The following is a 72089-nucleotide window of genomic DNA, read 5'->3' as shown; positions in this document are numbered from 1 at the left end:
AATGAATATTACTGAAACCTTTGGAAGATGAAAGTTACAACGAAGATAAACAGTTATAATGAATGCAAACAGTCACTAAAATCCTTTTGAGAAGACTTAATTTGCATTGTTTCACCCTCTGCCATAAACTAAGATTCAGTTTTGAGAATAGGAAAAACAGATGTTCAAAATCAAATCATGAGTCACTTCCTTATGAGAGTAAAGACAAACTATGACAAATTCTTCACCATAAAGTCACATATTAATAAAATATATTCAAGTAACACCTGGCTGGACAGTCATAATATTCTCATAGTGAACCAAGGGGAAAAGCTAATCAAATAAGTAAAAAAAAAATCATAATATCACCAGGTTGCACAGTCCTGGAGCAGCACCAGTGCTTTGTATTGTGATAGCTCGGAACCCAGAATAAAACCCAAGGAAGCAAGAAATTAAAATTTGGGGAGCAAAGGCTTTATTTAAGGCCAAGCCTGGTGACACAGCCTCCAAGAGCCAATATGGAGACTGCGCGCCTTGCAGCTAAAAAGGTTGGGTTTTAAAACTGAAAACCACAGGAATGTTGCAAACTTTGACCCAGTTTGATAACTTCCTTGTAGTTAAACGTTTCTTAAGGACAGCACATTGTATTGCAGATGGGCTGAAGGGGGTGGGGGGATTACAAGAAACTGAAACTTAAAGGTTTTATGGGAAATGAAGATTTAAGGTAAGAATGGGGAGGGGAGGGGGATTTACAAGGAGCTGAAACTTAGGTCTTTACTGGAGATGGAATTTTAATCTCTATTGAAACAGCGCATACAGTACAGAAAGGGTCCTAGTTAGAACTACATTAAAAGGGGCTGGGGATTTAGCTCAGTGGCATAAGTATCTGCCTTGCAAGCAGGTGGTCGTGAGTTCAATCCCTGGTACCAATAAAAATGAAAAAGACAAAAAAAAGAGAAGAAATCCAGGTTTGATTCACTCTTATTTTGCCTCATTTCAAATAAACATTGTAGAATTAAAGGATTTGGGACCTCTTAGGAGTGGAATCACCCTATACAGAAAGCCCATGCAGTCATTCTTTCTGAAAGTTGTAATCATGGTATAGGCAGCTGAGTTAGAAATATTATAGGCAGTCAAACAGGGTTGGGATCTTGAGGGAGCCAGTACAGAGGACCAGGTGTCTTATGACCTTGGAGTAGACAGACACCTCCTGCTGGGTGTCAAATCTAAAGACAAAAATCAAGCAGATACACCCACATTGTAAGGATTGGCATTTTAAATAGTTCTCTATCAAGTGGAGGTAGCCAGGGGTCACCATTCCAACCCCCTACAGGAAGAGTTACTGCTCTTTAAGCATGCCTGCCTGCTAAGTGACTTGCTTTCCCATTTGTCCCTGCCTCAATAAATTTTACTTGAGTAATTAATCTTGCTGGTTGACCATAATTCTGTCCTACTTCATGCCCACCTTGTGAGTTCTCATTTTTCCCCCACCTCAAACTGGCTTCACTTCTTGCTTTTGCTCTAGAAAACACAGATTCGTTGACAACCCACTTGGGACTCCTTCTGTCTCTCTCCCAGACAGGAGCTTTCTTTCTCTCAATAAATATATTCTGCTCTTAATCTCTGTTGTTCCAAAAATTCATTCTTCAATTTTAGGGAACATGGACTCATACAGGACATTTAGTAGGTTGGGAGTTTCACCCCCCCCATATCAATAACAATGATGAATTTCACTGCATAAATTGATCAAATGTTCACAGAAAAAATATTTAAGATGATATTATTTAAGCTGATGTTAAGTAAAGAATTCTTCTTTAGAGATGGTTACAGAATAAATGAAAATAATTTAAAAATTTTCCCAAATATCCTTCCATCACATTATCCTAAGCAATGACAAAGCTTTGAAATGCATATTTTCAACAATGAATTATTCAGCTGTATGACTGAATATACAGTATTCACCAATCTTCACATGTGAGAGGAATTTTGACATTAATGTTAGAAAATAGGCAGTAAATATTTGAAGAAATACAGCATATTTTACATGAGACAATAAACTTATAGGGGAGAAGAATAAGAAGCATGATGTTTCTGTGGCTTCTCAGGACTTTCAAAGTCACAGTGCTGTGACATGAGGAACATTATTGATAGGATTATTTCCAAAAGATGAAAAATATTTCCAAAATATGAGAAGTATAAAACAAAAAGCAGCCTTTATTCTAAGAACATGGAGAGAGATGACCAGCACCCCCCACCGCTGGTGTCCAGCGATCTCTCTGGTGGACATGTGGCATGGGGGTATGTAAATAGCCTTGGTTTGGGATGGAACCTAAGGAGGGCATTAGGGATGCACAGGTAGCCCATTGGTCCTATGTTTGGTGCCATAGGTAAATTTCCAGGGGCAGGAAGATGGCATCACATGTCACGGGGGAGATAGGGGTTTCCTGCTTCCAGTTGAGGCTTTCCTGGCTACAGTGTCCTGTCTGAGCCAAAACCCTTTCATATCCCATCTTATGATTATTATTATGAAAAAGGGTGAAGATTTCTCTCTTTAACTACTTCCTGCTGGCAGAGGGCACTGTACTGGAGCCTAGGGGAGTCGACGGGATGAAGGTTGATGCCCATGTAGATGCTGGTGCCAGGTGTTTTAGCCAGGACAACTTCACTGGTGAATGCACGTATGTTAGACTGGAAAAACAAAGAGACAAGATGTTATGAGGAGACATGACACTGTCATATTTAAGGACCCAGGTGAGGTAGAAGGTAAGGTGCCTTTGATTTAGACATGTCATTCTATCAGGACCATGTGGAGGTAGGAACATTTCCCCGGTAAGGCAGAATTCTGAAAATTAAATGTGGTGTTAGGAGGAGTGGAGTTATGAGAGGTGATTACTCCCCCATCTGAAAGCATAAAAGTTAAGAGGTAGGTCAGTAAAGCTTGTCTCTGGTATGCATGAAGTTGGAGTCTGTAGACAATACTGTTAAAGAGTCCTGCTGTAAAAATGATCATTAATAGAATGTAAGGAATTAGGAACTAAAGTGGATAACAAAACATGACTTAGCCTATTAACTGTGGTTATAAGGCTTTTGTGAGACGGAGACAGGTGGGTGACAGAAGATGAGATGGCCACTCAGAATGATCAGATTTAGGGCTGGAAGGGCACCTCTTAGCCTGAGTGATGTGAAACCAGGATGGGAGTCCAGCAATTTTGACCACTGTAGGGATAGCCAAGAATATCAGGTAGGTATAGGTCGCTGTAACCTGGTTGTATCAGCAGTTTACCTGGTTGTGGGAAAGGCTTTTATGTGTCCTGAAAAAGTATAACAAAGTGAGAAGACAAAAATGTATCTGTCAGTCCTGACCAGGGTTGTCTGACAAATTGGTGAATAAGAAAGGATGGGGGTGGTCTTATATCACTGAGGAGAGGTCCACCAGCAACAATAGGTGGAAGCTGCCGAGACCTCAGTGTGTCTAAGTAAGCCTTCATAAATACAAGGGAGTGAAAGCATTTTAAGATTTAGAGGACCTGCACGAAATAGGCCCTGCTTATAAATGGCATAGGTTGACCATCAATACCCAGTCATAGAGATTGAGGACTTAATATATCAGTCTGAAAACTCAGGAAGAACTCTGTATATATGGCCTCTATGTCCACAAATATAAAGAATGTCTTACCTGAGAGTTTTAGTGGAACGTGGACTTCGAGATGGACACCCACAAAGGGGGCTGCTGTTGCCCTGAACCCCCTCAGTCTTCAGCAGCAATTTTTGTCGGTGATGAATCTAGCAGTGTTGACATTTTCTGTGAGGGCTGAAGTTAGGATGGATTACCCCCACTCTGGTGGCTAGGACAGTCCAGTAACCCTGGAGTAAGGTCTCAAAGAATGCCAGGATGGGGCATTTTCTTGCCCAATGTCTTCTGCTGCATTTGAGTGTGGTCCATGGGGGGGAGGGCAGGCAGCTCTACCTTGTGTAGGTTTACCTGCCTCAGAACTCCAAGTGTCACAAGTGTTAAAAATATGAAAAAACCATATTAAGATCTCTCTAAGATTTGAAGGTCAAGTTTTGCCTTTTTGTTTGGGATTTGGACTATAGTAGAATTAAGGAAGTATACAAAAGTTTAATATTGGCATTTTAGATCAGAGAGCAGGGTTTATCTGGATGGCATATCGCTTTTAGGGTATTGTGTGGAATTATATATTTAATAAAAAAGGCTTTAGTCTGCCCTCCCCCTTTTGGAGTATAATCTCATTTTAATGGAAACATTTTGCAGTAAAGGTTTACCAATCTTATGAATAAATCTATGAAAACTGATCTAATACTGTCAAATTTTGAACACATTTACTTTTTCTAAACCTATTATTTGCAATAGTATGAACCAAGACATATACAATTTTGTTTATAGACAATATTAAAACTTTTAACAAAACCCTTTTCTTGGAACAGAGCTAGTGGTTTCCAGCAAAAAGGAATTTATAACCTGAGTTGTTAAACAGGAGATTGGTGAAGGCTTTGATTGATAAACGAGGCTGGTAAAATTATCAGGTGGCCAATAACCTTGATTAAATGGTTTGAGAATTGTAATAAAAAAAAATAGCATCTCTTGAGCAGAGCCAAATTGTAAAAAAAAAAAAACCTGGTGAGCAGAGCCGCTGAGCTGCTGTTTTGTGGTGTGCCAGCAGAGCACGCCCAGGGTGGGGATGGGGTGAGTGTCAGGACGTACCACGCAGGGGTGGGCTGGGACTGCCCCTGGAAACGCATAAGGCTGTGGCGACAATGGCACACAGGGGAGGGAGAGGCTGAGACGGCACATCGGGGAGGGGCTGGGAGGTGTGAGGCAGCGAGCGAAGCTAGAACTGCTCGCAGGATTAGAAAGCCAATTTAGGAACACAGCTGGGTTTTGATTAGCCTCCTGGACCTGTTTTAAAAGTTTGTTATAGTTAGTATGCTTGTGAGCAATCTATTAAGGCCCACAATCAGACAATCATCTCATGTAATTTTTGTGAACCTTGTCCATTCTGATAGTTCCAGTCAGGATCTTGGTCTGGAACAGCTACAGACCCAGGGTCATTTCAGTGGTGTTTGCCCTATGCCTGGGGTCAGCTTCTTCTCAAGCTGCCTGCCACAGCTGATTCACTCTTGTGAGCCAATGGTGGTATTTAAAATCACATAAACATCCTTAAAATGCAGATCATAACAATTAGTAATAAATTTAAATTGCCTGATATAATTCTGTGGGTCAACAGAGAGGCTACCTAATTTATGGGTAATCTGAGATAGATCAGAAAGGGAAAAAGGCACATGGATGTTAACAAGTCCCTTGGGGTCAGCTTGCTCCTAAAGTGGTAGCAGAGCCTGAGGAGAAGATTCCGGGGCAGAGGGCCATTGGGTAGCCATCCATCTGGTAGGCATGTGTGAGCAATCATCTGTAGAGTGGCTACAGAGCTGCTGTCGGTCACCCTGGGAAACACAGGCAGATGGCATCTCACTGTGTGCCTTGCAGCAAGAGGATTGCTGTCAGCAGCACAATGAAGCCTCATGTGCACTCCAACAGGGCAGCTGTTGCAGTTCACAAGAGGAGCCACAAAGGGGCGCCCATTGACAGTGAAGGTCCTGAGAACATGGCAGCACCCGGCCACGTGGCAGAGGGTTACAACATGGTGACGATTCCCGGTGCAAGCTGGAAAAATCACCTGGCCTGCTGGAAGGACATAGCGACTGAGACCTAGTATGGTTGGGCGGGTGGTGAGAATGCTGTAGGGGATAGAGAATTCTCAGGAAAATAAAAAGTCAAAGACTGTGAGGAAGCGCTAACAGAGGGATTAGAGCTTCTGGGAGAGTTATGGGTCCCAGAGACAGAGGGAAAGAGGATCACACAGCGGGAGATAACTGGGACACAGAGGGATTAGAGCTGCTGGGAGATGGAGGGGAAGATGATCCCACAGTGGGAGATAATGATGAGGAACCATTTTGCAGGTAGGGAGGCAGTGGCCAGGAAAATACCAGAGGGCAGGATGGAAAAGTTTGCGGCCCAGTAGAGTTAACTAAAAGTATCTGAGCAGGAGCACACGACTTAATGAGAGATGGCCGTGTTCTCAGAATAAGGAAGGCCTGAATATAAGGGAGTTCTAATAATTTGTCGCTGGCCTGACAGAAATCATACAAATTCCTGAGAATGCAGGGGTCAAATGTTCCTTCCCTGGGCCAACGCTTGCCAATAAGTGGGTAGGTTGGCCAGACCTCCTGGCAGTAAAAAGTTAATTGTTTAGTTTTCATGGTACTTTTAATTTTTAGAGTATGTAAATTGGAAATTAGGCATGGTTAAGGCGTCTTTTGGGAGTTAGAAAATACGTTTCCCATGACTGACACAGGCAAAAAATAAGCCATGGCCAGAACAAGCCGTCACTTGTTTGTGGCACTACACGGCGGCTAAGGTTCCAAAACTCATATATTCCAGTCCTCACTCAGAGATTTATGAGTGGAGCCCACGTGGGGTCAGTAACAGTTTTGCCCGTGAAAGCGTGAGGCTTTAAGGGAAGTGAGGGTCTTTCAGTGTGGGCGGTCCAAAAATCTCTGCTTTGGGCTATCCGAACCCAAAGAATGTGAGAGATTTTAGAGTGTGGACACAAGGTTTGCCCAGAAAAAAACATGCCCTGGGCTGTCCTAAGGACATGAAAATGCACAGACCCACGCGAACAGGGAGAACAGTCGACTGGGATTGCCCAGTGCCAAGAGTTCCCTGGAGAGTGCTCACCTGAAATCAGTCTGGCCGATGGTGAGTGCAGGCAGCTGGTGACAAGGATGTCTCAGGAGAGGAAAAAGCGCGGAATTAATCCAGGATGTTACCTGGTTTGTGAATCGACTAGGGACTCAACTGGGTGTGTCCCAGGAGTCAATCGCCTGCTGATCGAGTCACGGCACCAAGTGATAGGATTATTTCCAAAAAGATGAAAAATATTTCCAAAAGATGAGAAGTATAAAACAAAAAGCGGCCTTTATTCTGAGAACACAGAGAGAGATGACCAGCACCCCCAACCGCTGGCATCCAGCGATCTCTCTGGCGGACATGTGGTATAGGGGTATGCAAATAGCCTCGGTTTGGGGTGGAACCTAAGGAAGCCATTAGGGATGCACAGGTAGCCCATTGGTCCTAGGTTTGGGGCCATCGATAAATTTCCAGAGGTGAGAAGATGGCATCACAGGTAAATTCCTAAGGGCGGGGGAGATAGGGGCTTCCTGCTTCCAGTTGAGGCTTTCCTGGCTACCGTGTCCTGTCTGGGCCCAAACCCTTTCAGTTATTACAGTGCCTTATGTCTAAATCTGTTCGTGTACTGTACTATAATACCTGAGTCTGGATAATTTATTCAAAGCAGAAATTTATTTTCCACAGTTCTCACAGCAGAAAATTTCAAGATCAAGGTTCTGGGTGATGCTCTCTGGTAAGGGTTTTTATACAGCACCCTGACGTGACAGAAGAGAGAAGGGAACAAGGCGACTGAGCCCTGCATGAATGTTCTTACTCACTACATCTCTGAATACCATCACACTGGTGAAACATGATTGTTGGAGGGGCCACATTCAACCTGAGCTCTGTATGCACGGCCCCCAAACCTGTGTTCTTCTGAATCATGTGAACATTGCCTTCACTCCCAATGGGCACATATGTGATAACTTCAGAAGCATAAAAATCTGTGATCCACAGTCTCATCTACATCACACAAGGGTCAGACCACGCAGGATTCATCCTGAAGCAGATTCCTCCCAGCCATGAGCCTGTGAAATCAACATTTTGCTTCCAAATACAATACAGAGACAAGCATAGGATGTTAGAGTTTTCTGGCACAATAGAGAAACTAAAAGTACAAAAAAGAAAAAAGCAAGTTTATTGAGGATGTGGAAAGGAGCAAACAACCTATGGTGGCTGGGCTGTCTCCTTCAACCTAACAGAGAGAGGCAGAGGGTTATATGACCTCTATTGGAAGTGGCACATGGAATGGGCATTGATGATGTATGAGGAATTGATTGGAATTCTCTGTGCATACAAACAGGAAAGGGAGTTGCAATTAGGGCTGAAGGAGGAAACGGTAAGCATTCCTGCTTTGGCCTTCCACCATGTTAGACCACTGCCATAATTGTACAATGAATTAGGGCAAGAACCTTTCATAGGACAGACATCGTCATTCCTAAGGGATTGATATTAAAAAGCCGACAGAGCAACATGCACCAACCAAGTTTGATTCTAAGAAGGAAAATGCCACAGAACATTTAGTCTTGAGATTAATGCTCCCTAAGTACATATCCAGCCTTCCAGACAGCCTGGGGCTGTGCTTGGGCTCCTACCACCCAGGAATTGACTGGGAACAACTCTCATGGGCAGAGACAGGGTGCAAGACTTGGCATATGAGTGTCTCTATTGGTTTGATATTTCAAGGACAGACTTTGTTTGGTTTTACTTGGTGGCCCAGGCACACATTTCTAAAAGCTTCTCTAGGAGGGAATCACTATAGTACCTCTGCCTCCGTGGCAGAGTTTAGCCTGAGGTCAAAGGCTAAATCAGACTATTTTTTAAAACAAGGCATACCTAACAGTGTCTCCACAGCTTTGAACTCTGAGCACCTGTTGTTTGAAGATGAATATGCTATGACTTGTACTCAGTGTACCTTCCAGAGTGGTGGCCTGTGCTACACTGGGGCCCATTGTGCTGCTTCTGTTGGTGGGATGCTCAGGAGCACTGTGCAGACAGGTGCATAGTGTCATTTTAACATCTCAGGGAAATCAGAGCACAGGTCTGCAGGGATCCTGGGCCTCTCCAGAGAAACTTTTCAATTCTCAGGATCTGTACATAGTGGTCTGTGAGGGACAGGGCAGCCACAACCCCCAAGCTGCTCATGATATGTATTTCTCTAATGCACAAAATAAGGGATATTTGATCTTGTGTACTTAGCTGATTCCACTTAATATTATGTTTTCACACTTACCTAAGGCATCAGTCAGTGCTCACTAGAGCCAGATTTAATATAATTAAACTATTCAGATTTACAAGTGGGCTTGCAATGGCCAAAAGCTGACTCAAGTATGAAAAATTCCAAAAATGCTCTCTTCACGATGCAGATCTGAATGACTCAATCAAAAGTCACAGACCTGGAGCTCACTGTTGAGTACTGTCCAAGTTCACATCAGGAAACCCAAGGGTGTGCGGTGCAAGATTGAAGAGTCTATCCTGGAAGCCAGGAGATGAACGTCAGGAGAAATAGTGCAGATGGAGGCTCCTCTGAACAAAGATAAGGAAGATTTCCTGCCTGCTCCTTCAGGCTACAAGCCTATTGGTGGTGCCAATACCATTCGGGGTGACTCTTCTGTCTTCAATAAATGCACCCAGACACATCCCTCACTAACTCAATCACCTCATCATTTCTTACTGAGATTAGGACAGCGGTAACTATCACACTTTTTACAGCATTGCTGTATTCCATTGTGTTTAAACACCAAATTTTTCTTACCTATTTCCTGCTGAACACATATGCTATTTTCTAGATGTACATTTTACACATACTATTGCTATAAACATGGTTTTGCATGTTTCCCTGTAGTATGATGATTTGCACTCTTTTGGGAAATGATCATTTCAGTCCTGAAGCAAAGCTCTGCTCCGAGGTTCTGTCTTTGATCAGGTAGGTTGTTTGCTTCTCAACTCTGCTGCTCTGTGCTGAGGAGAGAATCCAGAGACTGAAGGTGGAGAGTACAGTGCCAGGGTCCTCATGACTCCCAGGTGGTTGCCTTGCAGTCATTGGCATTGGCTGGGAGTAGGCCAAGCAGTTCCAGGTCTTTCTATCTGACATGGGGTTCCAGCAGACATTGACATTTCCTGAGGTGCTCTCAGTGGGCTGGAAGCCAAAAATCAGACATCTCAGGTGATGGTGAGAATGGGAACTCCTCGCAGTCCCAGGCCATTTGAAGTATTCACAGGCAAGGCTGTGCCTTCCATGTGCTTTTCCTGTACTTCCTTCCAAATGCCAAATTACCTTTGAACTCCTTTCTTGCATATTATTATAATTAGTGAAAAGAAGTCACACAGCTCCCTTAATACATTACTACTTTTAATTTATTTCTAAAAATCTCTGGCTTCCTTGCTCTTAAATTCTACTGTACTTATGCCTGATGGACTAGATTTCTGAAATTGTATTTTGCTTTTTCATTTTGTCATTTTCACGTTTCAAGCTAATATTTGGTGTTTCATTCCCACTACTCTCAGTTGTTGGTAGTGTGTATCTCAGGGTCCTACTGTGTGGTTGATGTTTGTCCAATTGCTGGGTGCAACGAAGAGGTGGGCCAGTCAGCTGAATTCCTCCTGCAGGGCCTGTGGGGTGAGTCATGTATTTGTTCTAGGCTAACTAGCCTTGGAGTACTGATTTAAGTCAACCTTATTTCCTGCTGTTACTATGTTTTCAGGTTATTCCATGTCACCAGATCTCTCTACTAATAGTATTTGTCTCATCTGGGACCCTACTGTGTCACTAGGTGTCTCATAAGCCTTTTTAATTTTCTCCATGTTGGGGGAGGCCTTGCACCGTCTTTGACCTACCTGATGGTCACTGTGTAGAGAGAGTACTCACCCACACTCTTACCAAGCTTACAAAAGTTCTACTTCTGGAGAGAGCTTCACTACTTCTCCTGTTTACCCACAGAAGGTGGCAAACTTTATTCCTATTTTAGGGGCAAACTCATCACACTGATGGAAGCCTGCTGAGGTCTTCTGTTTAGATGAGATGTTACTGAGTCTCCTATTGACACAGCACAGTTAATCCATTGCAGTCCAAGGTACTGGGAAGAGGAGTGGGAGCCTAAGATCAACCACAATACTAGGTTCAGGAAGTGGGTGGTCCCCAAGGGCAGTGGAATGGCAGGGGCACAGAAGTAATGTAGCCTGGCCTGGCATTGCATACTGCTGGATGTCCTGTGTTCCGAGGGCAGGCAGAGGGATGGCAGGGTGAAAAGTAGCATGCCAGCTAGCCCTGTGTACCACTGAAGGTCCTTACATGCTCAACGTTAGGCTGACATAAAATTTCCAGGTTAATTAATCTGTTGTTCTTAAATTAAGCCTTACACAGAATTTATAAGATATGATCAAAATTCAGACAAATTTTCCACCAAAACAAAATATATATGACCCATATTATTATGTGGAGTCCTTATTGCTTGTTGAAACCATACAAACCTGGTTTTTACCCTCTGTCTTTTTATCAGGATTCTGCTTTGCATTAAGCTTTGCTCAAAGCATCCTGAGGATTTTTCTAGCTAGCACCTTAAAAACATTCCCAGAGGTTCCCAGGGGCTGGGGATTTAGCTCAGCGGCATAAGTGCCTGCCTTGCAAGCAGGCAGTCATGAGTTTGATCCATGGTATCGGTAAAAATGAAAAAGACAAAAAAACCAACTAACAAACAAACAAAAAAGAACATTCCCAACTCCTCCCTTGAACCAGCTCTATAGGCTTCTAAACTACATGACAGTGTGTCAGTGGTACAACCACAGTCTCAGTTGCAAAATTAGTATCCAAATCCAAAAGAAAGGAGGAAATAATTATGAGGGTCAGAGCAGAAATCAATTCAATAGAGACTAAGAAAACAATACAAAGAATCAATGAATCAAAAAGTTGGTTCCTTGAAAGAATAAATTTAAATAAATTTTATTTTAAAATTGACAGGCCTCTAGCCAACTTTATTAAAATAGGAAAGAAAAAAATGCAAATTCATGGAATAAGGAATGAAAAGTTTGAAATCACTATAGACCTGTGAAAATACAGATCACCAATACTGATTTCAAAAATCTCTACTCTCATAGGCTTGATAACACAGAATAAATGGACAGATTCCTAGAAAGATATGAATTACCAAAGCTGGGTCAAAAAGATGTAAAACTGCTGAATAATCCAATTACAATTAACAAATTGAAAATGCAATTAAATGCCTACCAACAAAGAAAAGCCAAGATCCAGATGGATTCATTGTGGAATTCTACAAGAAATGCAAAGAAGATTTAATGCCAGTACTCCTCAAAATCTTCAGTGAAATTGAAAGGGTAACAATTCTCCCTAACTCATTCCTGAAAGCAAACATTACTCTAATACCAAAACCTGAGAAAAACTCAACCATAAAAAAAAAAAAAAAACCTACAGGCCAATCTCCCTAATGAACAAAATGCAAAAATTGTCAATAAAATTTTGGCAGACAAATGCAGTAAGTCAATAAGAATATTATACAGCGTGACCAAGTGGGATTCATCCTAGGAATGCAGGGATGGTTCAACATACACAAATCAATAAATGTAATCCACCATATCAATAGAACCAAAAATAAGAATCACATAATCAAATCTATAGATGCAGAAGAAACTTTGGATATGGTCCAACACTTATTCATGATAAAAGCCACACAGAAAATCAGAATAGATGGCCTTATCTCAACAGGATAAAAGCCATCTATGACAAACCAACAGCCAGCATCATATAAATGGCCAAAAACTGAAAGCCTTTACCCTAAAATCAGAAACAAGACAAGGATATCCATTATCACCACTCCTATTCAATATAGTGCTAGAAATACTAGCCAGAGTGATTAGACAAGAGAGAGAAATAAAAGGAGTAAGGATAGGAAAAGAATAAGCTAAATTATCATTATTTGTGGATGACATGATACTCTACATAGAAGACCCTCAAAACTCCTTGAAAGACACCTAAATATAATCAATAAATTCAGTAATGTACTAGGATACAAAGTCAATGGTCAAAAATCAGTAGCATTCCTATACACTAACAACAAAACCACTGAAAGAGAAATAAGAGAAGCCACACCCTTTACAATAGGATCCAATGAAATGAAATATTAGGAATTAATTTAACAATCAAAGTAAAATATTTATTCAAGGCAAATTACAATACCCTGAAAAAGAAATTGAAGAGGATCTCAGAAAATGGAAAGACATCCCTTGTTCACGGATAAGGAGGAGAAACATGTGAAAATGGCCATTCTCCTAAAATTGTTATACAGATTCAATGCAATCTCATCAACATACCTCATAGGTCTAGAGAAGTCACTCCTAAAATTCATCTGGAACCAGAAGAATCCTAGAATAGCAAAGGCAATTCTAAGCAACCAAGGCAAGGCAGGAGGCAACACAATCCCTTACTTGAAGTTATACTACAAAGCTACTATAATAAAATCAGCATGGTACTGGAATAGAAACAGACCTGAAGATCAATGGAATAGGTTAGAAGATACAACTACATCTACAAACACACTCAACCACCTTCTCTTTGACAAATGGTTCAAACACATCCACTGGAATTAAGGTAGTCTCTTCAATAAATGGTGCTAGAAAAACTGGTTCTCCGTATACCAAAAACTAAAACTAGACTCACGCCTATCACCATGTCCTAAACTGGAGTCTATATGGCTCAAAGATCTAAATATTAAAACAGAAATACTAAATTTATTGCAAGACAAAGTAACTAGAAATCTTGAATCTTGTTAGTTGTAGGTAGAGAATTCATGAACAGGAATCAAACCACACAGAAGTATTTCCAATACTTCCCAGAATCAATAACTGGGATCATGTCTTATTAAAGAGTTTTTGCATGTTGAAAGAAATTTCCAGCATAGTGAAAAGAAACCCACCAATTGGGAAAAACTGTCCCTCAAACAGACTTGTGAATTGTCCCTCAGACGGACTTCTGTCTAGAACATATAAAGAATTAAAAAAAAATACGATCCCCAAAATTTAAAGACCCATTCCAAAAATGGGCATCTGAGATGAACACACAGTTCTCAGATGAAGAAATAAAAATGGCAAATAAATACATGAAAATATGTTCAGAATCATTTGTTATTAGAGAAATGAAGATTGAAACAACACTGAGATTCCATCTCACTCCAGAAAGAATGGCCAGGATCAAGAGACTATCAACAAGAAATGCCGGAGAGGCTACGGGAAAAAGGAACTCTCCTGCTCTGTTGGTGGAAGTACAGACTAGAGCAACAACTATGGAAGTCAGTCTAGAGATTACTCAAAAAGCTGGGACTGGAGGTCCCATTTGACCCAGCCATTCCACTTTTGGGCATATTCCCAGAAGAACTGAAAACATCATACCACAGTGATATATGTGCACTCATGTTTATAGAAGCACAATTTGTACTAGCCAGATCTTGAAAACAACTTAAATGCCCATCTACCTAGGAATGTATAAAAAAGATGCAGTATTTTTATATTATGGAGTACTACTCTGCTATAAATAATGATCACCCTGAGATATTTATAAGGTAATGGATGCAACTCGAGACCATACGCATAAGTGAAATAAATCAAACTCACATGTGTAAATAACATATAGTCTCCCTAGTGTATGGTTCAAGTACATAAGATACAAAAAAATTCAATAATTACAATGAAAGGATAAGAATCTGTGTGAAGAGGAAAAATAATATCTCAGGGAAACTGAGGAAAAAGAAAAAGGAAGGGAAAAGAAAAAATGTCTAAAAGTATATGAACACGCTTAGGATGGCTAAGATGATTGCACTACAAACTCCAAAAGCTCTTGAAACAAAATAGTTAACATTCATAGGATTGGAATAATTGTTCATATTATTTTATAATGATCTGCGGAACTCTTGAAGATCATTATGTAAAATAACAACCCTAGTTATGCTCAGACCACCTTGTTTTGAAAGCCTATATTGTCAGTGTTCTGAGCTCTTTGCTTTTGTTGTTTATATGTCTTTTTCATTTTGTGTGTTTCTAAGAATTTGTTTTGTTTGTCTTATTTTATTGTCTTTTTCCCTCTAACAAATAAAGGGTAGTTATACACATAGAGACTCATGCATGCCTAGAACTTCTAAAAAATTTATGAGAATTGATTATATAATGCATGATGAAATGAACAGCTACTTTGAAGAAAAAGAGATACTAAGGTACACGTGCTGATTCCATAACATCATGTTGTGAAACCCAGTCATACTATTATTCCTTGTTCAGAGTGATTTTAGTTTGTTTGGTTTTGTTTAACTTCAATATGCATGAAGGTATTGACAGCTATTTTGAAGAGAATGAGAGACATTATGGCAGCCATTGCTGACTTTCTTATTGTTTGGTCTTGAAAACTTAAAATGCCTTCATCGTCCTGTTCTGGTCAGTTTAGTACTATTTTGTTTTGTATGAATTCACTGTATGTGAAGATATGGACAACTATTTGGAAGAAAATAAGAGACAAAATTATAAGTCAGTGAAGAATTCCGGTGGTCTTGCTTTGAAATCTGTGTCTCTTACATTGTTATCTTATGATCTATTTTGTTATGTTTAATTTTACCCCCTTTAAAAATAAAAAAAAAATAGACTTAGGTACTTTTACTGTTGTAGAAGAAAAATATGCAACATTGGAAACTTAAGAAGCAGAGATTTATTTTTCTCACAATTTGTTGGAGTTTCAGGCCTTCAAACATCTCCGGGCACAACGTGACAGAAGGGAATGATGGAGCACATCTGCCCATTCCACTGCATAAAGGAAGCAAACAGAATAGAGGAGACGGGCAGGCAATAAACCCCACAGGCCATACCCATAGTGATTCATCTCTTCTGACCAGTCCTGACATTAAGTCAGGTATGAACCTCTGAAACCCTGCTACCACCCCAAAGCACCACCTATAAGTACCTGATGCTCTAGAGAGACATCTAGATGTACAGCATAACACTGACTGGGACTCCAGAAGAGAGATGTCTAGCATCAGTTATGAAATACAGGCACTGCCTTTGTAGTCTTAGCTGGTTCTGAACATGTCCTGTGTTCTCTGAGGTCCTAGGATCACTATGTTGTAGGATTTGATCCAACGAGGGGCTCAGGTGTCATGGTCACATATTCTACCTGCAGATGGCTGCACCATCCTGAGTGGTTTGGTGTCTAAACTCTCTGGCTCACAAAGTTTAAGCCATTTACTCCCAGCCTGTGATACCAAGGAGACCCAGTATTTGCTTGTAGCCCCAGCTATACTCAAAGTCTCTTGTGAAGACTGCATGGTGCACTGTGATTGTCACAGAAACAGTGGGATGCTTTTCTCTTTCCCTGGTGCATTTTGGCATTTTACACCCATGCATTTATATTCATAGTTGCTTTTATGCTAGGTGTAGTGCAAATAAATACATAGAATATCTAAAATTACTATTTGATAGTTCAGTCAACTAGTGCTTTAAATTTCATCCCAAACTACAAGAATGTATTTTATCCCCTATATCATATTATAATAAACTTCAACAACTGTGACTTTATCATTTTTAACCTTGAAATCCATAATAATAACTTCAATAGCTGCTATTAGTTCTATCAAGAGCAAACCTACTAAATAGAGCCTTGTTTTGCTTTGAATCTGGGGGTTAGACTCAGAGATGCAGGAATGTGAGCTAGATAATCTGTGAGTTATTCTACCAGATCTATAATTCCTTTGGACATAAAATATACAGCTATTGTTCAGTGTGTGATTCAGAACATGTAAGAAATAATCCCAAGTCTTTGATGCTCAAAACAGAAATGGCACCTATTAGTCTGTGATTTCTGGAATGTGGTTCACCCATTTGGGGCTGGTTGGGAGGCTGCAGTCTGATTCTCTCAGGATACTGCAGTTGCTTTGTCTGGAGCTACACATTCTACATTACAGTAAGGAATTTATATGCCAGGGAGGACACAGTCTAAGACCCTCTCAATGTCACCTCCCACAGGGCTGCATGAGCATCCTCTCAACTGGCTTCCCATGGAAGGAGTGATGTAAATCATTGACTACAATGTGATCTGTAGGATGTGACCTTGATGCCTTCCTACTGTATTACATTAGTCACAGCCCTTGCTCCATGAAGGTGTCTGTACACAGACAGCATCATCAGGACATGAATGACAGAAGTTAAGGATCCTCAGAGAAGATGCAGGATGTCATCAGTCTTAATTTTACAGCCAGATAAGCTATGACTCAGGCACACATCCAAAATCTCTTACACTGTGAACAAACACAACACTTCCACCCCTCCAGGAAGTCTCCGCAGATTTCTTTCAGTTAATAAATTCATCTCCAAAACAAATAATACTGTATATTGTTTTGAAAATGCAGAGTAATCATGCCTGTTGAAGAACTCAACATGTGGAAGCAAACAAGATGAAGTCTTTGCCATTCAGTTTATTTTCTCAGCAGAGCCGTGATAATTACATTATTGACTGCAATAGCCATTTTTTGTTTTACTTTTAAATTATGTTCAACTCTATAAATGTTCTAAAGCTTCAAAAATTCATTTAATGAGAGTTGACTATATTTTCTGGGCTTACAAAATAATAAAGTTGGTGTGAAAGTCTTGTGTGAGCTTCTCTATCATGTTAAATTTCTCTACAGCACAAAACCAGGGGTGGACTTGGGGTCATAGGAAGACTGTATGTTCATGAGAATCTTATAGTAGTATTTTCATGGCGTTTCTTACTCCCACACCAGTGTGCGAGAACAATTTCCTCTTCTCTCCTGAGATTTTTCTGTAATTTCCCCAGGCTGGAACATGCATGGCAGGTAGACTTCTATTGTTTTAATATGATGGATGCAGAAGAACACTGGTGTAGGTTCTACCTGGGATTCCCAATTTATGTAGCCTTTCACTTCAGAGGAGAGAGGACACCCTCAAACTCAGAAATTCCCATCATCAAATCATCATTTGTACATTCCATATATATCATCATTGTAACTATTTTAAAATTCAAACAGGATAAGAAATTTGAAAAGGGCTGATGGGCTGTGAATACTATTTTTCATATGTAAGTATCTTTGGAAGTAGCCTTGTTGATAAGACTGAATTTCACTGTTTGTTGCTGTCCCACACGGTAGGGATCTCAGTGCACTGATTTTATCACAGAAGAGGTCATGCAAATGAACAGCATCTGAAGTTATCAGTTGGGAGGCCACAGACACGGGTGAAATAGGAAAACACTGTGAATCTGCTCTAAAGCACGGTGAGAAATGTGTGGCCGTGATCTACTGCGGGAAGCAGCCAACACTTTTAAGTATTTCACAGGAAGTATAGGAAGTATAGGAAGAAGTCGCACTTCTCAAAGACTATGGAAAGGAAGGGAAGTGTATTAAGGGGAAGCTGGGCTGCACAGTGAGCAGTGGAAATGGCCAAATGACAAGGATTTTACATAATTTTCCACAGGGCTGGGAAGCAGCCTGGGTCTTTGATGGCAGAGGCTCCCAGCCCTGCCCAGTATTATCTTGGCTGGGACACAGTGTGCTCGCCTGGTCTACTGGGAAGAGTGTTGTGTAAGGCTCTTTGGGTGTGCAATAGGGAGAGCTTCTGAGGTCACTGGGAGGATGGAAAGAACAAGATTCTTTCCTGAAGGTGGAATTAAAAAATATGGCCTCAGTGTTTGAGAGAAGTTGCCTGTGAAAGTATGGAGTATGCCCAATTTCTTCCCAGCATAGAAAGAAATCAATCCTTGCTCATACTGAAGAAAAAAAAAAAATCCCACTGTCAATGGAGAAGCTATTACACTGAAATTGTAATGCAGTAAAGAAAAAGTCAAATACTTAGTATCATATCTGGTAATGTTCCAAAAAGCCATTATCAGAATGAATATGTTCAAAATGCAATTTCCTGTTGAATGAAACCAAGCACAGGCCTATTGTCCACAATTCACTCTCTCTTACATACACCTTCCAGTAACGCCGACCACTAAAGAAGCTGTTCCAAGCCAGCACAGCTCGCTGAGAAGTAAATCTTCCAGAGAATTTAGGAACATCTCACTCTTTTGACAAATATTCCACACGTTTCCCACCATCTGACACAGAGAGCTGAGGGTGAGCGGTGTCTTCATCCACAATTATGTCTTCTGCAATAAAAGGGAGAGATCTGTTACCTGTAGGCCTTAGGAAAAGCACTTCTCATTCCACGAGCACTGTCCAAAGAAGGGTGAGGGGCACAGTGCAGGGACCCAGGAGTCCTTTCCACAGCCCAGGCCCTGAGCCTATCCCACCTGCAGAGCTGGAGATCTTTCCTCCCAGGGAAACTCCTCCAAAACCTTCGGCTCTGCCCCTGATTTGCACTGTCCTCTCAGAGGTTACCAGGACATGGTGGGTGAGAATGGGGAAGACGTGCCCACCCACCTGGGAAAGGGGTCACCAGGGTCTGAGGCTCACAGGGCTTCCCAGGCCTCACACAGGGGCACCGCATCCACATGAAGAGAAGAAAAGCATCCCAGAGGGACCAAGAGAGTCATGGACAGTAGCACAGAACAGAGAGGTCAGGATGCTCAGGAGAGGACCCTGGGCAGAGCGCGGAGGGAGGCAGGGCAGGAGGAAAGAGGAGTCAATGAACAGCAGGCATAGGCCAGGGCGACCTGGGCAGGGAGGCTGTACACAGGGCTGGACCTTGATTAGGGATAATGGGGAGAAGTGAGATGGGAAGCATCAGAGAGAATGAAATGTCCTCACTACTTAGCAAGGCTTTGGGTAAAGAGAGGAGAAAAGTAGTATAACAGGCAGTGGAGAAATTCACCCCGCACCAGTCCCTGCTGACCGCTTTCTTCTGCAGGAGAAAACCCCTCGCATGTGCAGTGAGGAGAGAGCCCCACTGACCAGGGGACGCAGGGCTGCAGGAGTTGGGGTGGAGGGGGAGTCCTGTTCTGTGCTCCGGGGTCCTGCAGGGCCCTGAGGGGCTCTGGAGCTGCTGCATGGGTAAGGGAGATGCAGCCCCTGCTCCTGACTGTGCAGACCCTGCCCTGGCCCTGAAGTACCGCTCAAGCAGGAAAACTTGGCGCCCTGCTCCCCTTTGCTCCTAGGCCATGTGTAGAATAGTTCTTCTCAGCTCCCGCTCTGACCTGCCGTCCTGACAGGGGCGGAAAACCCGCAGGACCAACTGATTGTGCCCTGAAACGTGCAGAACTCAGAGACAAAACAAAATGTTCCTTTTTAAAACTTGTTATGTCAGGTGTGTGTTAAGGCCAAGCAGAACCTACATCCCTTGTTTATTCACTCAGTTTTCTCTCACATTCTCTCCCCCATCAGCGTGCTGGTCCTCCCATAACCCCGGGCGCACAGGTCCAGCATGAAGCCGTCTTCCTGGTTCACAGGCATCTTACAGATTATTGGGCAAAACCTTTCCTCTCACACTAGAATCCTACAGGGCTGGGGTGGAAAAAATGAGGTGACTTTAAATCATTCCCTTTCCGATTACCTGCAAATTGTGGATCTTCCTTCTGACCTGCAAGCAAATGGGACAGTAAAGTCAGCGGAGAGGTTGTTCGGTAGGACACTGTAGGTAACAGGGCATGGGATGTCAGTTGTGAGAATCAGGATCGTACTCACCTTTCCTTCCAAAACGATATATTCGTTCTGCAAACAAATCACACAGACAGATAAGTATTTGATGACACGCGGACTGAACATTTAATTCAGCACAGGAAAGGATGTACCTCAGCAAGGTCTTTAGTGAGTCTCACTAAAAGTAAATGTGATCCAAAGTATGCAACAGATATTGTGAAAGGGAGAAGAAACTGCTCAAAAGGAGAAAGTACTGGGATGGGGGAAAGCAGAAAAGAAGGGAGAAGAAAAATAATACATGCAAGATAGGTAAGATAATCTTACTACTAATTTCTATTAGCTCATTAAGAAGAGTTTTGTATTTACATTTCTTGATTAATTTATCATGGCTGTATTTTGCAATCTGAGCAACTATTTTGAAGATAACAATATACAATACATTAACCCTCGATAATCTATTATCTTGTCTTGAAATTCTGAAGCATTTTTAGTTTTTCACTCTTGAAAATTAAAAAAAATGGAAAAGAAATGTATTTTTAAAAATTTTTCGATACTGGAGATCTAACTCTGACAACTGTGCACTTGCAAGGTAGACCACTTATGCCACTGAGCTAAACCCTGGTCTGGAAAAGACTATATTCATTTTTGAAACTCCAAGAAGTCATTTGTGGCCTGTCTTGTGAACTATTTGGGAACTTTTACAGCTTTCTAGAGTTTGAAGCAGAAGGACCAAAAGTTGTCCTCAATTTTTCTCAATTTGGAACACCACTGAACTGGCTAAGAATCTGACTACAACTATCATAAGCAGCTTGTTACTGCTGACTTATTACTCCACTAGTTCAGTTTATATCCTCAGGACAATCTTGGAATAACCACAAATATTTTCTCTCTACCCCGCAAACACTTACCGAGGTCCTGCTCTAGCCAGGAGCTGTGTGTGCACAGGGACCTCAGGAGGAGCCAGGTGCAGGCTCTGCTCTCCCAGGGGACCACTGCAGCCCTCATGACAGCCAGAGCTGGGAGCACCATGAGACACATAGCAGAAAGGGGCCTGGACATCCTGGAGAGGGAGGTTTGTTTGTGCTGTTTGTTACTGCCTTATTAAAAATACTATTTCTTAGAAGAAAAATAGGTTTATATTCTGGTAAAAATCAAAGAGAAGAAAAAGCATTTCACATTTTCCTTTACCTACACCTAGATTCAGAATATTTTTTTTCTGCAACAAATTATCTAAAAATTCTAACTCATTGTCACAATCACTTAAGTGCTAATTGAAATTACTTGCTCATAAAAATCAGCAAATATCATTAAGTATCATTGAGTAGCTAATTGATGTTTCTTTTTATTAGTAATTTGTTTGTCCTTTCCTGTCAGTCATGTAACAGATTTTTCCTTATTTTGATAAGGCAAAAAATATGTATTTAAAGTTTCCTCTGGTTAAAAAGAAAGGTATATAAAAATTGGCCTAATGAGTCAATAAAAGTACAGAGTTACATAGTCTAAATATAAAAACCAAAAGCAAAGCAACAAAATAAAAAGAAAATGAAGCATACAACCATTTTCTTGATCCAATGTCACATAAGACCTGGTGCCATTATAAATAGGGCCTGTGATGTGCTAGAGATCATTACCATAGGAGAATGAATAGGATCCCAGACGTGGGGCTGAGGACACGGTGGTCTCTGTGTCAGGAAGGGGCAGTGTCTGCAGATACACAGAGCAGGGCCCACCCTCCGCCTCCTCCCCACCTGCTCCCTCTCCTGCCCCAGCCTGGATCCTGCCAGGCCCTGACTCCAGCCTCACCAAAGCACTAGGACATTTTCTCTCCTCCTCCACCACCTCAGAGTTCTGAGTCTTCTGCAGTCACTGCTCCCCAGTGAACTCTAACTCACAAGTCAGTGGACTCCATGCTGCAGTCCTGACGAAGCCTTAACCATGTGATTATATTGCTAAACCTTCCTCTACTCAAAATCTCACCATATTTTTCATTAATAATATAAATACGCAGACTCTGGTTTGGCCTGCAGTGCTCCTCACAATCTGCCCTCTGTCTAACTTTCCTATCTCATCCTTCTAATTCTTCCCTATCTTTCTTGTTTAGTATTTGTTATTTTTTTTAGAACCACACATGGGAGAGAGCAGTACATTATTTTACTTTCATCAATAGGAACTACTGCATCTAGTATATGGGATTCTTTTGATAAGTGAAGATAAAATTATGATTGCAATTATGTTATCCTTATTAAAGATTGTTTCATATGACTTGTTAATTTTAAAATAGTTAAATGGTTTCCTTCTATAGCTGTGCTTTTATTTTATAGTGAATTTCAAATTTCCTTACTGAAAAGTCATATCAATTCATTTCTAGGAAAGGATTTCAGCACAGTTATTGGAAAGATCAACACGTCCGTGCAGAGGTTTTCAGATTGTCATTAATGTGATCAGTGATGAATTCAGTCTGGGTGGAGTTTGGTTGGCTAACCTGATTTAAAGAAATTTTATATTTACCCAACACTCTGTCTTGCCAGAGATTTATTCAGATGTAAAATATGAAAATGAGTGTGATTTAAAAGTTAGACAAGAAAGGCAATGATGCAAATAACATAACATTTAGGTCAACTGAATTTCTATGATGTCTACAATGAAAGAGATGATATATAAAATCTCTGATAGATTTTTGATGGTGCTTTTCTTAATTTAATTTAAAAGATGCTCCCCTGATGGCTGCCTGATCCTGGAGAAGCAGGGCTTGGGGAGAGCTGAGAGAGAGGCAGGACCCTGGCAGCAGCCTCCTCACCCCAGAGGGAGCAGCCTAATCATGACCAGCTCAGGGCAGTTGCTCAGAGCCCTCAGCTGCTGGGCTCAGAAGGACTGGGGTAAACTGAGGGTGGTCACTTGGATAGGCAGAACACAGCTGTCTGTAGGGTGCCGAGCCTTGGTGGGGACACTGTGTAAGGGACAGTTTCTGGGCCCCCTGGGAGCAGGGCAGGGGCAGCCTTAGCAGTGCAGACCAAGGCGAGGACACTTGTGATCTGCTCGCAGGGAGAATTAATTTCAAAGAAAAATGTAGAATTTAAGCAGCAAATTGACCTCAATCCATTGACTATGGTGAAAGAAGTGTGGGCGACATAACCAGTGTTTGACACTGAAATCTGACTGCCTCTGACACTGGGCTATAACAGAAACAGGAGTCCACTGTCCTTCACTCAGGGTCACAGAGTCAGCTCACAGCATTTTCTGGGCAGATCTCATCCTTGGATTTAGCTTTCTAAGCGAAAGTGACCTATTTAAATATAAAAGGCCAAGCTAACTCCAAATTTCTTTGAAAGCACATATGAAAAGCAACCAGCAAACGTCATTTGGAGATAACAGTGAACCTAGGGCTAAAATAAGCATTAAACAGCTATTTTGCTACTCCACGTGTGTAAATTCATGATTTAGAGCAGATGATATTGGCGATAATTAAAATTAAAGTTAGAAGTACATGCTGCTTTAGTTCTTTAGCTTCAACAAGCACGTGACAGAAAAATGTTGATTTCCATGAGCCTTTGTTTTGTATATAATGATTTCAGTGGGTAAATTTGATGGGAGAAACTAAATGAATCCTATATGGATATGATACAATAATTTCATAGGAGTCTAGATGCATGTGTCAAAGCAACTCTTTTCCAGGGTCACTATCTGCATAAGTGCTACTAAAGCCTTCCTTTGTCTGAGTCAGGTGTTTAGATGAATTTCTGTTTAGCCCTAAGTGTAGCTTTATGTCAGGAAAAACAGCATCATGACCACACGGGAAGTCAAATGTAACACCCAGGTGGTTAATACCTTGGTGCCTTTTGAAGTTTCTAATTATTACAGATTTCACTTAAACCCAGATCTGCACTGTCAGTCTGGAGTTGGTTATCCTGAAAGTGAGGACAGATGTCACTTACATTACTCCACATTGAGAGAAAATGTGGCTGATTGAATTATCATGGAAAAGGAAAATGCTATCACGGCGGATTCCTATCTCTCAGCATGTTCCCATTAAATGGACTACATTCTAAGTAATCTGTATAGGGATTAACTAATATACTTTGTAAGTTTGGAGGCCAGAATAAAATGCTGTATAATTACACAGGGATGGAGTTTTAGAGTGATTTATTCAGAATGTCCTTGTCGCAATGGATTCCTCCTTACTTGTCTCTGAAAATTTTTTCCCTTGTGGGGGAATCTCTTACTCTCCTAGGGAAAAAACACCTTTCTTACAGAGATAACCATAGGCTCATTGAATGTTTGCTGCCTGTACAGATCTGTCTGAATTTGATCAAACTGCTTTCCTGGTGGTGCAGTGCTACAGTTCCTGGAGTTTAACCCACTTTTCTTTTCCCATCAATCACCTGGCTAATGTGGGTCTCTTTTGCTAGCACCACAGCTCACCATCCGGAATGCAAGCCGAGTCTGTCTTGTTGACTCTGCTCCTCTCCTTCATGTGCAAGCCCTTCATCGGCGCTGAGCTCAGATCCCTTTCCACTGCCTCGGCCAAGTCACTCTGGCCTCCAGCTCTGCTCTAACTATTTGCTTCAGGAGCCCTATAACTACTCTTCTCCATAACATTTTTTAAAACACTAGTTTTAGAGTTTATTTCAGAAGCATAAACTTGACTTCTATCTTTCCATTTTCATTGAAACAGTATCCCACTCTGTAGTCTAGGCTTGCCTTGAACTCACGTAGATCCTCTTGCTTCAGACTCCAGAGTGGTGACATTACAGTAATGTGCCACCACGCCCAGCTTTGATCAATCTTGAGATACCAGTTACCTCTGCTGTTTATTTGTTTGTTCACAAAGCATGGAACAGGCAATCAATTACTGTATGAAGAAAAGCCCACTCTTCTAACTCAAATGGTGTATGCAAGACTTCTGAGGCCAGGTCCTCATTTGGTTTAAAGCAGGAAGCTTGTTTTTCTATATATGCCTAACAACTTTCTCCATGTTGTATGATTACTTTGTAAAAATTGGAAGGAAGCTATTTCACTTGTCTCTAAACAATATTTCTAATCAAAAGAGGCATTCAAATATCAGACAATTTGTTTTCTTAAAGGAGCAAAAGTACATAGAGCTTGGACTGCTATGTGACTTTAAATTTTCAAACATTGCCTCTCATGCACGATTTACAATACTGTTGGTTTATCTCTTCTGCATGAGGAACAAAACAAGAAAAGCGATGTTACTAACTTCTCTCCTCTCCCTACCCACAATGTACCAATCCCACCCCAGAATTTATCTCCATTTGACAAAAGAGCCTTTTAGCTAGAGATCTGACAGATCTGTCACAATGACGAGTGCATTCTAGCGTAGTGAGTAATTTCTTGCTAAATAAAATTAGGACACAGATTGAGAAATATATGGTGTGTATGCTAAATTTAGAATATTAAGTAGGGTCTCCTCATGTTTTAAATTTTGGCAGTGATAAGACACATGTGTGTGAATGTAGGTGAGCAGTAAATACTAACCAATACATTCTTCTCAGGACACTTAAAGGGTGTTTCTCAAATAGGTTTGAGGATTCTCAGCCATCACCATCCTTTTAGGGGGCAGCCCAGCAAAGCGGAGAAGAATGTGGAATAATGAGCAAGCTTATGAGTCAGAGCACAAAGGATGAAGGGAGCTGCTCTCACCTACCTTGGGTCCACAAAGGATGTGTCTTGGGCAATCAGGTCAAGACCTCAGCCTTTTAGGCTTTCTCTTGATTAAAACTGTAATCCATATCTCCTACTGTCTCCAATACTCAGGCAGATGCATGACACCACCTTAAAATATTTCAAAACTCTACATAGCTCAGCAGGGTTGGGCCCCATGTAAATCTGAACCCCTTGCTTATTCATCCCCAAAGATAACAGCTGCTTGGCACAGAAGTAGAGTCGGTTGGGGTTTCTGTGCCCTTGACACTCCATTATCATAAGTAACTAATCTCTTTATTGTCTTGGCAACAAATAAAAGAAAATAACCTAAAAAAAGTTGTTTGACAAGTACGCTAGCTAAATAGTAATCTAACATATTTCCTGGATCATCTAATTGGTATAATGCACACTTTGTCTAAAGGTTGACTTACTAAATCTCTGGCTGAGCCTGACTGCATTCCTCCCAGGGATGCAGGCATTAGCATCAGTGAACAGAGCTGTCACTGGGGCACTGGGTCTAAGTGGGGAGCAATTTCTTTAGATCTCAGCTTCCCCCTCCTAAGACACACTTCACAAGTGGATTCCGGAGATCATCTGTGCAGTTTCCTCCGTCTTACGTCCAGGTCCGCTCACTCCTGTCTTCTCCCGGGAAGCTGCTCATATTGGAGCAGGCAGAGGCTCCCAAGGGGAAGCGCAGTGACCTGAGCTACAGGATTGTAACATTGGGGAAATATTTAGCCTGCCCATCCTTGGTAGGAATCATTTTTCTGGTAGGGCTCGTGATTCAGGATGAACCTTGTGGTCCGCCTCAGGGCCCCTCACTGCTCTCCTTTCTCCTGAACTCATGGGAAGGGGGGTCTGACTGTGTCTCTGGCAGCTCCACTGGACAGTTCCTGGCCACAGCTGCTCACCTGGACACAGCATTCCCAGAGGAGCCAGCAAAGTCCAAGGTTCAGGTTAACATGATGTCATGTCACATAAAGACTAATTATAAGTTATGGGAGATTTTGTGAAAATTGGAAGTCATATAGTGCTTATTCCATAATTAATTGGAAAAAAAACCTAGAATTGATAAGAAAGAAAAAAATACAAGACACCTCATGATTTTAACTGATCTTTGTGTATCAGCCAGCCCTGAGTCAGACACTAAGACAGACACTGAGCTGGACAGTGTGCAGCGGTGAGGGCACCTGGCCCAGTGCTGTCAGGGGCACAGAGCTCGCTGCCCTGCGACTGTGAGGGGGGCAAGGCTGTGGGCCTGGGGAGCAATTGGAACCCTCCAGGATGAGAGTCTCCTAGGCTCTGCAGGAAAATCAAGGTCAGTCCAGGAAGAATCTGAAGAACAGGAAGCAGGAGAGGAAAAACAATAAAAGTTCCAGGTTGGATTAAGTGTAACATCCAAGAGAGTACAAATGAAGGAATTCTCTCTCCTCTGGGTTCTCCCATTGAATTTTATATTAGCAAGATGTTCTAAGTTCACTCTTGATTTATATATAGCTATGTTTTGTCCCTCCACAAATGAGTCAAGCCACACAGTTTCCCCTTTACCTCGGTATCTTCTAGACATCATGGAGAGAACAGCAGTGATCATCAAAAGGAAAAGCATAATCAGGAGCCCCAGCACCAGAGCTGACTGCACTGTCCAGGTGTTGACCCGGGAGAACAAGTCCTCTGAAAAATAGGAAGCAGCTGCTGAGACCCAGCTGGACACTAGCTGACTTGGTAATGGGCACAAGTCCAAGTATGGTTTCTCCCGGGAAAAAGCAGGACAGGGACAATGGGCCTCAGTCTCACTGCAGCTCTCAGGAGCTCAGGACCTGAGGGTTCCTGTGTCCCTGTTTCCCTGATGTGTGACACCCAGGAGGGCCTGAAGAATTTGGGAGACCCAGGAACATGCTGGATATGGAAACCAGTGCAGCAGACACTCATGCATCTACCATCCAGACTGAATACCGTGTTTATATATGTGATGGGCAACAGTGTTAACACACACAAGGACACTCAGGGCAGGAGACTCTTCCCCTCACTCTCCAAGTGAACCTGCCCTGCTCCTCTGTGTCCAGTTATTTCCTCCTGTGCATACCTGTGAGCCCAGAACTATGCTGGATCACAGGTTGAGATGTTCCATAATTACAGTGAGGATATTGAATGACACCTGATGATAAAACCTAGGAGATGTCAAGCTCCAGGCCTGCAAGAGAATCCCGCTCACCTCAAGGGTTCATCTGAAAGGTGTGATGGTCAATAATTTAAATTTGAAAGAACCAATATGATGCTACTGTATATCTGTGTGATGATGTGAGACCAGAAGAGAAATGAAGACATTCTTGTTGAAGAACGATCTTCATCCCGTAATTTAAAAATGTGCTTACACGTTCATATGTGAATCAGATAACTGTTTAATTACTTATGTGTGGCATGGCATCGTTCAAATTATTTAATGCATTCCTTATCTATGCTGTGCTCTACCACACATTTCAGGAGTCTTCTGGTTTTATGAGTAATAATAATTATATTTCTTAGTTCCAACTTTCCATTATCTCGAAAATATTCTGCAATTCTTACTGGCATGAAAGTCTAACTTCAACCTGTAGGCTGTTGGGTCATCTCAAACTATGCTTTTCTAAGGTTCTCATTAGAAACTGAATCCTCTGACACATAATTTTCTCTACGTAATCCCTCACCATTAACCTAACTTTCATGTGTGTAATTATCAAAATAAATCCCAGAAAAGATATTTTTTAAATAATGTCTCTAAATAAAGAACCTTATTTACTAATTCCTCTGGACATTAATTTCTATATATTTGGCATTGATTAGTTGACCAACTAGTGGAGATATTTAAGAATTAGTGCACAGTATCTACCACCGTTGATACTCCACTAGGGGACACAGAACAACACAGTTCAGAAGACACAGGGGAGCACAGAATGGTGCTCAGTGCAGGCAGAGCTGGGGGAGGCTCCTGAACAGGCCTCAGTGTCCAGGACAGCGGGAAACTGCTCCTGTGAGGAGACAGAAGGAGCCCAGCAGGCAGCACCATGGGCAGCAGGGCTGTGCGGGGTGGGGTGGGGCAGGAGGTGTAGAGAAAAGGAGACAGGGGCAAAAGCTGAGGCTGCAGGAGAACAGATGCACAGGGAAGGGCCAGCGAGGTCCCAGGCTGCGTGGTTTCTCTGTATCTGGGAAAATAATCCAGGAGGCTCAGGGAGCCCTGGAGCTGCCCTGGATTCCTGTAAGCATTGCTATGGACAGAGCCCAGCATGGACTGCGGGGAACAGCTGTGCCCTGCCCTCAGATGCCAGGTGTGAGTGACTCCTCAGGAGGGTCTGGTGACAGGGACAGCGGGTTGTTCCTGTGTAACAGGCGGCAGGACAGACAGTGGACAGTGCTTTTCCAGAATCACAAGGCCAGCAGGGAGGTGATGCTGGATTTCAACTCAGTGTGACAAAGAGGAAAAATAAATTCCACATTGCTATGCAGGAGTCTCTCTTTGGAAAAGGCATTAGACAAGTTTGGAATGAACTTCAACACATTCCTCAAAATGCTCTGTTACACTTACATGATTTTGCTTCTCTTATTATGATGTGAAATAATGATTATTACACAAACAATAAAAAATAGGAAAAAAGGTATATCAACTAGCTTCCCAAATAAGAGCTGGCCATGTGTGACCTGGTTATTCTCCCAGTCTTCTCATCAGGGTCATTGCTGGTCCCCCTCCCTCCTCAGCACTGACATCTCAGAGTGAGGGCTCTGAGGGAACTCACCTGCTACTGAGAGACGCGCCTCCTTCTCCTCTCTGAGGACAGGGTTCCCGATCCAACAGGACACAGCTGCTTTTGAGCTTTTTGTCATTGTGACAGAGCTTTCCACATGGATCAGGCCGTCTCCTTGTTCAGACCTAGTCTCAGAGTCAGGTGACAGAGGCTGTCCCTGTGGGTCCCTCCATTGTAGCTCAGGGTCTGGGTACCACCCCGAGGATGAGCAAGTCAGTATGATGCCCTCAGTGTCCGCAGGCTGAATGTGGATATGAGGAGGTGCACCCGAGGCTAGAGGAATCATGAGAGGCCCAATAATACTTCTTTTGTTAGTTTATAAACATGGCCTATAGGCCAATCAGCTTGTGCTCACAAAATAACATCTGTGTGAACCGCAGCTCTGTATTTGCGAACACAGTATTACAGGAAAGCTGGCCATAAAGTACTTCCCTGCACAATGGCTTACACGAATAAAATTAACTATAGCAGCACTCAGAAAAATATGCAATCCCAAGCAGTCCCGTATCTGGTATTTCCTTTCCCTTCCTCTTAGGGTCATTTATCCCTCTATGTGCTGACTCCCAAGGTGGGTGGTGAAATACTCTGTCCACCCAGTTGAAACTGAGAGTTACAGATTCCATAGCACTTCATGGTTTCCTGTGGTAAAATACAATGGGCCTCACAGCATTCACTGAGCTTTTTTGAACTGCAGCAGAATGTTCCACAAGAACCTTTGACATGGAGGCAGTCCTGTCACTGTGGTCCAGTCCATCAGACACTGGTAAAATGTGTGAGTGAAGCACGCGTAACATGGCTGAGGAATTGAAAACTGTCCCTCTTTATTTAGTATCAATGCACCGTCCCAGCTTGCTTTGTATTTAGGACTGGATTTAAGATGCTGATGGAAGCAGTACACTGGACATGCCCTGAGCATCCTTTCAACAGTGACCATGAGGGAGAGGCAATAAGCCATCCCATCAGTCTTCCTCCTTTTCCAGGGCTGGCTTGAGGTCATGCTCAAAGTGAACAGGGAGGTCTCATCTAGGGGAGTTGCAGCCTCACAATGGAGGACATGGAGACTGGCACTGTCCACCCACTCTCCCATCCCAGGCCCCTTGCTTCTTGTTCTTCACAGGAGCACAGGGTCAGGATGAAGCTCAGCATGCGGCAGGGCAGTGCACAGCAGCATGGACTCCTCACCTGCCCCACGGCTGTGTCTGTCTAAGCACTTGTCAAGGAGGTGGGGAGAGGAAAATGGAGCCAGGAGCAGGAGGTGAAGCTGAAGAGGTGAGTCCCAGAGAAGAGCAGCCCTGCTGAGGGCAGCACTTCGTGTCCTTGAAGGGGAGACCGTGAGGAGAGGGGCAGGGACAGGGCTCTGGGCTTCTGCAGAGACTGTGTCTCCAGTGGGAACAGGTTCCTGACTTGGGCCCCACTTCACTCCTCCAGGAGGACAGGGTGGACTAAAGAACCAGGGCCAGCAGCCACACAGCTGAGAAGGCACAGGCTCCTCAGAGAGGGGTCAGGAGGTTCAGCTCTGAGCAATCAGAAAAGGGGTTCAGGTGCCCTTTGTCATGCATTCCCTTGAAGGAAGATTGGATGAGCATAGAACCTAATTTTTCTAGTGCATCATAAGGGAAAAGGAAAGATAAAAATGAAATGATTCACACATCATTAAAAACAGAGACAATTTCATGAATTATATAGAAACAAGACACCAGTGAATTTATGTGCCAATCTTTCTATGTAAAAACATTTCAATTATGCAGATCATATTTCTTACTGCTTATTATTGATTTTTGCATATCAAGGACACAGTAAAAGTTTATATTGGCAAATGTAGTATTTATCTACGGTAGCAAAAATTCAAAATAGAGAAAAACCTAGGATTGCACAAAACTTGTGTTGCGAGTGTTCCACAAGAGGATCCAACATTTCTAATAATCTTTACCTTAATAATCAAGGGACTTGTGGTAATAAGAGTAGTCCCTGATGCTGAATGTCACATGACCACAACTGAGCCAATGGCCTCCCTCTCTCTGCCTCTCTCTCTCTCTCTGTCTGTTTCTCCTTTTCCTCCTGAAATCATAGGTGTTCATCTCTAAACAAAAGGTGAAGGAGATTTTGCCTGAAGTAGAAGAGGATAACAGTTGGAGGAATTCCTCACTTCAGTGATATTAGGGAGATATGTCAAATGTGAGAAACAGTTTAAAATTGGGTAGAAAAGCAGCACCAGCATAGGGCGGTAGCTATCTGAGTGGGGAGTCTGTTTACTGACAATACAATGTCATATTTCTGCAGATTGCTACAAAAGAGGCAAAAGCAAGTGCCAGGGGACAGTTTTCTTTTTAAAGTTGCATAGAAACAAAAGACTCCACTGAGTCAGTAGACAGCTGTGATTCTATTAGTGACTGTGAAAGTCATCCTACATAGTGACCCTCCTCTCTCTTGTCTCCCTCACACCAGCCATGAAGGAGGTCAAGGAAAGGGCAGGTCAATGTCACCATTTTTCTTTTTTGTTTGCTGATTTTAAATTGCGTTACAGCATTGGAATAATTTTATATGAATATTTGGGGACATAGAACAAATTACGTAGGTTGCCATTATTTCTTAAGCAGATATTTGCTTTGATATGCAAGCACTCTGGGTTAAGAGCATGTTTCTGGAACACACTATGCTGGCCAACCGAGGTTTCACACTATTTTACAGCTCATGATACATGAGAAAATGAACAGAACCTTTTGGACATGCTCAGTTTGCTTTGGCTTCATAAGAGTGAGTGAGATTAAAGCACATTCTCTCTGGTGGATGTAATCAGTGGAAATTCTGAAGCTTTACACTGGCTTCATCTTTGTTTAAATTTCTGTTGTTGTTTGATGCGTTTAACTTGGAACTACAACCACTCCTGTCTTACTCGTTTTTACAATTTGAAGAAGTGACATCTCTGGAAAACATCCTTGCTGAATCTATGAGCTTGAAACAGAGACCCCAGCAGGTGGTCAGGGAAACACTGCTGATGTCAGAACAAACTCCAGAGCAGGCAGCACAGCTGGTGTCCAGCCAGGATCTTCAGGATGAGGAGTGAGTGATGCTGAGTGTACAGAAATAAAGTGGAGCACAGGGGAAGCTGATTGCTAAGCAGCAGGGAATCTCTCTGGGCCAGCAGCCTTGGGACAGGAAAAGGCAGGCTGCTCCAGAGGGATGAAGGGATGCACCAGGAGATGCAGTGGAGGAGGAGGGCTCAGTTTCAAAGTCACTTATTAGGGTATTTTTATTTACATAACTAAAAGTTCACTGCACACAGCTGCACAAATTCTAGAAAATGTGTGCAGAGCATCTAGGAACGGATGTGCCAAGATCTTCCCAGATGTCCCCACAGAATAATGAAGATCTCACCAGAGGGTGTGGTGGGAAGAGAGGAGCACAATCAGGCTCACCCAGCCCTGCAGGCTCCTGGACAAGTGCATCTGGTAGGTGCTGCCCTTATGCATGTAACTGGTGCCTGCAGGGCAGACAACAGAACGCATACTGGAAGATGGGGCTTCCTAACCCAGACAGGGGCTTAACCCTGCCCCAGAACCACAGAGATGCTGTGGAGAGAGGTACTGTGACCATCTGAGATGTTTAGAAGTTTAACAAAGTCTATCCAGACATTTTACATCCTAGGCTGTACCTAGCACCTACCCTAAGGCAGCTTGTAATTCAGAGGGATAAAGTGACAATAAACAAGAATGACCTGGCTTCTGTTCTTCAGGGGAGCTACAGTCTGCACCTTACGCTTGGAAGTCTTCTTAGGCTCCTAGAGCAGTCTGTATGTCTTTCTCCTCAGATCTTTCAGCTTTTAGGTGTGGACTCTTACTCTTCTGGTGTAGACAATTTGGCCTTCCATATCGGTCTTGTGGGCCTCCTGATACAGAGCTGCATGGGACACTTATACAGTTCTGTGGGTAAGCATCTTAATCCAGTCTTCTAATCACTTAAACATTTACCTATCTTGTGTTACATCTGTTTCTCTTGTAAAATATGGCATGTAGATTTTGGTTTTCAGAAATTGAACCCAAAGCTTTCTATATAAGACTTGCCAGAAATTTTCTTTTCTGAGACTCCTAAAATGGATAAGAATTATACCACTCACTGCTTTTTAAGGTAACCATGGGACAAAGGTCTCTTTGTTCCTGATCAGAGGTGCAGAGATTTTCCTCCCAGCAGCCTCTGGCTTTCAGAGATTATCAGGATGGGAGACTCACACAGGTTAATGGACCTGGAGATCAAAGATGCAGGATGATCTTGGAAGTCATAAATTCACTTCTAATGATGATTTTGTTGTTGTTGTTGTTGTTTTTTAATTTTGTTGGTTTCTAATGAGGCCCTTTGAAGGAAGACAAAAAGCAACCCAACACTGAGCTCAGCAAACGGCCCTGTGACATTTATAAACAGAGCTGATTCAAGCGCAGTTTGTAGTTCCATAAAGAGCCACCCTTTCCTTTCCATCCCCTCATGACAGGATTCTCCCTGCTGTCAATGTCTGGGGAAGAAGAGATAACAGCGCAGGCTTTGGAAGAGATCTGAGTTCACAGGTGACAGGGGAAGGGGGGCAGGAGCATATGTGATAGGAAGGAGCTCAACCAGGATGGGAGGAAATGAGGTGTAGAAACCCAGAGTTGGAGAGTAGGCTGTCCAGGTCTTCCTTGTTCCTGTGTACCTCCTGGGTCTAGCAAGGCAGAAGGAAATGAGCAGACTGAGATGTGTTTGGAGAATCTTGGAGTCAGAACACACTGCATTCCAAGATCAAATCTGTCCTACCACAAATTTATTGGAAAACAAAAATGATAAGAATTTTTTTCCATTAAAGAATAAATAACTCCATAAAGACTAATTAAATGAATTTGAGCCCTAACACCTGTCATTCCATTATGGTGTTTGTAGATACCCAGACATATTTCCCACACATACAGTTCAGTCTTAATTGAATTTTTTAAAAAATCAGCATTTTCAATGCTCACCTGCAACAAGCAGCTCAAACTGTGCTTGACCAACATGTGTGGATCTTACAAAGACACAGCTGTACTGTCCTTCATCTTTAGGAAGGATGGGATGGATCCTCAGGGCCACCTGGCCTTGGGTGATGTTCTCCCTCAGGAGCTCTGTCCTCCCTTGGTACTCGAGACTCTGCTGCTCCATGTGGTCCTGAGAATTCCTATACTCATGCACCAGTGCTGATTGGTGGTCCCGGTACCATCTGATCTCCATGTTCTGAGCATCTGTGGGTGGGCTGAGGTGACAGGGAAGCACAGCTGCTTCTCTCACTTGGGTAATAAACAGTGACCTTGGTGTTTTCACTTGGAACTGCCCTGGAGGTGATTAAGAAGAGGACAGAGTCATTGCTGAGAGGGTGGCAGGCATAGTGGTGGGCTTCTGACCAGATAGGGAAGAAAATGTGTCAGATAATTTGATGAGTTGGACAGCTAATGAACAGAGCTAAAAATAGGAGATGGCAGTTCAATTTTAGCATAAGAGATCACAGAACATTAGGTTAAATGTGCAACAATTATAGGACCCTAAACTAAATTAAGTCTTTTCCACTTTGCTTAGGTTTGTAAGTCAAATTCATATGAAGCACTGTGTTTAATTCTTGTCATTCTGTGTATTGGAGGGTAAAATTGTTTTTCAGATAAACAAATACAACCAGTGAGTGGTTTAATACTATATCACATGACACAAAATAATGGATCATAAAATGAATATTTCAAAATAGCATAAAATATTTTTTGCTTTCCAGCATATATTACAGTGTCTTATAAGACAAATGCATGTGAAAACATTAAAACCAATCTTTTTCTAAGCAAATAGTAGAGAGATATTGCCTCATTGAAAAGTAATATACGTGTCTCCTTTAGAATGCTTAAAATCACTGCCTTGGTGCTGGCCTATTCCTCCACTGTGGATTCCACACCTCAGCCCAGGCACCACCAACTTACCATTGGCACTTTTGTCCTCTGCATGGGGACATGCCAGTGAAACAACAGACCTGGTTGGGAAAAAAGCAACAGCCTGAATAGGAGACTCAACATGGATGAGTAAAGGAAAAGTCACATCACAGAAGCTAAGGAAAGATTCACAGAGAGGGAATGTTCTGGAAGGTCTAACATGGCTTACTATGGAGGAGCCATGTTGGAAAGACTCGGAGAAAATTAACAAGAACTCAGAGTAGAACCGACAGGAGGATGGAGCAGTCAGTTCAAGCAGCTCGGCTTCTCCAGGACACGTGGTATCAAGTCTGGAGTGGGAGACTGCAGGAAGAACCTGAATCTCTGTCCTGAATGACCTTCAGTGGTAAGAGGTCGTGAGGATCTGCCACACAAATGTCCCAGGACACAGCTACACAGTACGGGCATGGACAGGAAGACACTGTGAAGGGCTGGGAGTCTGAACTTTGCTCCTAGAACTGTGTCTTGCAGTCTTCATAATGGAAGACCCAGAATACAGGAGGAAAAGATTGTTACTGGAGATGGTTGGCAGCTGAAGAGCAGATTGAAGTGAGTCCTACTGAAAGGCAGGGACTGGAGTTCATAGAGCTGGGACCTGTGAGGAGGCACCAGACTCAGCATGACTTCCTCAGCATTGGAGGCTCACACTGGTACTGTTTTCCCAGGGCTAACGGGAGACGAACAACGGGGGCTCATGGTGTGTTAATTCTCACCCAGCCTTGATAGACACCATGGAAATCCATTAGTCTCTTACAGCTGTAGTTGAATTGATTGCGTAGGAATAGTCATGACTCAGGAGACAGCTGAATGTCTATGAACTTGTGTGCCAACACCCAGGGAAAGTGACAGCAAAAGCTGCTTACCCAAGAACTTGGGCTGGATCAGACTCTGAGAAATGCCTGAAACCTGCCAGAAAGAGGTCCTGAGACTGAGTTAACTCCAGCTTTGCAGGAAGGGATCACAGGTGTAATGGGCTGTGAGCCCTCTAAGAACCAGGTATAGGGGCTGCTTGGGAGTCACATATGCACTGACTCATTGGAATAGCTCATCTGCGTTCTCATCAGACATCTGAGTAGTTGAAGTTTTTCTTTTGTTTTAATGTTTCTGGAGTTATTTAATAACACAGGATTATGAATTTTTTATATTTTCATGAGTGTATTACATGGAAACTCTTGTGTATTTGTGTTTTAGTTGCCTCTGGTTTCATCGGTGTGGAAGTTCTGAATGTTGTTTAGGAACAGACAAAGAGGGAGCCTAACTGCAAGGATGGTCATATGGAAATATCAGAGTGAGTCTGTGGATGTTGTTAATTGGAATAATTCTTGTGGCAACACATTGGGACTGAGTTAAACCCATAAATAAATGAGGTGAGCAAGTGGTTCTAGAACTGGACATATAAAGCTGAAAACTATTCAAGGGGAGGCAACATCCTACTAAAACTCTCCCTATAATCACATGCTCTGCTCACTTTTCTAATAACCAGTGCCCCAAAAAGGATGGGGAAGAAAAAAGGGAACACACACACACACACACACACACACACACACACATATATATATATATATATATATATATATATATATATATATATTTAAAGATATAGATAGATATATATAGATATAGATATAGATATAAATGTACTCAAATAGATACAGATATCAGTAGAACAGTGGGGAAACAAGGAAATAGAAGATCTCCTAACCCATCTCCAGCTCCCCCAAGACAGTGCAGGGATCACAAAGGGAGAAGAAAACAATCAGACAGAAGACATCTGTGAGAAGTTCTTAGAAGGATAAGAAAACAGATGAATTAAGGAAGAAATGAGGGGGCTGGGGATTTAGCTCAGCGGCATAAGTGCCTGCCTTGCAAGCAGGCAGTCATGAGTTCGATCCCCAGTACCGATAAAAATGAAAAAGACAAAAAAAAAAAAGGAAGAAATGAACTAAAAGTTTACAGGAAGTAACTAGCTATGCTCACAGTGAATTTAGCAGAATAAACAGATTGGACTAACTCAACAAAACAAATCAAAATTTGAATGACAGGTTCAAGAAGAATATAGAATCCTCAGAAAGATGTCAGAGAGCAATAAGTGAAGGGAAAAACAGGGTAGCATTCATATATCTCAGAAGTGACCAATATGAAGAGAGTATTTGACATTGAGGACAAAATAGTGATGATAAGATCTCAAGACACCATAAAGACCACACACACACCAAAAAAAAAAAAAAAAAATCAAGAGAAGACTATCCAGAAGTTGCTAGATGACACCAGGAAGGGCAATCTAAGGCTGACGGGAATTAGAGAAAATCTAGAAATTACATATTTGGGTTCACCAACATGCATACAGGTACTATGGAGGAAAACTTCCCTAATATAGGAAAATATTTCAAAGCACAAGTGAATTATGCTGACAGAATCCCAAACAATTATGATGAAAGGAAAAACTTACCAAGGCATGTCCTCATTCAAATCACAGAAAACAGAATTTTAAAAACAGACAGAAAAAAATAATAATTACATATAAAGGTAAACCAATTAGAATCACATCAGACTTCTCAGCACTAAACCTGAAGGCCAGAGGGAGTTGGAGTGAAGTAGTTAAAGCCCTAAGAGCAAATAGCTTCAAAGTCTGATTAACTTACCCAGCAAATCTATAATTTAAAATAGGATGGAGAAACAAGGTATGTCCATGAAAAAGACCAGCTCAGAAGATATATGAATGCTAAAGCAGTTCTAGAGAAAACACTCACTATTCTTGAAAGAAAAAAAAAATAGGGCACACCTTCAAATACAGAGGAAAGTAGACAGGTCAGTGGATAAACAACAGCCACATCAGTCAGAAAAGTAAAGCAAGTGATATATAAACAGACATATAAGGTGATGATAGTAAAAATCTAACACGTGTCTATAATATCACTCAATATAAATGGCCACAATTCTCCAATCAAAAGACACAGACTGGCAGGCTGGACCAAAAAACAAAATCCCAAAAGATTATTTGTATTCCAGAATCTTACCTAGCCCAAAAAAGTGTATATATATATATATATATATATATATATATATATATACTAAAAATATATACATATATATACATACTAAAAAAAAAAATATATATATATATATAATATATATTAAAAATCAAAGGATGACAAACAATATTCAATGCACCAAGACCCTCAAAACAGGCCATGGCAACAGTTCTAATATTAGATATGGTATCTGACAGTTTAAAATGGAAGAGAAGAAACAAAGAAGTTCACTTCATATTAATTAAAGGATAATTCAACAAGGAAAGATAACATTAATAAACATGGATGTACAGAATAGTAGAGAATCTGTCTTCCTAAAACAAAAACTGCCGAAATCCAAAGAGCAAATAGACATTAAAAAGTCATAATAAAGGATTTTAACAGCCTTTATTGGCAGAGGCAGATTAAATAGAAATTTTGAAAACATTTCACAGCTAAAAAAAATCTGAAAACATGGATTTAATAGATAAATACAGAATATTCCACCACTCTACAAAAGCATATATATTGTTTTCAGCAGCACGTGGTACTTTTTCCAAAGCAGATCACATGCCAGTCCACAAAGCATTGCTCAGGTAAACATGAAATAATTGAAATCCCCCTATGCATACTATCCAGCTATTATGCACTGAAAGGAGAAATGAGTGACAGAAGAAAATTTTAAAAGGAAAAACTTCTGGAAACTTAACAGCATACTTCTAAACAACCAATGGATCACAGATGAAATAAAGAAGTAATTTTAAAAACTGTGGAATTTAATGATAATAACGCACAACTCTGCACTGTCAAAGCAGTTTGAAAAAGAAAATTCATCTAATTAATGATTATATTGGAAAAAAAGAGCAGGTCCAAATAACTAACAGTATGAGAATTCCTGAGACACTTGAAGAATAACAATAAACCAGCCTCAACCAGAAATGAAGGAGAGACATATTAAGTCTCAATGAAATTGAGACTGAAAAAAACCATTAAAAACATCAATGATTTAAAGACCTAGTTCTAAAAAAATAAATAAAAATGGTTAAGGCCTTAGCAAGACACACTAAGAGAAAGAGATAAAAGATTGATTTTAATACAATTAGAAACGGCAAAGGTAAAATTACAACAGACACTGTCAAACCCATGACAGTAGTCACTGTCAGAATTTATATTTCAAAAAGTGAAAAAGTTCACAGAAATAGACAGATTCCTAGACACATACGAACTACAAAAACTAACCCAAGAAGATACAAATATGCTGAGCAACGCAATAAAAAGCAATGAAATTGACTCAGCAATAAAGAATCTGTTAACTAAAACACCACAGGATATTATGACTTCACACCTGAAATCTACAAACCTTTAAGGATGTAATATCATAGTGATTCTCAAAGTCTTCAAAGAAACTGAAAGTGATAGAATATTCCTAAATTCATTTATGGAAGACAATATCACCCTGATACCAAAACCACATAAAGTCCCAACTAGAAAAGAGAGGTACAGGCCAGTGTTGTTAATAAACATAAATGTAAAAATCATAAAGTTATTAGTAATTAGAAAGTAGCACATTATTAAAAAGTTCATACACCATGATCAGTTAGGTTACATCCCAGAGGTTCAAGAATGGTTCAACATGAATAAGTCTGTAAGTGTACTACAACACCTAAACAAGAGCACATGGTCATATCAACAGATGGAGAAAAATCCAACACTCTTTCACAATACAATCCCAGAAGAAAACAAGCATAGAGGGACCAGATCCCAAAATGAGTAAGATGACTTAGGACAAACCAAAGTCTGGCATCATACTGAATAGGGGAAAACAAAAAGCATTTCCCCTAAATCATGAAAAAGACAAGGATGTCCACTATCATCTCTCCAGTTCAACATAGTACTTGAAGCATTGTCCAGAGCAATTAGGTAAGAGAAATTAACAAAAGATACTTATATAAGAATTATCATTATTTTCAGATGACAAGAGACTCTATAGAGAAGACCCAAAAACCTACATGAACAAGCTCTTGGACATAATCATCACTTTCAGCAAAGTAGCAGAACACACGATCAGCATGCAAAATTCATTAATGTTTTTGATTACCAACAATGAATAGGATGAGAAGAAAATTCAGAAAGTAATACAGTTCACAGTTGCGTCAACACAAATGAAATACATAGGGACTAACCTAACCAAAGAAGTGAAATATCTCTATGAAGACAACCACTGTAATGTGAAAAGGAGATTGATGAGGACAACAGGCATAGAAAGATGCACATTGCTTCTGGATAGGCAGAACCAATATTGTCAAAGTAGCTACATTTGAAAAGCTTTTAATCATACGCATTGCATTCCTAATAAAATACCAACAGCTTTACTCTATAGCTCTAGAGAAAACAGAAAACCTATATAGAACCAGAAGATGCAGAAGAGCAAAGTATTTCTGGACAATAAGACAAAAGCAGGTGGCATAGTGATACTTGACTCCAAGCTATGCTATAAAGCAACAATGATAAAAATGTCACGGTGCTGGAACAAGAATAGACATGTGGATCAGTGGAACAGAATTAAGGATACAGAAACCTTCCCAGACACATTCAACCATTTGATCTTTGACCAAAGGACAAAAGCACATGTTGGAAGAAAGACAGCATTTTCAACAAGTGGTGGTAGGAAAACTGGTTTTCAGAAAACTTCTTTTCAGAGGATGAAACTGGACCCTTAACGTTCACTATGTAGTGAATTAAAATTGCAATTGATTAAAGATGTGAACATTAAAAGAAATACTAACCCTTCTGCAAGGTGAATTAGATAAAATTCCTTAAGACATAGATGTAGGAAAGGAATTTCTAAACAGAAACTCAGGTACAAAAGAAATAGCAGCAACAGTCAACAAATGCGATTACATCAGACCACAGAGCTTCCTCCCCTACAGCAAAAGAATCAACTAATGGCTGGAAGAGAAGACTTACAGAATGGGGGAAAAAAACTTTTCACAGCTGTTTTTCAAACAGAGGACTAATATCTACAATACACAAGAATTAAAAAAAAAAAAAACTACAATTAGAGACCCAGTCAAGAAATGGGGAAAAGCAAAAGAAATTTGCTGGAGAAATGAACAGATACTCTCCAGTGGAAGAAATACAAATGGGTAACAATTATACAAAAAAAAAAAAAAAAAAGTCCAACATCTCTGTGTATCAGAGAATATTAAATTAGAACAACACTAACATTTCATCTTACTCTGGAAAGAGTAGCCATCATTAGGAAACCAAACACTGAAAAATGTTTGGCTATGGCAAAATAGGAACCCTCTGAATTGCAAGTGGGAACACAAACCAATGGAAATCTCTATGGAGATTTCTCACAGAACTGAGATGAGAAATTCCACATGACTCAGCTGTCTCTCTGCTAGGTACCCTCCACAGCGATTTTAAATCCTCACACTACAGTGAACTTTCAAACAAACATGTGCAGCACAACAACACGTAATATGATTGACCAATGAAAATGAGGTGTCTATATATAGTGAAATGATACTGTGACATAAAGAATGACAAATGTGAAGCATTTTCATGAAAATGGATGTACCTGGAAAATAGATTAGTGAAATAAACACAAAAAAACTTGAATCTCTTATGATATCTCTCATTTGAGCGAAGCAAAGTACAAAAGAAAAACAGAAAACGACAAAGGAAGGACAGAAGGGGACAAGGGGACTTATGTCATCCAACAGGGAAATTGTCCGAAGAAATAAGGAGAAGGGTGGGAGGAGGGGAAGAGAAATGAGACGAGTAAAGATGTGCTGGGTACAGGACCGCAGAACTCTACTGGAGGGGAGCATTCTGTGACATAGCATGAGCTGAGACAAATAATATCAACAAGCTTGTAAGAAATGATAGGGCAAGAGGGGAGAGGGGGCCAGGAGGGAAGAGGACGGAGCTGGGATACAGAGCTCTGGCGGGTACAGGTGATCGCTCCCAATATGGGCAATGAAAACACACACTAATAAAATTAAGTTACGTTTTAAAAAAGAAAATGAATATAAAAGGACGTGTACAAAACAGTATAATATTACAACAGGGGATCTGTGTGGCATTATGAAAATCAAATAAAAAAACTAAAAAAGTTTGCATTCTCCTCCATTTCCAAGAGAAATTCTTTCTCTGTCTTTAATCTTAAACCTTTTAGATCCTTGAGCTTCCTCTTAGTTTTATAACCCAAACACATCTTCCTTAAGGCCCTGGGATCCATCAGATGAGAGCTTACGCCCAGTGAAGAGAGAGCTACTAACCCTCTTCACTGTGCAGGGGAGCCCTGGGACCGCGCACTCCAAGCCATGTCTGTCCGTGTAACATAAAAGCCAGAAAAGTCCTATTTCCCTTTGGGAAAAGCAAGTTCACTGATATCGATGGCTGCTTCACTGTCAGGATGAATGTAGGGAGGAAGATGTGCAGTAAAATGTGTTTCCTGTGCTCAGCAAGCACAGGTATCTTTTCTGTAAGAACACATCTCCAGGGCTCAGTAGACTGGGGGATTCCTTTGTGTCACAGCAATGATGTTCCTGGTTTTTTGATATTTAATCAGTTTTGTTAGCTGATTACTCAGGCTGTGCATCCCACTTGGCTTTAACACTTAACAATGCTGTTTAGTTCTTTCTACCCTGTGGAAGGCACTTTTGTAGTGGGCAGGAGGTCCTGTCATTTAATGATTTCCAAGAATTAAACACAGGAACTCTTCTAGCTGTGTTCAGCAGAGCAGGCGGCCTGGACCATGTGCAGCTGGGGTGGGCAGGGCAGGCAGTGGGACTGCGCTGCTACCCTGCCCTGCAATGGCTCAGCAGCTGGGTCAGGACTGACCTGAAGCCCTAGACACACAGCTGGTGCTGAGGAATTTCAGAGTTGGGGAGTTTTAGGAAAGGAATAAAGGTTACCCAGCAGCCAGCACAAACACCCAGAGACTACGGTGCCAGATGTGAGAAACATGTGTAAAGTTACCACTGAAGTTAAACTCAGGTATTTTACAAACATCAAATGCTTAACCACAAGACCTGTTCACAATGAAAAGGAAACACACACGCACACACACACACACACACACACACACACTCACAAGAATGTTCAAAATCTATGGACAAAAGTCAGAAGTAGACATTTCACTTGTTGGATTTTAAAGTGCATTCCCAAAATTTAAAATATGTTAACAGTTGCTATTATTATTAGGGTGATACTAGGTTAGCACACTGTGACCAGGAATCCTTGAGGAAATGCATCACTGATACAACATAAACGTTCCATATCTAAAATGCTTCAGGTAAGATTTTAGTTTTCAGAGACTTGTGGGCTTTGGAATGTTTTCTAGGAATGCGGAAAAGCTAGTTTTATAATTCAAAATTGTCTTTTAAATTTTACCAAATTATGTTTATGTTGTTTTATTTCACAGTAGCATATATTTCACTAAAATAATTATAAAGCTCATCTGTTCGGCTGTCCTGATATTTCACTTTCACGGTGTTTTTCATTTACATTGAGTGTCATATTTATTTCAATCAATCCCTGTCCACAGAGCAGGTATCATAAATCAAGCCAGATTCCATATCAGAAACACAACTTAATCTTATGAACTTACACTCTTTTTAAACCTGGAGCCATTGTTAAAAGAACTCAAAGACGGATCCCAAAAGGGTCAGAAATGGCAATTCCAGAGCTGTGTGCACTGTGACCCCTTCTTTTCACAGCCTTATGTGAAATTTTAAAAGAATAAAGTGTGACATAATATCTTTAAAAACAAAACAGAAGACACATGGAAGACCCTGTCAAAGGTGCCCTAGCCCTGTGGGCTGAGCATGGCCCCGGGCTCAGGTCCTACTCTGGCTCCTAAGCAGGGGGTAACATATGACCTCAGGGAGATTCATGCAGTATCCAGAGTCAAATTAAAAACAAATTTCACTGCTGTGAGCACAGGTTCCCTACAGTGAATGCGAGCATTATGCGTGTTCAAACTATACCAATAAGCTTAATTATAATGGCCAAACAAACTTTAAAAAAAAAAAAAAGTTGAAGTGGGGAAAAAAAAAAAAAAAGGAAATAGGGCTCCTGCAATTAGCCAGGGGAAGGAAAAACCATTTAGGAAGTGTTGTGTACATGTCCATATCTTCCAGAATGACTGTGATTACTATGGACTACAAAAAAGTAATAATAAAATATAAACTTAAAAAATAAGGAAAAGATGAGGTGCAAAACTAAAAAGAATTACTCATAAAAGATTATTTGAGCATCTTAATTTATTCTGCATTACTAAAAAGTATGTTTGAGGACCTGCAGCTGAAAAGCAAGGAGAGAGGAAAGGGGAGAGGACAAAGAGGGCAGCCCAGGACAGGCCCAGACCCTCAGGGGCAGTGCAGGCCGAGCCTTCTGTGCAGGGGGAGGGAGGGGAGGACGGTCCAGCCCGCCCAGCTCCTCCTTACTCACCTGTTCCTGGCCAGGGCAGCAGCATCCAGAGCAGGAGGGGCCTGAAGCTCAGGGCCCAGGGCTTCATTCCAGGAGGCTCAGGGGGATGTGGGACACTGTCCTTGCTCTGTCACAGCTGTTGTCCAGGTCAGACTGTCACGGTCATTCTTCTGCTGAAAAAAGGGAAATATGAGTCCTGGATAGAACACCTCAGTGAGGGGTGTTGGAGCAGGGTTCAGTGCTCTCTAGCTTCTCATTTATACATTAAAGGAGAAATGAGAAGGAATGCAGTTTGTAACAGAGTGGCTGATAACACAATGAACCAAAAATATCACTGTGTAAGAAAACACGGACTCTAAGCAATTTTTAGTTCTATAACTGTTTTTATTCTGAATTAAAATTGGAAACTAATCACTCAGTCTTTCTAATATTCAACATTGTCAGTCATTAAGAAACTCCAACATCTAACCTTACAGGTAAACACTACACAATTATGAAGCAGAAGCACAGAAAGGAAATCTATAAGGACTTTCACATGCTGGCGGGGACTGGAGCAAACGCTGGCCTGCTGCAGGGCTGATTGCCCAGCGCCCTGCAGCACAAGGCTTATCATTTCTTATCAGCACTCCCTTAGCTTCAGTTTCAGGTCCAAACATGACCAGGAACTCGTCTAGTAGTTTTGTTCAATTTCTGGAAATGTAAAAACAGCCCAGAAATGTCCCATGATGAGCACAGGTATCTGCTCTGCTCCAGATGGAGAATCCTGGGAGATGGACATCAGCACCAAAGCTGCCCCACAATGTGCTGTGTGGAGTGGACAGAGCCCGCTCCAGGTGCAGGCAGGGGGGTCCATTCCCCTGAGCCTGTGTGCAAGAAACTCAGGGGCAGCAGGGAGGAGACCTGGGCACAGAGGGAGGATGGGTGGGGACAGCAGGGCAGCCCTGGGGCCAAGGGGACATGGAGCTGCTGTGAGTCCTGATGGGGGAGGAAGTCACGGAAATCTGACTTGGGAAGGGATGGACACACTCACAAGCACAGGGACACGAGCAGCCCATGATTCTGGGTTAAAGTTTATACAATACTTATTAAAACATGGTGTAAAAATAAAAACAGACTGAAACAAAAAAGTCAGCAATGCCAATAAACCTCACAGCCTCCCAGCAATTCTGTTAAGGAACACAGCCAGGAAACCACTTTCTTCTCTCATGGCCTTAAAAACACAGAGAAGGTACCCATCCCACACACTCAAGGCTCTGCACAAAGCACTATGCATGGTCAAAGATCTTGCCAAGGAGGAGTCACCACACAAGGACTCTGGGTAGGAGAGCAGCAGCAGAGTTACTCCCAGCAGGGCCCCCAGGAAGCTGCTCCAGGGTAGGGACAGCAGCTGAGCTCAGGGGCAGCCTGTGCCCACAGGAGGGAGCTGGGTTTCCTTTCACCCTGTGGATGGCTCCTGGGAACCAGGTCCTGGGTTCTGGACACAGGTCAGTCCTAGCTGTGTGGCGTCTGGTGTCAGGAACACAGGGCAGGTCTGAGGTAGCCTGATAAGGAGAGAGCTTGGGTGCGGACTCAATCAGCTCTTCAAGACCCCAAAATGATATGCTCTTGCCTGAGTTTCAAAATAATGAGAATTCAACATTTTTTTTCTTTAAAAGAAACTATAATATTAGCAGCACTTCTATGTCCTATTATTGGGCCCTATCTTAGTTACTTTTTTACTTGTCATTGAGACAAAATACCTGATGACTAAAGCTAGGAAAGGAAAGGTTTATTTCTTACAGTTTTTGGAGGTTTCAGACTGTTGGGAGCCGCAGCCCCGAGCCCGGTCGCCTCACTTGGCGGACGTGAGGCCTGTAGGAAAGAGCAAAGCCTGAGGTAGATTCCCCCTCCCATCGAGCACGTTAGTTTCCTGCTTACCGCGTAAGCAACCCGCTCAACAATATAGTCTGCCTGGCAACTGATGATGTTAGCCAATCAGCTTGCCTTGCTCACTTTAACATGATTGGACACTGTATCCGTATATATACTGGTGCCACCCCTGGGGGGAAGAAGAAGCCCGGAAGTAGAAGCCCAGAAGGAGCCGCGGAGAGCGGACCGGTAGAGGCTTCGGAGCGAAGCCCGGAAGGAGCCGCGGGGAGCGGACCAGAGGAGGCTTCGGCTGGGAGCGATCCCAGGGCAGGCTGTACGGAGAAGAAAAATAAAAGAAAAGGTTGTCCACTGCCAGGCTTTGTCGTGTGTCCTTCCTGCCGGCCGGGAGCGGACATCGACATCAGACCACACTCAGTTGGCTCCAAGGCAGGGTGGCATGGTGGGGCCACAGTTCATGGTGGCTGCAAACAGCAAGACAGAAACCCGCAAGAGAGCAATACACACCTTCTTCCACCCACTACATCCTGGCTCCACCATCACATCCTGGCTCCACCCCAAGGTGAGTGTAGCACTGACATCATCAATCTAAGCTCTAGACCATGAACCAATCATAGATGCACAATGCAAATGCATGAGGCCTGGGGGCCATGATCATAAACCATGACATCTATGTACATCCTTTATAAAAAAGACATTTAGTCTGTCTTCGAGAGTTGCCAAATTCCTAACAATTTCAGCATTGCTGAAAAGTCCAAGTCCCAAGTCTCCTCCAAGATCTATGGCAAACTCTTAACAGTAATCCCCTGTCCAAATGAAACAAAGTTAAACATTTCTGAAATGCAAAGGCCCTGGGCACCCTCAGCAGGACAAACAGGCTGCACGAACCAGGGGGCGGGGCCTGGGAGCCAGGGGACCCCAATGTGCAGCCCAAGCTAGAGATCCCAGAGCCTTGGCTGCTCTCCCTCCCTGACTGCCTGCCCTGGCCTCGGCTTCCCACTCCTCCTTTTCCCCTCCCACTCTGCCTGGGGAGTCTAGCAGGGCTCTTACCCTGTATCTAATAGGGTTCAACTGGTTGAGGGCATCAGAAAATCTCCTCCAGTCCTGTGTTTATTCATCCAAATTTTAAGTTTATTGAGCTCACAGCCCCCAGCCTGCTCACCACAGAAGCTTAACTCTTTGCAGGGAACTCAGCTCAGCACCCAGGCAGTCACTGGCAAACTCAAGAAAGGAGGTGAGACAAGGGAGATAAGATAAGGAAAAGATAGTCTGTGGGTCCTGGAGACATCTAGAGACACTTAGGAACTTATAAGGCGCCCTTCAAAGGACTCTGCTGACTGAGATACAAGATGGCCAGGAAAATGTAACCGCACATCTTCCTGCCTACTGTCCCTGCCTTCTCCCCATCCCTATAAAAGGGACACACTTCTCTTTGGGGCAGGAGGCCTTATGTTCTTTGCCTGAACCCAGGCACAATAAAAGCCATGCCATGTGGTGTTTAAAAAAGCCTCCCATTCTCTTTTGCTTACTTATATCACATTTGAGACACAGACACTGCTTCTTTTTCTAAAGCATCCAGGTCCAGAGTTCTATATTGATGCACGGTCCCCTAAATATGTTTTCTAACATGTTCCCAGAGGTGAGCAGGCCAATGAAAGAGAAAAAAAATATGAGATGCCCCAAATTAATGAAGGACAGGTTTATTTAGCTTACAGTTTATGGAGGTCTCAGTCTATACTCAGCTAGCCCTAAAGCAGGGTAGCGTAGTTGAAAGGCAGACATCATGGTGGTCACAAGGGACAAGAGTAAAAGGGCAAAAGGGAAGAACACACCTCCTTCCCTCCCTGATACTGTATGCTGAAAACCTGTCCCTAGGCAAGTGTAGCCCTCATATATCACCAATGGCAGTGCTAGACAATGAAGCAGTTATGAATATTGGATTCAAAAGACTCCGTGACTGCAGGAGACTTGAGAGGGACAACCAGACATAAAGCATAACAGCCAGAATAAAGCTAACAATCCAGCACCCAGGATTTGGCTCAGTGGAACAAGCACCTGCCTAGCTAGAGTGAAGTTGTGAATTTGATTCCTGATACCCTTCCCCCAGTAAAAGATAAAAATCCAGCTTTTTATGTGCCAGCTGACAATACCCTGACAAAGTATACTACCCTCAATTCAGAAAGCCTAGAGGAACAATTAATTCTCAAAATACATTTTATCACCAAATCAGGCCCTGAAATTTGGAAAAAAAAAATCTCCAAATAATCAAGACTGACCCTTAAACTCCCCCAAAGAGGAAGTAGTCTCCTAGGCTTTCAAGGTCTATAATAACCGATAGGGTGCTCCCCACCATCAGAGCATGGCCCTCCTGGTCACTGTACTCACGCTCTAGAAGCCCTAAAAATAACCCCATTACCTTATACTCCCTTCTCTACATCTGAGCTCTCCTCAGCATCTCACATATCCCCCACCTACTGCCTGCCCCATGACTCACACAACTCCATCCTCTCATCTGTGAGACCCTCACCATTAGTTAGCCGCAGGCCCTCCCTCCAACCCAGCAGATGCCCTAATTTCACTGCAAACAACAGATAGCAACTCCAGCCCTCCTGGGAACATGACTGCCCCTCCCTCCTGCATTTACACACCAAGCTACCACACATTTCAGGCCTTCTTGTACCTAAGCCACAGCACACTTGGCTCAGAGACTGCAGCTCCCCAAAGGCCTCCACCACATGGGCAACGAAAACAATACACAATAGTCACAACTAACCACAGTAATCAGAGCTCCAGCTCTTCCCTCAGGACCACCTCACAGCAGGCTGAACTCAGCCCTGACTGGAGCTCTCACCCTAGAAAAAGGGACAGCAATTAACATTTACACAGACTCGGAGTGTGCTCTCAACATACTACCATGTAGCAATCAGGACAGAAAAGGGATTTCTCACTACTAGGGGATCCTCTGTGGTCAATTCCAACCTGAAAAAGACACTCCAGGGGCAGTGCTCCTGCCCACTTAAGCAAGAGGTCACTGCAAGGGACATCAAACACTCACATCCCGTGTAACACCAGGAAACTTCTTTGTAGATCAGACAGCAAAGAAGATGGTTGCCTCCCACAAGTCTCCACTGCCTCTCAGGGCCAATACTGCTCCTCTGTAGGCTTCACCGCAGTTCTACCACAGAAGAACAGATAGCACTACAGCCACAGCTCACTTCTGAGAGATGGTTCCTTGACCAAGGGAGCTATCTCCTCCCCACCTCCAACTCACCACGTTTCTTCCCTCCAGCACAGCTATCATAAAGGCTACAAACCCCTCATCTCTGCCCCCTCCTGGAGGACAGCTGTCAGACAGATCACTACATACTGTTCTGTCTGCCACTTGGTCCCCCACTCAGGGCTCCCTTCATCCCTTTCCTTGCCCCATTCACCAGCCCTCAGGATTCCCAAGACTGGCAAATGACTTCACAAACATGCCAAACATTTATTAGATATCTCCTAGTCTGATAGGCACCTTTCCTAGGGATGGGGAGGAAACATCTTCCAAATGAGGGGAAGCCCTGGTTGCTCACCATTCTGGGCCCCTGGTCTCAATCTCTGCACTGTTGTTTGTTGGGCTTTGCCTAATGAGATTTATTACAGATTTCATCCAAGGACAAGGCTGACCCATGACAGCCACACAACTCCTCCCAATGTCTCACTGCACTGCTGTCCCACAGGAAGCCCACGCTGATCCACACCAAGACTCTGCCTACCACAGCAGCCTCCAGTCCAGTAGCCCCAGCCATTTTCCTCTGTGTGTTGCCTACACAGCTCTCAGTCACACTGAAGAAGCCTTGAGAAACTACACCCCTAGGTCTCTCTCTATTGCACAGCAAAGAGGGAGAACAGGTTTCTGAACTAGACTCCGGCCACCTAGGAGACAGAAACCCCCCACCCCCAGCAAGCTTGTTATTCAACTCTGAGAGAGCAGTGAGAATCAAGAAGCTAGTAGCTTCCTCTTTCAGCTCCACCAGCAAGCAGCGTCCCCCACACAGCTCAACCTGCAGAGCTAATGCCCCCAAAATCCACAAGACACACGTGGTGCCTGCCAGCACCCCCTGTACCCAACACTGCTCTATCTATCATACAGGGGGCGTTACACCTACTCAGAGACTCAAAACTACGTGCTCCCCTGGGCAAGGCCTCCCACCCCTATCTTATCACCCCTATATGATAAGTCCTCACCCCTCAGGGTCAATGGTCTTTTCCCCCTTGGCCTGACCACATTTGCTCACTTCTTGCTTCAGCCTTGCCTGTCTCAGTGGTCTCAGCAGAGTCCCGGTTAGCCTAAAAACCTTGATTATCTGTCAGCCAATCCTGGGCTCCAGCAGGAAGTTGATAATTGGACTGTGTGTCCTATTTTCTACACGCGATGCAGGTGAATAGCATGAGAGATGCAGTTTCAGGCAGCGCTGTCCTGCACCTCTAATAATCACAAAGGACCAGGCTCACTGCTCTCCTGGCCTGGCTCCGTGGCCGCTCACCCCGGAGGGCAGACACACTGTCCTTCAGCCACCTGTGAGCCCACGAGCACCCGCCCTCCTCCCCGTGTTACCGCTGGCGAGGGGTTTCCTGGTTTATTGTCTGGTGTCCTCCTCAGCACGGGCCAGCGAGGGGAGCCGGAAACGATAGCTGGCTGCAGTTTCGCGCATAACGTTTGCGCTCCGCGTTAGGCGAGTCTGTAAAACTCCCACCGTGAAAAAGGAGGATTACGAGACAACACGAAACAAAAGTTCCCTCGGCTCGGTGACTTCTCCTCAATATGTGACAGTTTCAGGGCGCACATTACAAGTGCTCACCCTGGGAGTCTCTGAGACAAGTCCGGTGTGAGCGCTGGAGCTGAGTACAGGGAAGGGCTGCTCTGGGGAGCTGGAGCTGGCACCTCCTGAGGGCTCTGCCCTCAGCTGTGTGGTGAGCAGGACTCAGGCAGCACTTTGTCCTGAGCCTAGAGAAAGGGTCGCCAGAGCAGACACCCACACCCCGTGAGCTCTGCAGCAAGAGGCTGCCTCCTTGCTCCATTTAGCAAGGATAATTTTTCCCACTCTTTCAGATATGGAAAACAAAGGTTTGCCCTGCTGGCCAAAGTTTTTGTTTTATTTTGTTTTAAATTAAAAACGCCCACATTTTTAATGAACATAACGTAAACTTGATTCTACTGAGCTTGTCACTTTTAATGGGAACAAATGCTGTCTCTAAAAGGCAGGGCCCGCTCTTTACCTCCAGCTCCCGTATGGTGCCCACCAGGGAGCCCCGCCGTCTCTCCAGGCTTAGTCTCCCAGGGCTCACCGCGCTTTCCGCCCCCATTGAGCCTGCCCAGGCTCGGACCGCTGAGAGTTGCGCAAGAGTCTCATACCAGGAAGGCTTCCTGCCCCTGCTGTGCTGTGGGTCCAGCCCCGCCCCCCCCCAACAGTTGCTCTCTAGCTCTTTCTAGAGTGGGTGCTGCAGGGAACTGAAGACAGCTGGGCAAGCAGCTCAGCAGCCGGAAGCAAGGGGCTGTGTGTGTGTTTAAGAGCCTGCCTGCGTTTGATGGAGTCTGGGGGTCCAGATAGTGCACTAGGGTGACAGCCCCTGTCCCTCTGTAACTGAGAAGCAAAAATAAAAAATAACTACCTGATCTAAGTGGAAACCATGGTGCTGGACATGCATCTCTGAGGTCACCCTGGGGAGTGGGGTCAGAGTCACTGGTGCCCTGGTCGCCCAGGAGCTGACCCTGAGCTCCATGCCAGCAGCTGAGGACTCACACCTCACAGAGACTCACCATGTGGATATTTTTCTCATCTGTGCTCCACTGAGTTCTGCTCCAGCTCAGTTTGAGTTTTTGTGCTGCAAAGTCTCCACCCACTGTGTTTGCATTGCCCCACCATGGCATAGCATAGGTAGAAAACATGGAGCAGGATAATCCTCTCAGGGCTTCTGCCCTCCAAGAGAAAGAAGAAAAGAGGGAAGGAAGGAAGGTCTGACCTGTGTCTTAATGCACCTGGAACACCACAGTGAGCACTTGAGCATAGAAAGCTAGGATGGCCAGGAAGGGCAGCAGCAGAACAGTAAGTCCACTCAGGAGGATAGTGTACTCGTACTGGGAGGTGTCCTCACAGACCAGTGGCAGCAGAGAGGGAACTTCACAGAAAAAGTGGTTAATGAGCCAAGAACCACAGAAGGGAAGCTGGAAGACATACAGTGTGTGTATTAAGGAGCTGACAGCACTGCTGACCATGCACACGTGATTAGGGAGAAGCAGATCTTCTTGCTCAAGAGCACAGCATAGTGCAAAAGACGACAGATGGCTACATAACGATCACAGGACATGAAGCCTAAGAGAACGGCTTCACATCTGCCAAGGCTCAGGAACATAAATGTGTGAATCTCACAGACCAGGAATCTGATGTTCTTGGTGTTCATCAGGAAGTTCATAGTCGTCTTGGGCACAGTGTTGGAGATGTGCATCATGTCGATGAGGGAGAGCAGACTGAGCAGGAAGTACATGGACATGTGGAGCCTGCTGACCACTAGGATGAGGTGGACTAGGGTGATGTTCCCCAGCACAGCCACCAAAAAGAGGAAGACAATGGCAGCAAAGAGAAAAATCATTCATGCTGCCATATTGGAAAAGACTGACAAGCATAAAGTCTGTCCCAGATCTGTCGTTTCCAGTTTTCATGCCTTAAATTGAGATATTAATGCAGATAATATATAAAACATCCATGGAATAATATAATTATTTTTTTAAAGACAAAAAGAACAATAGTTAAATACAACTGGTATTTCTGTAATTACTTTAGGTTAGAACACAATGTCTCTTACTAGGTACAATAAACCTGACTGTATTGAACTAAAGTTGTTTTTAATCATTTTTGAGTTTTACTGCAATTGGTATGTATAGTTATAGGTGTAATGGGGAACCTGTGGTGTTTCAGCTAATGTAGCAGTGAATGCAGATTAAGATGAGAAGACACTCATTTCTGTTCTTTGAACTGTGGGAAATTTTTTTTTAATTTTTTACTCTTTGGGACTTTACATTCCTCTTTTCAGATCTGTACAAATTACAATGGAAAGTGAAAATAAAAATGTGTACTGAAAGCAGAATAAATTATAAAGTAATTTTTAATCATTTTGGTGTTGTGTCTGCAAAAATTCCATTCTCCATTTGTGTGTACCTTAGGGTGGTGGATTAAATGGTTGTTCACTAGGGAAAACACTCTGCTCAGTTCTTTCCTATGAGTAACATTTTGTCAAATAATGGTTGCTGCATATTGGTGTAATTTTTAATAAAGCTATACTTAATTTTTGTTTTCCTTTTATTGGTTATAAGTAGGAACAAAAACTTAAGTAGTATTTATTTGAAGATGATACTGTAACCCCAATGACATATGAATTTATATGAATTATTTTTCTTGTAAAAATAGATAAAACTTCATCAGCTTGACCAACACATTAACCAAAATAAGGACGAATTTGAAATGAGTCATGTAAATTTAACTTAACATTTATTTACTTAACATTATTTACATTTACTGAAGCACACTGTAAAGATTGTTCAATTCAAAGATAACTGAATTTTTTGTTTCTGACATAAATTTGTCTTTTATACATTCTTCAGATAAATATTGCCTTCTTAATTACAGGTTTCATGTTCTAAAACTACAATGAGTTGTGGTGTGAAACATTATTGTCCACTCTCAGGATTTACTGGGTCTAAAATAAAGAAACATCATGGTGGTAATTTGTCATTTTCAAAAGATTATCTGGTTACCATATTTTGACAGAAAACCTTCATTGATCTAAAATATTCAAAACTGAAGGAGAAACCTTACTAAAAATAGGCAACAATTCAAGTATGTATGTTTTATATAAATTATGTTCTTTCTTTTTGTAGTACTCTGAAATATTTTCACATGACTAACAAGAAACATACAATAAAAGAAACATTTACTATGATAATGAAACATTGTATACTCTAAAAATATTGCATTAATAATGCTCCATATCACAAACTTATAAAATAAATATCATCAGGTGGTAGCTCTTAGTGAAAATCCATGAAAATTCAATCTATATTTCAAAGTTATATTTCTTCCAATGATACAATTGTTCTAATAAGAATATGGAAAAAAAAACAGACTGAGCTGAAAAGAATGGTTCACACTGTTTAAAAGGGTAACACAAAAGAAATGCAAAATTTTATATAGGTTAAGGAATAAAATGTGGGTATAATTGACCAAGATACAGAAAGAGGAGGGCAAAAGATTATAGTTTAATAGAACTGATACAACAGAATTAACTACAATGTCAAAATATATATCCTATATGACGTAAGTTATTATTCTGTTGAGAAAACTGATTTTTAAACTGGAATAAGATCTACAGTGTTTTATAATTATTGCAATAATTATTTCAAAGGTCATATATACCCCTCACTCCCATATCCAGGAGGAGAAGAAGCCAACCCTTGCTGGTTATGGGCTCCTCTCCACAGCCTTTAAATAAAAAGGTCACTTTTACTTTTTCTTGTATTCTACTTCTTTATTGCACTGGAAAACTCTGACCGTCATGAGCTGTTATTACTTTCCTACCTTTTGGACAGCAATCTTGATTACAGGACAGTTTTCTTGAGAATCATTTAAATATGAAATGCATCATGAGTGCAAACCCAGAAAACACAAACATGACAACTTTTCAAAGAGTAGTTTAAAGTGACGAGCACCTAGTAAAAAAGGAAAAGCATTTTAGAAATTATTAACACAAGGAGGTAATATCACATATTACAAAGTTGTCCTAAAAATTAGACTTTTGTGGATTTCATACGCAAAAAACCAAAAAAATTTTTATGTAATTATAACGCCTACTGAACGTCACTCAGTAAAACTTGTTGGATGTTTGAGAATATACATAAATGAAATAAACACAGTGGCATTTCTCTCTGTGTAACACCTCTTCCAGAGTTACAGAGCACTTCGAGTGTTTCAATAACCCTTTCAAAACCCAGAGAGGACTTCTGCACTATTTCCTGTGGGCAGGTAACATGCAGGGCTGTACTCTGGTCTTCCTATTTTCTTACAGTGAGCTTTCCTCTAATTTCTCCTATTGCACTAACAGTCTGGATACAAGTTAGCTGCTGCCAGTTTCAGGCTGAAAAACTGTTAATACCCAGCACAGAGTCACTGATCCCCACTAGTTTGCATTACATACATACAAATATTTAATGTACTCTTAGGTGCTCAGAGACTGACAAAGATACATTTGTCCTTCTTTCATTTGTTTATTGTACGGGCAGAGCTGCTCTTTTTGAAGCAGTATGGGAGGCTAAATGAAGCAGGGTTTCCCCAACCTGTGACTCCAAATTCCAATCAATCCCTACTAATCATAGCAAGTCTTGAGTGCTTTAAAACTCAATTCATAAGGCTGAAGAACTGAACTTCAGGCCATGCCAAATAAAAGGCATCAGAAACATGGATATTTCACCTGACAGCTGAAGGAGATAAGCCAAGATGAGCCCTGAAACACCTAACAGACGTTCTCAGCCTCCTTAGTGCAGGGACTCCTCTAATCCCTCACGCAGTTTCCAAAATCCAGTCCTCTTTAGATTTAGATGAAATCCTGACTAAGAGGGTCACATAGATCAGTGTAAAAGCACTGTACTGAGCATGACATATTCACCAGGGTATTAAGCACACTGAGCATTCCAGCCCCAAATTCATAATAATGAAGCTCCACTCAGTTAGGTAATGGAGTTAATACTTACATTTAGGTAAACAAATCAATACCAATCTCTACTGAAACTGAGTTATAAACCAAACTCAGGATATTTGGCAGGCAGAAATACAGCATTAATAATTCTACAGACAGAGATAAATTTGAGAATGAGCTCACTGCTCCTAGACTCACAAGCTGAAAGTCAACATTTCTTATTAAATAGCTTTATAGAAAGTTCATAGTTATTTTATCAAACACTTACAGTAAATTACACTCATAGTTATTTCTATAATGATGCAGCCTGTTGAGATGTGAATATCATCACAGATACTTTTGCATGTCTAACTCCATGTTTAGCATTAATTTAGAATTTTACTTGTTTTACAAATCCTTACAGAATGATTCAGAGATGAGTCAACTCATTGCATCAGATGGAAGTAGGGAAAGGTAGAGAATTAGAGGTGAGGGATAAATTCAGTCCAACACCAGATAATAGCAGGTAAACACCTTCATATATTTCAGCAGGTGTCACTGAGTCAGTGCCTGGATAACTGATCCCGCCTGAAATTGGCCTAAATGAAGAACATGATCACATCAGTAAAATGCCGCAATTCACCCTCATATATATTTGAGTAACACCCACACCTTTAAGTAGTGTGAATAAGACTGGTTTCTGTTTCAGTTTTCAACATTACTCATAGGAAATTCGTTAAAAGTTCTGTGGGTAATTCTGCATCTGTTTGATCAAACAGCCAGTGGGTAGCTTTGCGGCCCACGCTGAGAATGAGCCTTCCCACCTCGGGAAAGCCACGCCTTCCATCCCTAAGGGTGAGAGGGGATCCTGGAAGAGTATCTTTGTCACAAGGTAAAAGGATACATAGATTGCCCTTCATTTCACTAACTAATGGATTTTAAAATGATTTGTTATTTTTATACTCTCTTCCTTTAAAATTCTCGCATTTATCTGCAGACATTGAGGAATAAAAATTAAGGATTCTCTGTCACAATACTGGGAGCTAGTAATTAGAAAATCACAGTAACCCTTTCCTTCAATCAATTTTAATTAAAATTATACTGTTGGTTTTTATCATAACTATCAGTGAATTATGAAGTAGATAAAACAAGATAAAAGAAATCAAGATGTTCAAAATGAAATTTCTAATAAAGAATCGCTAATATTCTAAAATCTAGAGATTTAAAACACATTTTGTAAGCAAATATACCATCATAAATTTCTAAAACTTGTTTTCCTCACAAAACAAAACTTTGATCACACAGCTTCAAACCCTTCAGGAGAAAATGGAATTTCTTTTTTTTTTTTTTTTTTTTTTTTTTGTCTTTTTCCTTTTTATCGGTACCGGGGATCAAACTCACAACTGCCTGCTTGCAAGGCAGGCACTTATGCCACTGAGCTAAATCCCCAGCCTAAAAATGGAATTTCAGCAGAAGCATCCCTTTACTCAGCCCGTGGGAGCCTTCTGCCCTCTTCTATGAAAGGGCTGACTGCTGAGGAGGCTCAGCCTCACTGTCTTTCTCTTTAGTGCCTCCTGGGAAGACCTGGGCTGCAGTGCACAAGTGAACACCTCAGTTCTGTTAGAACTCCTGTCTGACCTGGGGAAAGAGCATGAGGCTGAATTCAGGGTGACTGCTCAGAATATATTGAGTGGGCAGTTTAAAACTGATGGCTTTTCAAACAGTATTCCTTATATCACTGTGTATTTTAAATATTTAAATATTTTAGAACAGAGCGTGAGGATTTAATCAGTGGATACATAGCTGTAATAAAGAGCATGAATACGATATGCAATGGAATTGTCTAACTCATGAGGTGGTTTGTCATATATATTAAAATTTTTATTTCTAAAATGAAACGAAAATCTTTTGAAATGTGGCATGCCCTAGAAAGTACGAAACCCACCTGGCAGTGGTGGAATTACTAATAGTTAATGGACCCAGCTCACAGAGAGGAGGTCAAAGAATGGTAGGTCTCTCAGTGTAACTTGCATTGCGACAGCAGGTGTTGTAAGGTAGAATTCAGAGACGGCACACGCAGGGCTCTCCTTGCTCCGTGCTGAGCTGGGACTTGTTATTTTCATTACAACATATATTTGATCTCCATTTCCACCACTACTATTTGCATCATTTTTCAAAGCTCCTGTCCTCCCGGGAACATTCTGAGTCCAACGCCAATATTGGAGCTGAAGACTGAGAGAATTAGGTCTCTATTTCTAGACTTCCTCTTTCAAGTTCAGCCTAATAATGAATGTAAGAGTTAACAAGTGTAGTTAGAGTAGGAGTATAAGGCATACCTGAAACAATATGCTGTGTAGCTTGCCCTCAGGAGTATTAAGATGTGGAAGACACCTCGGGGTTCAGGTTTGTAGCCGGATGTCCTCACAAAGCCTCATGTCATCAGAGGTGGGGCTTTCCAGAGGTGGTTGGACTGTGGGGACACAGAAAAGCGTCTCTCCCTCCTCAGCTCGTCTGTTCCCTGACTCTGCTACCAGGCCTCTCTGTGGTCCCATCCTGCCAGGGATTCAGCCAAAGATTGATGCCAAGTGGGAGCTAAAACAACCTTTCCTCCTTTGAGGTGTAGGTGTCAGATATTGTTCCCCAGCAATGAGAAACCAACTGACTCACTTTAGTCCTTAATGTCCAGGATGACTTGATATATAATACTGCACCAAATTGAAGTTCAAAAGCAAATCATTATCCAAAATTAAATAAAAAGCATTACCAGTTTAATTCTCTCAAAGTGCAGTGAACATTTCCTAGTCTTCATCACACTGGTCCCAATGAACATACTAGTCTCTCTATGCTTAGAGCTCTCATCAAAATATTGTGACAGACACCAAGGAAGCTTTTGTACTGGCAGATTTCACACTGCACACTCTGCAAAGGCTGAAGCAATTGTTAGTGACAGGTGAATGATTTAACAACCGCATGTTTAATGACAGAGAAAAATATTATGGTCAGGGAGGTCAAACTGAGACTAGAGCCACAGAGTAAAATATCAGGCAATGACGCCCAGAAATTGAAGAAGAGGACAGTTACATGGCCTTATTACTCACCCTATGTTTTCATTATTGTACTATGCTGAGAAAGTTACCTCCCCATCAAAGGCTACTGCATGCAATGATAAAACACTTACTTATTTAACTCACTGTTGAGCATGAATGTACTTCATTTAATTCCTAAGTGACATAATCTAATTTAAGGAAAACACTAGGAATGTATCCTTCTATAGCAAAGCTTTTGTTTTATTGGCACTGTGACAACACTTGACTTCTGTTATGGTTTATGTCAGTGGCGCCCAAGCCTTGTGCAATTTGGAGGCGACCAAATCTAGCATTTGTGATTGGTTTGTTGTCCAGTGCTCTGATTGGTGGTGTGAGTGTTTCACCCACCCAGCGGTGGAGCATGTAAGGGTAGGAAGCAGGTGTGTCTTCTGCTTTTGTTTTTCACTTTTGCTTTTGCTGTTTGCAGCCAGCCATGAATGGCGGCACCACCATGCAACCCTGCTGCTTGGAGCCAGCTGAGAACAGGCTAAAACCTCCAACTTGTAAGAAATAAACCTTTCCTTCACTAACTTTGAGCAGCAGGTTTTTTGTCTCAACAACAAGTAAGAAATAACTAAAACAGCTTTACACTGATGAGCATGAAGCGCTTTTAGTGAAGTAAGTCTCTTCATTTTTATCAGTAATGTTTGTAGGGCTTTCTAGGGCTTGCTAACGAGATTCAAGCCCTGTATTGTTTAGTACAATGTGTTCCTGTGTTTTTCCTTTCTATAAGTTTTGGTCTTATTTTACTTTTTAGGCTTATTGACGTGCAATTTATAAAAAGCAGTCTATACATAAGGTTTGCAGGGTGACTTTCAGTATACAGTTGGAATCAATTAACAAAATACAAACTAGTATACCACCCCAGTTACTCTGTGCGTGGGGTGTGTGTGTGTGTGTGTGTGTGTGTGTGTGTGATGAACAGTTAAGAGAGGCTCCCTAAGCAAATTAGACCACACCATACAGGCTTATTAAGTAGTCATCACTGCATTTGATCTGTAGACTTCATCCTGCAACCCCCACCCGTGGGACTTAGAACTCTTCGATCACCATCTCCTGATTTCCCATTTCCAATGGCAACATGGCTGCTGCACTTTAATATATTCAGAGTTTATCACCCACCTATGTCACAGTTTCTTTCTTCTTTCAATTTTGTAGTATGTAGAGACAACATATGAAATGTGCTTTATTTAGGTCATTTTCATGGTCAGGTTTTATTTTTGCTCTTAACTTCCTTTCTCAAGAGAAAGATAAGACTCTTTTAGCAAAGTCATTAAAACTATCTGGTTACTTAATAGCTCAGAGACAGACATTTACAGGACTGTGCTTTTTCATTTCACTCCCACGATTGATTAGTCCAATGACAAAAACTCACTCCAACAACAAACACTGCATTCTGTTTATGCCGTCATTTATGGAAGCGTAAATATTTCCTCATAGTACCTATATCTCTGCACTTGAATTTAATCAAATCATCACAAATAACTGAAGTAACATGTTCCATAGTTCACTATGGTTATTCATATTCTGGTTTTTGCTGGCATTTATGAAATCAGTGTACTCTCATAGAATTAGATTTGGAAATCAGTTCCCAGATTCCCTTCCTTAAAGTTCTATATCCCTATAAAGATTTCCCAGAATTAAAACTGTGCATTCAGCATTATTTTGTAAATAGAAGGCAATCACTATCTCGAATGTAAAAATGATTCTGTCACTGACTCTACAATGCTTAGTCAATCTTTGGAAATACGAGGACAGGGGAAGTCATTGTGGGGTGACCTAGGGGTGTGTCATGGTTTATGTCTGTGGCCCCCAGGCCTCATGAATTTGCATTGTGCATTTGTGATGGTTCATTGTCTAGTGCTTGAATTGATGGTGTCAGTGCTACACCCACAAAGGGGTGGAGCTAGTATGTAATGTAATGGAAGGAAGGTGTGTCTTGTTTTTTGCTGGTTCCTGCTTGCTGTTTGCAGCGACCCTGAACTGCGGCCCAGCCATGCCCGCCTGCCTTGGAGCCAACTGAGTATGGACTGAAACCTCCAAAAACTGTAAGAAATAAACCTTTCCTTCCCCAATTTCGGCTTCAGATATTTTGTCTCAGCAACAAGTAAAAAGCAATTAAGACAGAGTGTTGCTTCGGTGCCATCCTAACCTGAGAATGTGTGTACTGCTCCCACTGATAGTCTGCTCACTGGCACCAAAGTCCTGTGCTTCTTGAAAGATGCATTTAACTCACACACTTATCCATCTTGAAAGGCTGATGATCTCAAGAATGGATCCCAGTTCAGAATTTCATAATCATCACTTTGGAGACAATAAAGGCTATTTGCTTCCTGGATCCATGTCTTTTCAGTGACCTCCAATATGATACTGAAATTTTACTTCTTTAATTTTTTATTTATAAAATTGAAAGATGAAATTTAGAGTAATGATTTTTTTGCTATAAAATTAATTGATCACAAATTTCTTTGAAATTTTTCAAATATTGAAGACATTAAAGATGCATCCTAAAGATTTTTTAATAATTTTGTAACAAGTTATAATTAGAAGTATGAATTGACTCATTACATGTTTGCCTACTCCTTTATGGGACATACATATGCAACTATTACATTTGGAAAATTGTTGCATAATTTATTGACAAATACATGTATTTATGATATGAAATATGGCATTTTGATTTGTGTAAATGTTTTACATGGTTAATTCCATATAGTTAATGAGTTTATTATGCTCCTTATTTTTACAATTGTGTAGAAATTTCAAATTGTTTCATAGAAATTTTGAAGTACAAAATGCATTGTATTCACCATGTTGTAGAATATTCCTTGAACATAATCACCCCATCTAATCATACTCTGCTTTCAGTGAACAATATCTTTCAAATTGCATCCTCTTCTCCACAATCATGCTAATGACCTCCTACTCTCTGATTCCAAAATTTAGCATTTCACACTATGTATATGAGTAACGTGGAACTTGGCTTTCTGCACCTGATTTACTTTATTTAACACAATGCCCTCAAATGTAACCATGTGTTCACAAATAACAAGTGTTTCTTCTCTTTTTTGAAGCTAATAATATTACATCATGTATACATACTATATTTTATTAATCCACTTATTTCTTAATGGATGCTTTTAGAGAGTTTCATATCATAGCTACTTGGAGCAGAACTTCAAACTTTAATTTTTGTGCTAAAGCCCTGAATTCAGTAAGGTTCATTTTCTCTCATTTGAAGAAACAGCTTTACAAGGGGTCCAGTCAATACTGAAGAGATTTTACTCACCAAAGCCAAGCAGTTTATTTGCAATGATTTAGTGATTGGTTTGTATTTTCTGTTGTGTAACAAGATGGCTTATATTTCTTTAACCTATATAAAGATAGATGTAATGCAGAAAAACAGGTGTTTTAAAAATATTCTGTTTTCTATTTCAAAACAAAATGAAATATAAAATTATTTATGTATTATATAATATTACACTATTGTATATAATATATCTATACTATATATTAATGAATTAATAATACATTTACTAAATCTAATATACCCAAATAATTGCTGTTTCATATGGTAAGATATATCAAAATTAATGAAAAAATATATTACATTATGAACTCTTTACAAGCAAGTTATATATTTTATATTTCTAGTTTATATCAATTCACATTAAATTTTGTGCAGATATATAATCTATACTCAAATCTACTAAAATTTACTGTCGAAAAATATTATACATATGTTCACAATATTTACAATATATTGAAAAGTACTCTTTGAGTCAATAGAGTAACCAAAAGTTGCTTGCAATATTTACAGTACACAAATGAAAAACTGTTTCTTCTTTTTAAATAATATTGTACTTTATTTTGAAGAAAAAGCATATCTATTTGAAAACTTGGCATTTTCAAATCATTAATGCTGAATTTAAAAATTTAATAGCTATATTAAAAAGTAAATTTGTTAATGTCAATAATGTTTTTGATATGCTTTGTAGAATTGGAACAGAATTTACATAGCTGCATGTTAAAATTAATCTCTTCTTTATATTATGTGTAGTATTATTAAAGGTGTAAAACTATTATTGTTGAATATCATAAATACTTCAACTTCAACATGAACCCTGACACTTCACCACAACACTAATAACTTTTTGCTGCTGTTAGTTTTTCTGTTGATTTCAGTTCTCAGTCACATACAGTGTGACATTGCTGAAATCACATATAGCATGTTGGCACATGCCAAATTATTGAAGTTTTTGCTCTACATTTTGTTTTAAAAATTTAAATTATAATAAAAATCCATGATCCTTGCACAATTCTTCTTGACTCAATGTATATACTAATGATACAGAAATCATTAAAATTCACTATACTGTTATAAAATTTAATTAATTTATTAATAAAATTGAATTGCTTGAAATATTACAGCAACCAGAAGTTAGTACATTTAACAGCTACATGCAGGATAGCATCTCCTGGAAACTAGCCATGAGAATCTCTAGTGTGTACCGCATGTGGAGCAAGGAAAATAAAGAGGAATATTTGTTACAGTAAAAAAAAAAAAAAAAAAAAAATATATATATATATATATATATATATATATGTGCAGCAAAGGGATGACTGAAATACAAAGTGAAATTTTAAAATTGTGTGTCCACATATTTTAACTAGATTTGAATTTTTAAAAAATTTTATTTAAGGAGAAAAAAGAAAAAAAAAACAGAAAAAGGGTACAAGTTTTACAGAATTTCAGAAAAAATAAACAGTAGGAAATCACTAGTTAATTACATATTGTCATCTTAGAAATAGTTGTACAAGTTACAAAATTAAAGCATATAGAGGGGACTTTCAAACAGTAAGACTGCAAACAGTTTTGTTCAATGATCCAACAAAACTCAGTAATATGACTATCTATCTTATACACTTAAATATATATGCAGTTATAACCTTTAGAGCATTTTCTTTTCCTTTCTTTTGTACAATGACAATTACACATTTTGGGTTTTATTACTCCCACAGTTTTGTTTTGTTTTTTTTGTCTTTTTCTTTTTTATTGGTATTGGGGATTGAACTCACGACTGCCTGCTTGCAAGGCAGGTGCTTAAGCCGCTGAGCTAAATCCCCAGCCTCACTCCCACAGTTCTTATTACTTTTTTTTTTTTTTTAAGAAAGTAAAACCAAATGTGACATAATAGGACAGAGTCAGTCAAATCAAAAGGATGGACATAATACATAATGTAAAAACAAAATACACGGTGATCAACAATGGTTACCATAATGTCTCTTGCTATCTTAAAAAGAATTGCCTATATCATCAGTTATAATAAAATTGAACAAAAGGGTAAAGAACAAGACCAATAAAACCAACACTGGAGACATTACAGGACTTCAAAAGAAGATAATAGTCAATCAGAATGGGCGTCACAATGAATCTTATTGTCTTCACAGTTGTTGCCTATACTTTCAAACTTGGTACTATCAAGCATAACAGAATAGAAGAAAATCAGTCAAAACAAGATGGTGAGAGCAATACAGGGTTTCAAATCAAGTTAATAGGAAATCAGTGTGGGTTACTATAATATATCCTGCTATTTTTTATTTTTCCCTTAATTAAAAGGATAAAAATGAAAAAGTAGATAATAAAAAGGAGATTGGGATAAAAAAGAGGGAATAACAACAAAACAGCACAGGTCAATACATAGCCATTTAAGCAAAATAGTGTTTTACCACAAGATAATCTCGACATAAAAGTAGTTACCATAGTGTCTCTTTCCTTAAAAATCTTTGGGTATAACTTCATATACTGTAGCATCAAACATATCAAGATAATGTAAAACCATGCAAGAGAATGACAGTATTACAGGGTATTTAGAATCAACTAACAGAAAATGAATAATGGTTTCTGTATAATCTCCTTGTCTATAAAAGTTTTTGTTTATATTATAACATATAATAAAATCCAATAAGATACAACAGGTTAAAACTGATGGAGACAGAAGAACAAAAGCTTGATGGGACTTCAAAACAAGAGGATATTAAATCAGCACTACCTATGATGATGTCTTGTTTTCTCCAAAATGGCTGTTCCTACCATCCAACCTTCTCTGCCTCATTTCTGTTGAGCTCTTTTTCTGTCATTAGTTGTCAGTTTGTCTTCTTCATTTCGCTTTCTGCTCCATTCATTGTGGCCTCTCTGCCACTGTTTCTGGAATCTTGGTATTTTTCATTTTTAGAATATCCCGCAGTAATCTCTGTAGAGTTGAACTGGTGGTTGCAAATTCCCCTATTCTTCTTTATCCTGGAAACACCGGTTTTTCCATCAATTTCTAGGGACAGTTGTGCAGGATATATCAATCTTGGCTGGAGGTTATTATCTTTCAAAGCTTGAATTATTTCCCCCCACGCTTTTGTGATTTGATGGTTTGTGCCGAGAAGTCTGCTGTAATTCTGATGGGTGTTCCCTTGTAAGTGATCTGTTTCTTGTCTCTGACGGCTTTTAATATTCTGTTCTTATATTGGATTTCTGGAATTTTGATTATTATATGCCTGAGTGTAGCTCTGTTTGGGTTGTAGGTGGCTGGGGTCCTGTATGCCTCATACATCTGAGTATCTTTACCTTTTGCTAAATTAGGGAAATTCTCCTGGATTATTTCTGTGAATAGCTTTTGTAGTTCTTTTGTTTGTGTCCCTACTTCTTCTTTTATGTTCTTAATTCTTATGTTATAGATCCTCTTATCATCTTCTAGCCTTTGTATCATTGCTGTTTGTTTTCTTGTTATTTTTAAGAAGTTTTTCATTTCATGCTCCCACCTTACAAATCTGTCCTCCAGTTCTGATAATCTATCCTTAGTTTGTTTCAAGCTGTTATGCCAGCTTCCAATAGAGTTTTTAGTTTCCTGGTAATCTCTTTGAACCTGCTTCACGTATTTCATGCTTTCTCTATTTTCTCCATCAAACAATTCTCCCCTTTTTTTCTGTTCTTCCATTCCAACATGTTTTTTCTTGGGCGGTGCTTAGCATTTCTCTAACTATTCTACTTATTTCTTTCTTTATTTCATTAAATATTTCATTTTTGAACTCATCTATGAGGCTCTGGAGATATCGCTTTATGTCTATTGGTGCCGTGTCCAATATTGCATGTTTTCTGTCTTTATTCTCTTTTGCATTTACCATTTCTGGATCAGTGTTCTCAGGATTGGGGACTGCGCACCCTTTCTTGTTGCTCCCTCTTCCCATACTTTTTGTTCCTTCCATACAAGCATATGTAGGAGGCCCAGTTTTGTTTGTTTGTTTGTTTGTTTTTTCTTTTTGTCTGTTACAGTTTGTTTGAATCCGCCGGCTAGGTGTTCCTGCCCACTGCAGTGCACTAGGGAGACACAGACCTGGGCAGCCTCTACTGGGCCCATACCTCCAGGTCAATCTAGTGAAGGCTTCACTACTAGGGTGCACCACCAGGCACAGGGACCTGATTTGGGCTAGCCTACTGGATCTTAGTCTGCTGCGTCACCAGGCTAACACTCCCCACCAATCCCGCTTGAGAGGGGAATATGTGACTAACGTCATGGCAGGGCCCTGTTCCAGCTAGTCTGCCTGGTCCCAGAATGTCCTCTGTTGGAGCCTCCTAGTCTATGAAAGGGTTTCCATTTCTCTCACTTACCACAGGTCGATGCAGGGCTCCCTGTCAGTCCCACTCTCAACACCGTTTGGTTCACCAATTCCCACTCTCAGAGCTTTCGTGCATCTCTCTCCCTGCTGTGCGGATTGGGATGCAGCAGCGGCAGCAGGAAATTCAAATCACGGCTTCCAATGGCACGGGATCTGTGCTGAGATTTTATCTGTTGCTGTTATAGCATCAGGATTGCATTTCCAGTTGGTTTCTCTCAGCTTAGTTCATTCCTGGGTCGGCAGGCTACATCTCCCCTCGCTTAGGACTCCTCACATGGCACCACTCCTGGATTCTAAGCTGCTAATCTCAGAAAGCCTCCATGGCTGCTGTTATTTGTCCGCCATGTTCTCCCAGAAGCTCCTAGATTTGAATTTGATACTATTAAATGTACAAATGCAAAATTAATTGAGAATTTTGGTGAATATGACAACCACTGTTCCTGATGGATTTTCTCAGGATTAATTCAACAAGACCTCTTCCAGCTCCTGTCCATGCATGCTCCGAAAGTATGAGTGCTCTTCGGGGTACGGTTCCCTTTCTACCTCATGGCTGTCACTTATACTGTGTATGCTGGGTTGCCCTCTAACTAATGCAAGCCAATAGAGAGCCTGATGTCCAGTAGTACAATAGGGTTTGTCACTCAGAAGTGTATGGGTGGAAACTTCTGCACAGTTCTGATTGGAAGGGGCTGCTGTTTCCAATGAGGAGGGCTGGGGCACTTTAGTCCCTCAGAGGACAACAAGCTCAGAGGAGGAAATTCATATGCCCCACCCATTAACCAGGGTCCCCTCCTCCTGACCCAGAGCCCTGGTGGGCAGAGCTCTTCTCACTGCGACAGTCTTTTAGGGAAGCAATGTAATTTACTCAGAGTTCTCGGATTTGACTCTGGTTTCTCTGTCCTCCAGGGTAGGATCAGAGATGACCCCAAAGACCCTCTCCAGAGCCCTGCTCAGCATTCAGATGACAACTACTCACATTTTTTCACAGCATGAAAAGACTTGTTCCAGTTCCAGTGGTTACTTTCCCATTCCTTAAAGCCAATACATTTCACAATGGATAATTCGTTTGCTTTCCTGCATAATCACAGTTCTCTACTGTTCAGTATATTAAAGTTGGACGAGGATGTGGTGCCTCACACCTGTGATGCCAGCACTCTAAGAAAGCTGAAGCAAAAGGATCACAAGTTTCAGCCTAGTCTGGTATCTCAGCAACTTAGCAAAATCCTGTCTCTAAATAAAAGAAATTTTAACAAGGGCTGAGAGTGTAATTCACTGCAAAGGCCCTAGGTTCTTTTGCTAGTATTGCAAAATAATAGAGTAATATAATATCATAGCCCTCTGATTTGTGCCAGGGACTTTGTGTGATTTGCATATGGTTCCAGGTGGATTTTTCATCGATATCTGGTGATCAGTGGTAAAGCTCTCAAGAGCCTTGGCTTTGTGGACAGAAGCCATGAAGTTGGGGCAGTGCTCTTACATTTCCCTAAGTTGACCCAAATGCCAGACTAAGCAGGTATACTGGGCTTCCTGCACAAACAGCTCTTTAGCTGACGCAGCATCTGTGGTGGAAATTCAGTCCTAGAAGCTGAGAAACAAATTCTTCAGGTACAGGGAAGGCAGAGCACACATAGGTAGTTAAATATTCTGGAGTTTTATCAACGTTAGTATGACCAGCACCGCCCACATCTACAGCTCTGAGCATGCACATCATTCCTCAGATTTCATCACAAACGCTCTTTCCATACATATTCCTATCTGTGTGAAAGTGATATCAGAAATGACAAGTCTTCACATAAGCAAGGATTGTGGATTTTGTGTACATAGCGTAAGGCCAGGGACACAGAGAAGAGCAATCCTGGAGCCCTTTAACAATGCGGGTGCTGCTTGTTTCTCAAGGCTGTCATGAAGGGTGCATCTCCTGGACAACCTAACTGCTAAGCAACAGGTTGGGCTTGGCGAATTTGCCCAGCATTTCCATTTCTCTGAGAATCTGAAAAGCCTCACCCACGGTGACCTGAGGAATATCAGACATTCCCAGCTCATTGCCTGTGGGCTGGCTCTTGATCCATGCTTCAGCCAAACAACACAATGAACTGTGAACACTGTTTCTAACCTCCACACACTGACATTAAACCAGAACCTTTCCTTAATGTGACCATGTAACAAATGTCAACCTATTGTATGTTTATGCTCCTTCTGTGATTACCTATCCTACGCCTCTTTCCTGGTCCTAACGCCATCCCTATTTAGCTCACTGTTTATGGAAGTTTTATTGTATCATTAGCTGGCTCCAAGACAGGCTGGCATGGCACAGAGGCACAGCAGCCATGAAAAGCAGCCAGAAGAAAAGGAGTCAAGAGCAAGGCTTTATTTTTCCTTTATGTTGCACACAGGCCACACTCCCCACCCCAAACCCAGTCCCCACCCCCACCACCTGTCCATGGAGGGTGCAGCATTCACAAAATCTCTGTGTCCTCCTCTTGCACAGAGTGAGGATATTTACAATGTAAGTATACTGGTTCCTGCTGAGTGTTACTTAAAACTTATAAACTTCTCAAGTTTACACAATGTACCAACCATTAAAAATCTATCCCTTGACAACTTGAAAGCAAAATAATTATTTTTAAACTCATTTGTGGATATAAGACATGTTTATTCTTAACATTTTGCAACTTTAACATTATACCACAGTTTAACAATCCTTAAAAACCAACATTAATTCTATCAACATTATGTACATTAGAAAAATAACATTTTGTCCTAGGATCCCCAAAAACTCATGTGCATTCCATTATGAGGAAGGCATTTATTTGCCAAAGTCCTAACAGCTTTAGCATTGCTGAAGAGTTTAAGTCTCATGTCTGCTCTGAGATGTAAGGCAAACCTAAGCTGCAAGCCCCTGTACAAATGAAAACAAAGTTTAACACATCCAAAATACAGTGACACACAATAAACATTCCCATTTCAAAAGTTACAAATGGGAATGCAAAGAATTGGGACCAAAACAATTATAAAACCCAGCAGGGCAAATGTTAAGTCCTATAGCTGCAATTCCAGCACATGAAGCAATCTGTGGCGAATTGTGAGCTCCATAAGGATTGTGCGGTTTTACCCCATGGCACTGTAGGTGGATATAGATCTTATGGATTTTTTGTGGCAGAGGCTGACTTTGCTCCCTCCTTGTGACATTTTTTTTAAAGATGATCCACATTTTTGACTTTTCAAACAGTTAGTATCTCCACAGTACCTTTGGATTTTCACTCATTGCTTTATATGCTTCCCTCTCAGGGGCGCACTGCCTGGCATCACAGGCCTTTTGAAATCGTGGTGGAAGCCTTTTTAACCTCAGACCTCGTGTATTCTTTATGCACCTGAAACAGTGCCATGTGGATGATGCTGAGGTCTGCTGCCAGCTGGAGCAGTGGCCAGGATTTTCTTCTTATCTTGGCTGCAGAGGTCCCCGTTGCTTGGAAAACTAAGAATGCTAAACCAAACTTTTAAGAATAGACTTTTTTTTTTATTTTCATTCCTAGAATTTTGAGTCATTTTACTGGTGGTCACTTAGTGGGCTTCTTTCCAGTCCAGTGTGAGTCTCTATGCTCATTCTGGGAGGGGAAGTTTGAAATTAAAATGGTCCTACATTTAACCATCATGGTGAGCAAATCCCATGGGAGGGTGGGCAAAGCAATGCCAATCAACGTAAATGAGGCTTCCCTGGAATAGGATCACTAGAATTTGTCTTGAGGTTTTGTCTCAAAGTGGGACAGTGTAGATTAAAATTTGCTAGGCCACCTAATAGTGGAGTTTGCAAGGTTGAAAGTGCCCTTCTTGGGAACACAAGGAGTTTTCTCTCAGTATCCTGCTGTTGGTTTTCCAAATCCAGTTCATTTTTGGCTAATATTCGCTCAGATTCATGTCCTTACAGAAAAAAATTATGGAAACTGGGGGTCCATTATGCTAAGTTCCACCTTTCCTTATATGATTTATGGGAGAGAGAGAGAGAGAGAATGACATAGAAAGTAGTGCATTTGCTATTTGCTATGTGGAGGAAGATCACAGGAAGTAAAGAAAAGAGGAATATTAAGGGTAAAGTAATAAAAATACTCTGTGTGCATGTACCAATATTTCAAAGTGAATTTCATTATTACATCTCATTAATATGACATAATAACATAAAATTGGGAACTAGGAAAACAATTGCAAGAGTGAAGGAGATATAAATGCTAACACTTGTGAGTTCTCCTCAGAATAATAAAACTGTAAATAGATTCATGTTAATGTTCTCACAAGCATAGGAATATATTTACAATTGCTGAATTATGAACATTGAATATTGCATTTTTGATCCGTGAATTTTACTAAAAATAAAAATAGTGAAACTATTCTACTAGCCACAGAATATTTTGTAGTTGCCTGAGGAATGTAACCCATTGCAACCAATGGTCATGTCATTTAGTCATAAAATCTAGATATAGTAAGATGAAATTCAAACACAAAATACTATTAAATTAAAGGTTGGATTTCAAGATAGAAAAATCAAGGCAATTGCTGTGAAGGGGCAATGTCTATTTTCATTTCTTGAGGAGCAGGGGCTTCAGATAT

At 41.2% G+C, this 72089-nt stretch overlaps 1 protein-coding gene across 20 annotated transcripts; it reads right to left on the bottom strand.

Annotated features, from left to right (window-relative positions):
• Nucleotides 1-17164: 17164 nt before the first annotated feature.
• Nucleotides 17165-53173, bottom strand: LOC101787399 (butyrophilin-like protein 9). 20 transcript variants are annotated; one of them, XM_063245418.1, is made up of 10 exons: nucleotides 52288-52436; nucleotides 51626-51749; nucleotides 46942-47013; nucleotides 45184-45335; nucleotides 34724-35071; nucleotides 29733-30014; nucleotides 27514-27636; nucleotides 20350-20376; nucleotides 20219-20245; nucleotides 17165-18875 (listed from the first exon to the last, which is right to left on the bottom strand). In XM_063245418.1, exons 4-10 carry the CDS (start codon nucleotides 45248-45250, stop codon nucleotides 18787-18789), a joined length of 963 nt encoding a protein of 320 aa, XP_063101488.1. In that variant the 5' UTR covers nucleotides 45251-45335; nucleotides 46942-47013; nucleotides 51626-51749; nucleotides 52288-52436; the 3' UTR covers nucleotides 17165-18786. The 20 variants fall into 20 exon arrangements, 19 of the variants coding, with proteins under 19 accessions (XP_063101488.1, XP_063101494.1, XP_063101486.1 ...); XM_063245424.1 differs by lacking the exon at nucleotides 52288-52436 and adding an exon at nucleotides 35699-35748 and having other exon boundaries at nucleotides 45184-45332; nucleotides 51626-52249; XM_063245416.1 differs by lacking the exon at nucleotides 46942-47013.
• Between the last annotated feature and the right edge of the window lie 18916 nt (nucleotides 53174-72089).

Source organism: Cavia porcellus, unplaced genomic scaffold (assembly GCF_034190915.1).
Source record: "Cavia porcellus strain 051 isolate PalLab524CR breed Dunkin Hartley unplaced genomic scaffold, mCavPor4.1 scaffold_2, whole genome shotgun sequence".
Taxonomy (NCBI): domain Eukaryota; kingdom Metazoa; phylum Chordata; class Mammalia; order Rodentia; family Caviidae; genus Cavia; species Cavia porcellus.
The sequence above is the reverse complement of the archived record's forward strand: the minus strand, read 5'-3'. Positions and strand labels throughout refer to the sequence as shown.

Bases quoted from the DNA above. Each gene is read 5' to 3' on its own strand.
- LOC101787399 (XM_023561402.2), bottom strand. From the start codon at position 45,250: ATGAAGCCCTGGGCCCTGAGCTTCAGGCCCCTCCTGCTCTGGATGCTG. The intron at 30,015-34,723 runs GTGAGCATTGAA...TGATTCCTCTAG, and splicing joins GTTTGAGCTGCTTGTTGCAG to CCTCGGGTGCACCTCCTCAT. The intron at 18,876-20,218 runs GTAATCGGAAAG...CTTTTATTGCAG, and splicing joins GGAAGATCCACAATTTGCAG to AAGACATAATTGTGGATGAA.